The sequence below is a fragment of the Pseudorasbora parva genome, chromosome 1 (genome assembly GCF_024679245.1).
Source record: "Pseudorasbora parva isolate DD20220531a chromosome 1, ASM2467924v1, whole genome shotgun sequence".
Taxonomy (NCBI): domain Eukaryota; kingdom Metazoa; phylum Chordata; class Actinopteri; order Cypriniformes; family Gobionidae; genus Pseudorasbora; species Pseudorasbora parva.
In genome coordinates, this window is record NC_090172.1 from 69,997,833 (window position 1) to 70,069,921 (window position 72,089).

General features: G+C 45.7%; 3 protein-coding genes across 3 annotated transcripts in view; all 3 read left to right on the forward strand.

Annotated features, from left to right (window-relative positions):
- Positions 1 to 3,906, forward strand: part of LOC137082223 (butyrophilin-like protein 8) — a 19,731-nt gene extending 15,825 nt beyond the window's left edge. The window contains exons 7-8 of the mRNA XM_067447702.1: positions 1,719 to 1,760; positions 2,982 to 3,906. Coding sequence (XP_067303803.1) covers positions 1,719 to 1,760; positions 2,982 to 3,706 — 767 coding nt within the window. The 3' untranslated portion in view covers positions 3,707 to 3,906. The remainder of the gene's footprint in view (positions 1 to 1,718; positions 1,761 to 2,981) is intronic.
- A 10,012-nt stretch (positions 3,907 to 13,918) lies between these two features.
- Positions 13,919 to 56,133, forward strand: LOC137082239 (butyrophilin subfamily 1 member A1-like). Its single transcript, XM_067447703.1, has 10 exons — positions 13,919 to 14,049; positions 14,142 to 14,198; positions 22,547 to 22,909; positions 26,176 to 26,469; positions 39,302 to 39,406; positions 39,489 to 39,509; positions 40,041 to 40,063; positions 50,659 to 50,674; positions 54,297 to 54,329; positions 54,449 to 56,133. The coding sequence occupies exons 2-10, from the start codon at positions 14,147 to 14,149 to the stop codon at positions 56,131 to 56,133; spliced, it is 2,592 nt and encodes an 863-aa protein (XP_067303804.1). The 5' UTR covers positions 13,919 to 14,049; positions 14,142 to 14,146.
- Positions 56,134 to 65,986: 9,853 nt separating this feature from the next.
- LOC137082255 (butyrophilin subfamily 1 member A1-like) overlaps positions 65,987 to 72,089 on the forward strand; it is a 16,191-nt gene continuing 10,088 nt past the window's right edge. Inside the window, exons 1-2 of the mRNA XM_067447704.1 lie at positions 65,987 to 66,112; positions 66,225 to 66,281. Of these exons, the coding sequence (XP_067303805.1) occupies positions 66,227 to 66,281 (55 nt within the window). The 5' untranslated portion in view covers positions 65,987 to 66,112; positions 66,225 to 66,226. The remainder of the gene's footprint in view (positions 66,113 to 66,224; positions 66,282 to 72,089) is intronic.

Here is a 72,089-nt window from a genome sequence, read left to right on the forward strand (position 1 = left end):
AACATCATATACCAGATTAATCCACACAGAGACATTGGGGACTTTTAGAATTTTATAACATATGTGACCCCTCACGGAAACCAGGGACACAAGTCGGCAGCACAACTTTCGCGCAAAATGCGAAAGAAGCATTTTTTTTGCAAATTTTGTGATTTTCGTTTTTTTGCAGAATCTGTTAGTTGAGATCACGAAGAAGCCTCTCCGTTTTTGAGAAAGCAGTATTGGTGTATTTAAAAGCGTACATTTTGAGGTTGAAATCGGCTTGTTTTCTGAGATTCTAGCAAGCAGTAGGGGCGTGTCATTGTCTGTGTGTATTTCCATACGGGATAAGCAGGCTTTTGTTTCTTTTGTTATTGTACCCGCCCTCCGAGGGAAGCGTGGCTACTTATTATGCATCGCTCTGGCCGGCTCTAGCTGATATCAAAATTCAATGAAGATGGACGCCGCAAAGATGATCGCAGACGGGCCGTTACACCGAAAATGTTTCATTGTACTTCTTCGACAAGCCGGATGCTTATGAATAAGCGCTCACAGATTGTGAAGACGATCAGAGCGACGATGAAAGCGCCATAATAAGACTGCGCCATAATAGGGGATAATTCCCCTAATCTACAACTGAGTGAAGATGAAGACGAGGAAGAATGTATCAGACTGGCGTCAGACGAGTTGGACCGTAAGATATCAGAGGCTATATCGATGGTAACATTTGATGGGGATAAAGACAGCGAAATGGGGAAAATCCGTAACTTTGACTGTAAATGCTACAGGAGGAGAAAAGAGAACTCTCTGCATGGGAGATAGTCCTGTAGACATAAGCTTTCTCCAGACATTATGTACAACATACGGCTGGATTCTTTAGCTGCGTAAAAAGAGTGGCAGGACATGCAAATTATTGGACATTTAGAGGCAAACAGACGCACAGCGCAAACTTCGGAGATGGTTACATCCACAAAGAAGACCCCGACAAAGAGAAAGTGTGCCCGAGCGACTTATTTCATTGGAGGCATCGAGATCTGCAAGAATACTGTTCTGTTTCTTATGTGGTGAGTTTCATTCTAAGAACATGTAGCCTACGCGTTATCTCATGTTTAGTCCATGTTTAGACCTTCCCATATCTACCTATTGTTATTAGCTAGCTCAGTTTTAATTGTAATTGTTAGCATCGTATCACTTGCCAAAAACCGCCATTACTATAATGGGCTTTTAGATGGTAATGACATCTGCTATTAATTTGAATAATGCTTCAATTGCTTGAATTGACTGGTGTGAGAACAGGTGAGAACTGCAAAACTTTACAGGCTGTTTTCTCTCGTTTACACTTTTCTAAAGGCCTACATTCAGATGGCCACAACTTCTCCAGATATTATCAGATTTCCATGTGTTACATATTGTTGTAAAGCTTGGAGACTATATTTTCTGAATCTGTGAATAACTCAAAATGCCCCAGAACTGACTTGTGTCCCTACTTTCCGTGACTGGACACATATTTAATAAATAATTTTATCAGCATAAAGAGCATCTTCTGTTTGTGTGGAAGCAACAAAATAATGACAGTGTTTTTCTAAAATATAACTTCATTATGGGGAATTGACAATGTATTAAAGTTGTTCAAACTATTAATTCCTCTTAAATATTGATGATAACTTCAGATGTTCTCAGTTACAGCTGTATATTTCTTTCTCTAAAGTCTTTCTTTCTCTAATTGTTTGTCATTTTAGTTGAGGGAGACACAAATATAGAAGAACTGAGGAAACATGCAGGTATGATCCTCTCAGTTATAAATGCATTTCATCATCTTCAGTCATTTATGCACATACACTCCCCTAAAGGATTATTAGGAACACACACTAATACTGTGTTTGACCCCTTTCGCCTTCAGAACTGCCTTAATTGTCCGTGGCATTGATCAACAAGCTGCTGAAAGCATTCTTTAGAAATGTCGGCCCATATTGATAGGAGAGCATCTTGCAGTTGATGGAGATTTGTGGGATGCACATCCAGGGCACGAAGCTCCCGTTCCACCACATCCCAAAGATGCTCTATTGGGTTGAGATCTGGGGACTGTGGCGGCCATTTTAGTTCAGTCAACTCATTGGCATGTTCAAGAAACCAATTTGAAATGATTGGAGCTTTGTGACATGGTGCATTATCCTGCTGGAAGTAGCCATCAGAGGATGGGCTCATGGTGGTCATAAAGGGATGGACATGGTCAGAAACAATGCTCAGGTAGGCCGTGGCATTTAAACGATGCCCAATTGGCACTAAGGGGCCTAAAGCGTGCCAAGAAAACATCCCCCACACCATTACACCACCACCACCAGCCTGCACAGTGGGAACAAGGCATGATGGATCCATGTTCTCATTCTGTTTACGCCAAATTCTGACTCTACCATCTGAACGTCTCAACAGAAATCGGGTCTTCTGCTGTTGTAGCCCATCCGCCTCAAGGTTGTGTGTGTTGTGGCTTCACAAATGCTTTGCTGCATACCTCGGTTGTAACGAGTGGTTATTTCAGTCAAAGTTGCTCTTCTATCAGCTTGAATCAGTCGGCCCATTCTCCTCTGACCTCGAGCATCAACAAGGCATTTTCTCCCACAGGACTGTTGCACACTGGATGCTCTTCCCTTTTCACACCATTCTTTGTAAACCCTAGAAATGGTTGTGTGTGTAAATCCTAGTAACTGAGCAGATTGTGAAATACTCAGAGCGGCCCGTCTGGCACCAACAACCATGCCACGCTCAAAACGGCTTAAATCACCTTTCTTTCCCATTCTGACATTCAGTTTGGAGATCAGGAGATTGTCTTGACCAGGACCACACCCCTAAATGCATTGAAGAACTGCCATGTGATTGGTTGATTAGATAATTGGATTAATGAGAAATTGAACAGGTGTTCCTAATAATCCTTTAGGTGAGTGTATGTGTAAATATTGCACACACATGAGGATTAATACTACTTGATATATGTATTTTTTTCTCAGTTCAGATCACTATTGACCGTGACCGTTCACATCCATGTCTGACGGTCTGTAAGGACAGTAAAACAGTGACAGACTCTCCAGAATATAATCACACTAGAAAGGGATTTCCATATGAATTATATGCATCTGGAGCTCAAACATTCACATCTGGACGTCACTATTGGGAGGTTTCATTGGTACAAGAAAAAACACCTCCTAAAGACTTCTGGATGATTGGTGTGGCGAAACATACAAACTTTCATTTAAAAGACAGATCTGCTTTTACTCCATCAAACGGTTTCTGGTTCTTGTGTTCAGACGGTCCTAAAGGCTTTCACACCAACACTGATCCACCAGTTAAACTCTCACTGACGCCGAGACCTGAACGACTGGGAGTTCTGTTAGATTATGATGACGGTCAGCTGTCATTTTACAATGTCAAAGAGAGGAAACATCTGCTGACCATGAGCTCCAGATTCACTGGGTCAGTCGCTCCGCTCTTTAATCCAGGAGTAGGTGATCAGAGTCAGATTAAAATTATAGATTGTCCAAAACCTGTAGAATCTCCTGAAGAGTCCAGTCAACCTTTACTGACCAATCCAGGAGCAGGTGATCAGAGTCCGAATACAATTATAGATTGTCCAGAACCTGTAGAATCTCCTGTAGAGTCCAGTCAACCTTTACTGGGAAACAGCTCAGAAACCTCACCGACCGATCCAGCCCAGTCAACCTTTACTGACGCTTGACTGACCAATCCAGAGTTTAGACAGAATGGAGCTCAGAGATGGACACAGATGGCTTTCCTGCTCATGCCAAAGACTCCTGGAATTGTAAACTCAAACTCGGGAACAAATCTCTTTCTCGTTTAGGATCAAGGGGCCCAACACATGATACTCAGAAATATTTGTTACTTTTTACGGTATTGAGAAATATTATGTGTAGAATGTTTGATATATATAATGTCCAGTGATGCCAGTAACACGTTACTCTAATCTGACTACTTTTTCCCAGTAACAAGTAATCTAACGCGTTACTATTTCCAAACCAGTAATCAAATTAAAGTTACTTATCCAAGTCACTGTGAGTTACTATTTTAGTCATTTTCCTTAGTAAAAACCAACAGCTTATCAAAATTCTCAGCCCGAGTCCGGCTGGAGCCGTGTTTTTTTTTTTTTTTTTTTTTTTTTTTTTTTTTTTACATTGTTGCAGCCATTAAAATAGTTCAGTTTTGTTTTTAATGTCAAAGTAGTTTAAAAAATCTAATTTTTTTTTCAATTTTTCACAATCTAAAAAAAAAAAAAAAAAAAAAAAGTACATGCAGGTTGTCTTATAGCCTACCTTACACTTCAGCAAAATTAATATAAATCCGATCTTCAATTCCCGCGGTATATGCTCATTTAATGGAGTTCACATCAAAGCAAAAGATTCCAGCATTTTATTCAGCAGCCCATTTCAAATTCAAAGATCGCAATATGAGAGAGAGCGACCTAAGCACTGGTCAGATCATTCGTCTCATTAATTTATACTGAAGATGATTGTGTTTTGTGTGACTTATTTTAAAGTTTCATTTATGGCCATATGCGTTGGCTAGCTTTACTCATTTGCAGCGATGTAGCAGTAGCACCGTCATATCTATCTGACTACACCATAACACGCTCTCACACATTTATTTTTTAATTATTTGCCAGGAGTAAAATTTACACATGCAGTTTAAACAACCAGATACATTTACATTTGTCCGGTTTCGTCTTAAATGCTTTCATGCACCTTCTGAATTGGTTTGTTTGAGTGATCGGAATTAAATATGTCTCGAAAGACTCCTGGAAGGCATTTAGGCCTAACGTTACTCCTGGTCATTTCGCAATCAGATAGATAGGCCTACCTGGTCAGAGAAAACGAATGAAGGAACCAGTTGTAAAAGGCCATAACTCTAGCAGCTGCACTGAAGAAACGGACTCTTTAACCCTGCGCGAGCCATATCTTGACAGTGGCGCAAGCTATCATGGTCTCATGTTGTTTCCACCAGCACATCTCATTGTTCATTTTAATTATTAAAATAAATATAAAACTAAGGAGAAGCCTAAAAAAAGGAGCGTAAAAAAGTCGGGGCCGTCAGGGTCGGGCATAAATGCAATAAAGTGTGTTGCCAAAAACGGTCGTCATTTCTATTTTGAGGCGGCCGGGGTGTTGTTGGCAACTGCTGAATGTAACTAATAAAGTAACTTGTAATCTAACTTAGTTACTTTTAAAATTAAGTAACCTGTAAAGTAACTAAGTTACTTTTTAAAGGAATAATCAGTAATCAGTAATCAGATTACTTTTTCAAAGTAACTGTGGCAACACTGATAATGTCTAATGGTGCCTTGAACAAATCATTTTGATATTCATCAGATGATCGTTGTACTCTGGACTCCTACTTTCCATTTATAAAACACTGTAACTGATCAGTGAACTGCGCGTTGATTCATGTTTGTGTTAATTTAATAAAAACACAATGATCACAACGGAGCGGTGAGTTCTTGTTTATCATTGGACTGGATGTTCCTGTAGATGGTGCTCTCTCTGCTTTCTGTGCCTTTCTGCAGCTGCAAATAAGAGACACAATCAGGTAATATCAACATAAATGATATACTATGTGTCACGTCACAGACAAGGGAAAATGGTGCGAGGACTCATGTGCAGGAGAATGATAATTTATTTACAAAAACAAAACATAAACTCAAAACAACAACCCACGAGGGGGAAAAACACATAATAGAATAATAAAAATACAAACTAAAACAAACCAACAGAATCACGGGGAGGACGGAAGACGCAGACATACACAAAGATCCAACACAGACTGACAAACACAAGGAGCTTATAAAGGGAAGAAATCAAGAGGGAACAGGTGGGAGAAATCAAACACTAATCAGATAACAAGGGGGGAGGGATCAGACAATTACATGAGCACATGCTCAGAATGACAAAATCCACATGTGCACAGAAGACAGGACAGGCATGTGACACTACCCCCTACCGGCTACCAGACGCTCCACTAGGGACGGGAGAGACAGGCCAGGGAGGGACGGAAGGGACAGGCCTGAGAGGGACGGGAGGGACAGACCAGGGAGGGACGGGACGGACAGACCAGGGCGGGACGGGAGGGACAGACCAGGGCGGGACAGACCAGGGTGGGACGGGAGGGACAGACCAGGGCGGGAAGGGAGGGACAGACCAGGGCGGGAATGGAGGGACAGACCAGGGCGGGACGGGAGGGACAGACCAGGGCGGGACGGGAGGGACAGACCAGGGCGGGACGGGAGGGACAGACTAGGGCGGGAGGGACAGACCAGGGCGGGAGGGACAGACCAGGGCGGGAGGGACAGACCAGGGCGGGACGCGAGGGACAGACCAGGGGGGCACGGGAGGGACAGACCAGGCGGGCCCGGGAGGGACAGACCAGGGGGGCACGGAAGGGACAGACCAGGGGGGCACGGGAGGGACAGACCAGGGGGGCCCGGGAGGGACAGACCAGGGGGGCACGGGAGGGACAGACCAGGGGGGCACGGGAGCGACAGACCAGGGGGGCCCGGGAGGGACAGACCAGGGGGGCCCGGGAGGGACAGAGCAGGGCGCCTCAGCGGCGCAGGGAGAGCAGGGCGCCTCAGCGGCGCAGGGAGAGCAGGGCGCCTCAGCGGCGCACGGAGAGCAGGACGCCTCAGCGGCGCACGGAGAGCAGGACGCCTCAGTGAGCCCAGGCAGAGCAGGACGTCTCAGTGGCGCGGGCCGAGGAGGACGCCTCAACGGCGCAGGCAGAGCAGGAAGCCTCAGCGGCGCACGGAGAGCAGGACGCCTCAGCGGCGCGGGCCGAGGAGGACGTCTCAGTGGCGCGGGCCGAGGAGGACGCCTCAGCGGCGCAGGGAGAGCAGGACGCCTCAGCGGCGCACGGAGAGCAGGACGCCTCAGCGGCGCACGGAGAGCAGGACGCCTCAGCGGCGCACGGAGAGCAGGACGCCTCGGCGGTGCACGGAGAGCAGGACGCCTCGGTGGCGCAGGCAGAGCAGGACGTCTCAGTGGCGCGGGCCGAGGAGGACGCCTCAACGGCACAGGCAGAGCAGGGCGCCTGGGAGGCGCGGTGAGAGCTGGACGCCTAGGAGGCGCGGGGAGAGCTGGACGGCTGGGAGGCGCGGTGAGAGCAGGATGCCTTAGAGGCGCGGTGAGAGCCGGACACCTGGGAGGTGTGGTGAGAACAGGGCGCCTGGGAGGCATCTCCTGCCCAGCGGCGTCCACCGGAACAGAGTCCACCGGCAAAGGGACAACCAGAACACGATCCACCGGCACAGGGACCACCGGAACATGATCCACCGGCACAGGGACCACCGGACCATGATCCACCGGCACAGGGACACCCGGAACACGATCCGCCAGCATTGGGACCACCGGAACACGATCCGCCCGCACTGGGACCACCTGAATACGATCCGCCAGCATTGGGACCACCGGAGGGAGACTTCCTTCTCCTCCTCAGTTTCAGGACCACTGGAACATGTCCTGTCCCATCAGGAGAGACAGAGACAGAGATCCGCCGGTACTGGAACAACCGTAATACGATCCGCCGGAATCGGGAGCACCGGAACACGATCCGCCGGTACTGGGATCACCGGCATACGATCCGCCGGCACTGGGACCACCGGCACAGGGACCACTGGAACTGGGACCACAAGAACAGGCACGGAGGGAGCCTTCCTTTTCCTCCTCCTCTTAGAGACCACCGGAGCTTGGGCCACTGGAACTGGGGCCACCGGAACAGGAACCCCTGGAGCTATCTAGCCCCTGGTCCTAGAGGGACTGGAGTCCAGCTGTTCCACAAACTCCCAAAAGTCCGGGGTTCCCATTCTTGCACCTCAATAAGGAATTGGCAGGCGAACTCTCTTACACCCGCCCCCTGTTGGCGGATGTATTTAGAGTTCACCTGCTGCATCACCTGTACGTGCCTGCTTAGCTCCATAGTCCAAAGAGCAAACAAACAAAACAAAAACAAAAACAAACAATTGTTTGAATTGTTTTGAATTGTCCTCTTGCTGAATCCTCTATGGTTGGATCCTTCTGTCACGTCACAGACAAGGGAAAATGGTGCGAGGACTCATGTGCAGGAGAATGATAATTTATTTACAAAAACAAAACATAAACTCAAAACAACAACCCACGAGGGGGAAAAACACATAATAGAATAATAAAAATACAAACTAAAACAAACCAACAGAATCACGGGGAGGACGGAAGACGCAGACATACACAAAGATCCAACACAGACTGACAAACACAAGGAGCTTATAAAGGGAAGAAATCAAGAGGGAACAGGTGGGAGAAATCAAACACTAATCAGATAACAAGGGGGAGGGATCAGACAATTACATAAGCACATGCTCAGAATGACAAAACCCACATGTGCACACAAGACAGGACAGGCATGTGACACTATGACACTCATAACAACATAAAAGCAAGTGTGTGTGTGTGTGTGTGGGGGGGGGGGGTGTTGCTCTGGGTTTGGGCTAAAATCAGACCCCTGGACAGCATGCCAAATACGCATAAAATATGCATTATCTTTACTCTATTTAATTTGATGTAAGTGATAACTTTTTTTCAGGCTTGGAAATGAAGGTACACAATATTGTCAAAAGTATTACAGCAATGTAATTCCCAGAGCGGGGTCAGCGTATGCTGAGGGTCACAATGCGCAGAAGTCTCCAACTTTCTGCAGAGTCAACAGCTCCAGACCTCCAGACTTCTGTGGCCTTCAGATGAGCTCAAGAACAGCGGAGAGAGCTTCATGGAATGGGTTTCCATGGCCGAGCAGCTCATCCAAGCCTTACATCACCAAGAGCAATGCAAAGTGTGGGTGTACAGTTTGGTGGATGGGGGATTATGGGGTGGGGTTGTTTTTCAGGGGTTGGCCCCTTAGTTCCAGTGAAAGGAACTCTTAATGCTTCACCAAGACATTTTGGACAATTTCACGCTCCTGACTTTGTGGGATCAGTTTGTGGACGGCCCCTTCCTGTCCCAGCATGACTGCGCTCCAGTGCACAAAGCGTCGCTCCATAAAGACATGGATGAGGAGTTTGGTGTGGAGGAACTGGACTGGCCTGCACAGAGTCCTGAGCTCAACCCGATAGAACAGCTTTGGGATGAATTAGAGCGGAGACTGAGAGCCAGGCCTTCTCGTCCAACATCAGTGCCTGACCTCACAAATGAGCTTCTAGAAGAATGGGCAAAAATCCCCACAAACACACTCCTAAACCTTGAGGAAAGCCTTCCCAGAAGAGCTGGAGCTGTTAGAGCTGCAATGATACTTACTAGTGATGCTTACATTTTTCGAGTATAAAATGAACAGTGTTCTCCAAAGGTTAGATCTTCGAGCAGCTGAAAGACGTCTCTGAGCAGACATTGCAAACACTGAGGGAAACCGCTGTGGAGTTACTGATGCTATGAGCCGTTACCTGTCACTCATAGTTTTTCTGTTGTATCTTTAACAATGATCAATCATAATGATAAAAGCAAATACAGCTTTGCTGTATTATATACATAGTTGTTCATAAGCCTGAGGGATGAAACAGGAGTGACATTTAACAAGAACAAGAGGAAAATATAAAGGAGATTTAGGCCAGTTTTGCCTGACAATGTGACTGTAAGGCAGCGCTGATTATTATTATTATTATATCCATCCATCCATCATCTTCCGCTTATCCGGGGCCGGGTCGCGGGGGCAACAGTCTAAGCAGAGACGCCCAGACTTCCTTCTCTCTGGCCACTTCCTCCAGCTCCTCCGGGGGTACCCCGAGGCGTTCCCAGGCCAGCCTGGAGACATAATCCCTCCAGCGTGTCCTGGGTCTTCCCCGGGGCCTCCTCCCGGTGGGATGTGCCCGGAACACCTCCCTGGGAAGGCGTCCAGGAGGCATCCGAAATAGATGCCCGAGCCACCTCAGCTGGCTCCTCTCGATGTGAAGGAGCAACGGCTCTACTCTGAGCTCCTCCCGAGTGACCGAGCTTCTCACCCTATCTCTAAGGGAGCGCCCAGCCACCCTGCGGAGAAAGCTCATTTCAGCCGCCTGTATCCGGGATCTTGTCCTTTCGGTCATGACCCACAGCTCATTACCATAGGTGAGAGTAGGAACGTAGATTGACCGGTAAATTGAGAGCTTTGCCTTACGGCTCAGCTCCTTCTTCACCACAACAGACCGGTACATCGCCCGCATTACTGCAGATGATGCACCGATCCGTCTGTCAATCTCCCGTTCCATCCTTCCCTCACTCGTGAACAAGACCCCAAGATACTTAAACTCCTCCACTTGAGGCAAGAACTCTCCACCAACCTGAAGTGAGCAAGCTACCCTTTTCCGACTGAGAACCATGGCCTCGGACTTGGAGGTGCTGATTCTCATCCCCGCCGCTTCACACTCGGCTGCAAACCGTCCCAGTGCATGTTGAAGGTCCCGGTCTGAGGTTGCCAACACGACAACATCATCTGCAAAGAGCAGCGATGAAATCGCGTGGTCCCCAAACCGGACACTCTCCGGCCCTTGGCTGCGTCTAGAAATTCTGTCCATAAAAATTATGAACAGAACCGGTGACAAAGGGCAGCCCTGCCGGAGACCAACATGCACCGGGAACAAATTTGACCTACTGCCGGCAATGCGAACCAAGCTCCTGCTCTGGTTGTAAAGGGACCGTACTGCCCTATGCAAGGGGCCCCGGACCCCATACTCCCAGAGCACCCCCCACAGGGTGCCACGGGGAACACAGTCGAATGCCTTCTCCAAATCCACAAAGCACATGTGGACCGGTTGGGCAAACTCCCATGAACCCTCCAGCACCCTGTGAAGGATATAGAGCTGGTCCAGCGTTCCACGACCGGGACGAAAACCACACTGCTCCTCCTGAATCCGAGGTTCCACTATCGGCCGAATTCTCCTCTCCAGTACCCTGGCATAGACTTTCCCAGGGAGGCTGAGGAGTGTGATCCCCCTGTAGTTGGAACACACTCTCCGGTCCCCCTTCTTGAAAAGAGGGACCACCACCCCGGTCTGCCAGTCCATAGGCACTGTCCCCAACCGCCACGCGATGCTGCAGAGGCGCGTCAGCCAAGACAGCCCCACAACATCCAGAGACTTAAGGTACTCAGGGCGAATCTCATCCACCCCCGGCGCCTTGCCACCGAGGAGCTTATTAACTACCTCGATGACTTCAGCCCGGGTGATGGACGAGTCCCCCTCCGAGCCCTCAGCCTCTGCTTCCTCAAAGGAAGACGTGTCGGTGGGATTGAGGAGATCCTCGAAGTATTCCTTCCACCGTTCAACAATATCCCCAGTTGAGGTCAGCAGCTGCCCATCTCCACTGTAGACAGTGTTGGTAGGGCACTGCTTCCCCCTCCTGAGGCGTCGAACGGTTTGCCAGAATCTCTTCGAGGCCAACCGATAGTCTTTCTCCATGGCCTCACCGAACTCCTCCCAGGCCCGAGTTTTTGCCTCCACAACCGCCCGGGCTGCCGTCCGCTTGGCCTGCCGGTACCTGTCCGCTGCCTCAGGAGCCCCACAAGCCAGCCAGGCCTGATAGGACTCCTTCTTCAGCTTGACGGCATTCCTTACTTCCGGTGTCCACCACCGGGTTCGGGGATTACCGCCTCGACAGGCACCGGAGACCTTACGGCCACAGCTCCGAGCGGCCGCGTCGACAATGGAGGTGGAGAACATGGTCCACTCGGACTCAATATCTCCAGACTCCCTCGGGATCTGGTCGAAGCTCTGCCGGAGGTGGGAGTTGAAGATCTCTCTGACAGGGGGTTCAGCCAAACGTTCCCAACAGACCCTCACAGTACGTTTGGGTCTGCCGAGTCTGTCCAGCTTCCTCCCCCGCCATCGGATCCAACTCACCACCAGGTAGTGATCGGTTGACAGCTCCGCCCCTCTCTTCACCCGAGTGTCCAAGACATACGGCCGGAGGTCAGATGAGACGACCACAAAGTCGATCATCGACCTTCGGCCTAGGGTGTCCTGGTGCCAAGTGCACTGATGGACACCCTTATGCTTGAACATGGTGTTCGTTATGGACAAGCCATGGTTAGCACAGAAGTCCAATAACAGAACACCGCTCGGGTTCAGATCAGGGGGGCCGTTCCTCCCAATCACGCCCCTCCAGGTGTCTCTGTCACTGCCCACATGGGCGTTGAAGTCCCCCAGTAGGACGATGGAGTCTCCAGTCGGAGCACTTTCTAGCACCCCTCCCAGAGACCCCAAGAGGGCCGGGTACTCTGCACTGCCATTCGGGCCGTAGGCACAAATGACAGTGAGAAACCTATCCCCGACTCGAAGGCGCAGGGAAGCAACCCTCTCGCTCACCGGGGTGAACTCCAACACATGGCGACTGAGCTGGGGGGCTATAAGCAAACCCACTCCAGCCCGCCGCCTCTCACCATGGGCAACTCCAGAGTGGTAGAGAGTCCAGCCTCTCTCGAGAAGTGTGGTTCCAGAGCCTAAGCTGTGCGTGGAGGTGAGCCCGACTATTTCTAGTCGGTATCTCTCGACCTCCCGCACAAGCTCAGGCTCCTTCCCCGCCAACGAGGTGACATTCCACGTCCCTAGAGCCAGTTTCCGTGTCCAGAGATCGGGTCGTCGGGGGCCTCGCCTTCGACTGTCGCCCGATCCACTATGCACCGGCCCCTTATGATCCCTCCTGCAGGTGGTGAGCCCACAGGAGGGCGGCCCCACGTCGCTCTTTCGGGCTGAGCCCGGCCGGGCCCCATGGGGGAAGGTCCGGCCACCAGGCGCTCGCATACGAGCCCCAACCCCGGGCCTGGCTCCAGGGTGGGGCCCCGGCTGCGCCATGCCGGGCGACGTCTCGGCCCTTGTTTTTAATTTTTTCATAATGGGCTTTGTGAACTGCTCTTAGTCTGGCCCGTCACCAAGGACCTGTTTGCCTTGGGAGGCCCTACCAGGGGCATAAAGCCCCGGACAACATAGCTCCTAGGATCATTCAGGTACTCAAACCCCTCCACCACGATAAGGTGACAGTTCAAGGAGGGGATTATTATTATATATTGTTTTAAATACATTTTGAATTCCGTTTGGATTTTACTAGATGCATAGAGCCTAAAACAATCGACACAAATAACACTGTTGGATTTAATCTTCATGACAATGTGGATATAACGTATGATGGACTGAAAATTAAATGTAATTAATTCTTATAATCGTTCTTCTCACATTTATTTTCCACAGTTCACGACCTCACCATCTGTGTCGCCAATTCCCTTCGTCTCCAGAATGTGCATACGGCTCAAAGTTTGCTTAAAGGTGCGCCCATTCTCCCGTCAAGTTTGTTTTATATAGGTCACAACCTTTGCGTGGGAACTGGCGTACGTACGTTTCCAGCCCCGTTTTGTGCGTACGCACGCTTTATAAATGAGACCCCAGGTCTGTTATAATATTTGGGCATTATGATAGGCTATTTTACTCCTCTCCACGGGTGGAGCTAGAGTTTAAAAAAAATCTGTATAGAGGGAATGCACGTAACGCTTTATAAATAAGACCCCAGTTCCTCTCATATAGCCACAGAAAATGCTTATTACATGATATCACATTTTGACCTTATTAATAAACCATATATAGAGAAAACACAAATCGCTGTGCTGAATTTTATATTTTAAGCCATGTTAAGCGTTTTCTTTAAGCTTTACTATGGCAGGAAAACGCTTATTGTGTAATAAATGCGTTAATATCACTGTAAGATCATATTCATCATCAATCCATATTTTCATAATATGATACATTTTCTTCAGTCGATCCATGAAAAAAAAATCCTTATAGACTTCAGTGTTGGAGCGACGAGATCTGTGTCTATTCAATCATTACACACACACACACACACATACACACACAGCTATGAAGCGACGTTAATCATCTGAGGTGTTTTATTGAGCAGTCACGTTACGCTTAGAGAGTGAAAGCAAAGTCCTGAGGAGAATCAGGTGCTTTGATCGGGTCAGATTTTCGTCCATTTCATCGATTATGTTGAGCTTCTAAACGGCAGATTAAATGAGTCTTCCTCTCCGGTGAGTTACTCCACAATCTCATCTAATATATCTCTCATGTTACTGGCATGTTAACCCTGAGTCTGTGTGTGTGTGTGTGTGTGTTTCCTCAGAAAAGATGTCGATAATTACCTTAGCTTTACTGATGAATCTCCTCATAGAGACTTCTGGTAAGAACAGGTTTAATAATAATACTCTTTATTTTAGAGCAAGTCAGGGCACTTTATACAATAAAATAACAAGCAAATAATAATCGCTAAAAATATCTGACTTTTTTTTTGTCATTGCTAATTTATTATTAACTCAGCATTGTTTGTATTAAAGAGAAAATCAGTTCATCTGATGTTTAAAGTGAATAAAATAGCCCTAATTCCACAACTTCTGACCTTTGTCCTCTCCCACCATGCTAGTGTGGATGTAGGTGAGATAAGGTGTGTGTGAGTGTGTGGATGTAGGTGAGGTGTGTGTGTGTGTGTGTGTGTGTGTAGATGTAGGTGAGGTGTGTGTGTGTGTGTGTGTGTGTGTGTGTGTGTGTGTGTGTGTGTGTGTGTGTGTGTGTGTGTGTGTACCAAACCAACACGAGGGGGAATGGGGGGGACTCAAAATGTTTCTTAAAGCAAAATGCTTTGCCCCGTTTGCATTTTTGTTTTGTTTTACTTCTTACACACTTACTTTCAGTATATAACAAGATATTATTTACAATACAGAATGTGGTTTTAATGATATTTTTAGGGGGGGGGGGGGGGCAAAACCTCCGACCCCTCCGCGATTTACGGCTATGCATAGGTGCGTGTGTGTGTGTGTGTGTTCTTTTTTCTATCCTTTGTTTCCCTTTAACATCATGATTATTATTATTATATATAAACCCAAATCCAAAAAGTTGGGACATGCAATGATGTGGAAGTTTCAAATTTCAATATTTTATTCAGAATATAACATAGATGACATATCAAATGTTTAAACTGAGAAAAGGTATCATTTTAAGGGGCAAATAAGTAGATTTGTAATTGCATGGCATCAGCACATCTCAGAAAAGTTGTGCCGTGGCCATGTTTCCCCCTGTGTGTCATCCCCTCTTCTTTTTATATCAGTCTGCAAACGTCTGGGCACTGAGGAGACGAGCTGCTCAAGTTTAGGAATAGGAATGTTGTCCCATTCTTGTCTAATACAGGCTTCTAGCTGCTCAACTGTCTTAGGTCTTCTTTATCGCATCTTCCTCTTTATGATGCGCCAAATGTTTTCTAATGGTGAAAGATCTGGACTGCAGGCTGGCCATTTCAGTGCCGAATCCTTCTTCTGCGCAGCCATGATGTTGTAATTGATGCAGTGTGTGGTCTGGCATTGTCATGTTGGAGAATGCAAGGTCTTCCCTGAAAGAGACGCCGTCTGGATGGAGCATATGTGACCCATCACGGACACCCGGGACACAAGTCGGCAGCTTTACTTTCGAGCAAAATGAGAAAGAAGCGTTTTTTTAACCAAAATTTTAACCAAATTATGTGATTTTCGCTTTTTTGCAGAATCTGTTAGTTGAAATCACGAAGAAGCCTCTCCGTGTTTGAGATGGCATTAATGGTATATTTAAAAGCATATATTTTGGGGTTGAAATCGCCTTGTTTTGTCTGTGTGTATTTCCATACTGGCTTTTGTTATTGCCCCGCCCTACAAGGGACGCGTGGCTAATTATTGATGCAGCGCTCTGGCCGGCTGTAGAGATGATCTGAGTGACGATGAAAGCGGCATAATAAGACTGAATAATACCCTAATCTACAACTGAGCGAAGATGAAGAAGAGGAAGAATGTATCAGACTGGCGTCAGAAGAATTGGACCGTAAGAAATCAGAGACGATAACGATAGTAACATTTGACGGGGATAAAGACAGAGAAATGGCTCAACTCTCTAACCGTGGCTATAGTGTAGGGGTGAGGCGGATGGCATTAAGTTTAGAAGCAACTCGATCAGAGGTTCGAATCCGCCTTTTGCCCCACTCTCTCTACTCCCTTTTCCCATCACATATCAGATCAGAAAGGCATTTATTTTCAAAAAGAATTGAGAAAATATTAGAAAAGTGGAAATAAAGCATCTAACGTGTTTATTAATAAGTGTTTCTCGGTTAGAGAGTGTGGGAAAAGGCGGATTCGAACCTCTGGTCGATTTGCGTCAAAACTTAATGACATGCATCTTACCTCTACACTACAGCCATGGTGACAGACTTTACCCACATCTCTGTCTTTATCCCCTTCGAACAGACGCACAGTACATCCACTAAGAAGACCCCGGCAAACAGAAAGTGTGCCCGAACGACTTATTTCATTGGAGGCAACGAGATTTGCAAGAATACTTTTCTGCTTCTTATGGGTTGTGTTTCCATAAACACCAACGTTTGTCGTTTTGTGTTCATTCTAAGAACACACACACGTTATCTCATGTTTAGACCTTCCCATACCTACCTATTGTTCTTAACTGTTCTTTTAATTGTAATCGTTAGCATCGTATCACTTGCCAAAAAAACCCATTACTATAATGGGCTTTTAGATGGTAATGTTAGCATCTGCTGTCCTTTATTATTAATAGTATGCGGTCCGATTTTTCCTGTTGCGTCTGTCGTTACTAGCAACCATGCAGCTTTACAGGGGGGAGCTTTAAAGGGGGTGTGGCTTATGTAAATGAGATGTAAATGAGTCATAATGTCACTCCCAGCAGGTGAGAACAGGTGAGAACTGCAAAACTTCAGGTTTTCTCTCGTTTATCCATCCATCCATCCATCCATCATCTTCCGCTTATCCGGGGCCGGGTCGCGGGGGCAACAGTCTAAGCAGAGACGCCCAGACTTCCTTCTCTCTGGCCACTTCCTCCTGCTCCTCCGGGGGTACCCCGAGGCGTTCCCAGGCCAGCCTGGAGACATAATCCCTTGTAAGGGTGGATCGCCTACAGTGGTTCTGACTGCAGGGTTGCCGAACGACTAAAGAAACGTTATCAGCGTGATAGTAGAAAACTGTACATTTCTTGTCTATAACCACCCACTGCAACTTATACCAACGACGGAAATAAGCGCAGTTACAATAGCAAAATATGTGGGAGAGCGTTGCTTTAATGTGACTATATTGTATTGCAATAGGGAGCCCTTCAAAGTCAATACCAAACCAAAACTAGTTAGCAAATCATTTATAATTAAAAGAATTTAATGACAAAATCCGGTTATGGTTACACTTAAAATAGTTACAAAATAGATGAGAATGAGATGATAAAAACTTATACCATTAATCGTACCCAGCATGTATAGAATGTTACCTGATAGATAGGGAGAGATAGAGAGAGATAAAGAGAGATAGAAAGATAGAAAGAGAGAGAGCAAAGAGAAGAGCCAAAGAAGGCCCTAGAAGAGACAGCCAGAGAAAAAGACAGCGTCAGAGGAAGAAGACCTCGAGCAACAGTTGTAATCTTCTTTTATACATCCCTTGACCATGTGACTGAAACCCTGAGACATTCAAACTGACCAGTCAGACTAGACTTCCCCCACTGTACTACAGGTGTGGCACCATTTGGCCTACAGGCCCTCAACATCTCTTTGTCTTTAGGAATCCCAAACAGCCCCACTGATAAGAGAGAGGGGGGTGGAACACAGTAAAACAAATGTCTTTGTTCAAAGAAAAATATCAAAATATCTTTGATTATTTTGGATTCTTTCACCCTCCAGCGTGTCCTGGGTCTTCCCCGGGGCCTCCTCCCGGTGGGAGTTGTGGCCATCTGAATGTAGGCTTTTAGAAAAGTTTAAACGAGAGAACGTGCCGTCCACATTTCCATGTGTTACACATCGTTGGAAAGCTTGGAGACTACACTTTCAGAATCTGAGAATAACTCAAAATGCCCCAGAACCGACTTGTGTCCCTACTTTCCGTGACTGGTCACATATGTTGATCTAGAACTTGGATATACCTTTCAGCATTGATGGCCTTTCCAGATGTGTAAGCTGCTCATGCCACACACACTCATGAACCCCATACCATCAGAGATGCAGCTTCTGAACTGAGCGCTGAGAACAACTTGGGTTGTCCTTTTCTTCTTTAGTCCGGATAACATGGTTTTCCAGTTTTCTAAAACAAACTTTAAATTTTGATTCGTCTGACCACAGAACAGTTTTCCACTTTGCCACAGTCCATTTTAGATGAGTCTTGGCTTAGAGAAAACGCCTGCGCTTCTGGATCATGTTTAGATATGGCTTCTTTTTCTACCTATAGAGTTTTAGCTGGAAACTACGAATGGCACAGTGGATTGTGTTTACCGACAATGTTTTCTCAGAGAAACTCCTTTCTGATATTGCTCCACTATTTTTTGCCGCAGCATTGGGGGAATTGGTGATCCTCTGCCCATCTAGACTTCTGAGAGACACTGCCACTCTGAGAGGCTCTTTTTATACCCAATCATGCTGCCAATTTACCTAATAAGTTGCAAATCGGTCCTTCAGCTGATCCTTCTATGAACATTTAACTTTTCCGACCTCTTATTGCTACCTGTCCCACCTTTTTTTTGTAATGTGCAGCTCTCATGAAATCCAAAATGAGCCAATATTTGGCATGACATTTCTAAATGTCTCACTTTCAACATTTGATATGTGTGGCGAGGTAGACGAGCGAGAGATGTGGGAGGAGCAAGCGAGACTGGGACGCAATTGCGAAAGAGCATCACCTGCGAGACACACCGGTCTCATATCCTCTCATGAGGGAGCTCGAAGGCATATAAGGAGAGCGAAGGAGTGAAGGACGAGAGAGGAACAGGCCTGGATTTTATGTTGTGTTTTGTTTTTGTTTATTATTTGTGTGTGGACAGTCGTCCGTGAGGGGCTGTCCGCGTTACTTTCAGTTTGTTTATTTAATACATTCTTTGTTTAATGTTCGCCTGTCCCTGCCTCATTTCTTCCCATCTACGAACCACGTTACAATATGTTATCTATATTCTATTGTGAATAAAGCATAAGTTTATGAGATTTGTAAATTATCACATTCCTTTTGTATTCACAATTTGTACAGTGTCCCAACTTTTTTTGGAATCGGGTTTGTATATAAATGCTAAAAAGTAAGGGGCCTAAAACTGAACCCTGAGGAACACCATAGAGACAGAGCCGGAGACCGGAAACCACTCATAAAAATAAACTGGCGGCGCTCAGCGAAATCAGGTAAACCAGGTTAGGATCTCAGAAACACCAAAACCCATTTCAAGATGCTTGAGTAAGAGGATGTGATTGACAGATTTGGATTTCATTCAGCCATATATTCCAAACATGCCATCCCTGATAGTTCAACAAATGCTGATATTTTTAGAGTAGGCCTAATTCATATATGTGAACACTTTCTGTTGGATTTCTGTTTGGGCAATGTCAAAACCAACCCGGCTAACAATGTTTTGTTCTAAGAACCTTTTTCCAATCATTCTGTTTTGGTTATAATTGATGTAAAATGCCCAGTTTTCCTAATGTTAGAGGAGCGTTTTTTAAAAAGTTCCTCAAATGTTCTTTCAACTTTGAACTTTTGTCCCTTTGTAAAGACTAATTTTTATTAACTCTTATCATCTTATTCTGGTTGTATTTTTCTATTAGTGTTACTTGAGCTTAGTGCAGCATTCAGTACTATCGACCATAACGTTCTTCTAAATAGACTCAAAAATGATGTTGGCTTTAGAGGAACTGCAATGGCATGGTTTAAATCATATTTATCTGACCATTATCAGTTTGTAGCAGTAAATGAAGAGATGTCACACTGATCACAAGTTCAGTATGGGGTACCGCATTCACATTGCACGTCTTCCCCTGATACTAATCACGCACACCTGCAATTCATCAGCACAGCAATCACCCACAGTACAAAAGACACTTACACACGCTCAGTCACGGGCCACTCTCGTTTGTAAATGGTACTTACCCCTCTGCTTACTTCAAGGACTCCTTTGATGATACTTACCTTCCTCCCGAGTTACCGTCAAGTCTCCATCGTGTTCCAGCATTGTGTGTGTGTGTGTGTGTGTGTGCTGTGTCTCCACCACTGCAAGTCAATCTTCAGCGTTCTTCACCTGCAAGTATACAGATTGTGTTGTCCCGGATATCTGCACCATACTCCCACAAATCCACAGAACCACTAGCTCAGCGCTGCGCTGGACAGAAACCCTGTGGTCCCAGAATAATCCGATTGTACATTCGATGTCCAGCTTCATTGCTCATTTCAAGGATGTCTTCAGAAAAACAGCCTGGGATGCCTCCATTGGGGAGCAATTGTATCATTTGAAAAAGAAAACGTCTGTGAATGAATATGCCCTGCAGTTCAGAACACTGGCTGCCGCTAGCGGATGGAACGAGCAACGACTCGTATGCAGTTGTGTCTCGAAGAGCACCAGGGCCAGGTACTATGCACTCCTTCCCTCTGCCGACCAGACTCCGCTAGCCCTCCAGAACTAGTACCAGAACCTATGCAGCTCGAGCATGTACGCCTTACCCAATCTGAACGGCAGAGGTGGCTGACTCAAGGTCTATGCCTGTACTGCCGATCTCCCGACCACTACATCGCCAAGTGTCCCACGTGTCCTCCTAGTCCTCTAGTGAGTACTATCTATCCATCTGCTCACACAATTAAACCCCTTACCACTGTTGTGAACCTCATTACTGCCGATGTGTCGTTGCCAATCTCTGCCCTCCTCGACTCTGGGTCAGCCGGCGATTTCATCTCCTGCACCCTCTGCTATCAGCTCAGGCTCAAGACGACTCACACTCCGTCCGTCTACCAGATCCAATCGATAACTGGAAGGCCCCTCAGTCGAAGACAGGTTCGTTCCGTCACCAGTCCCATTCAGCTCCAAGTGGGAATCCTGCATACTGAACAACAATATCTACCGGTTCTGGAGGAATCCACCACTGACGTGATCTTAGGGCGCCCCTGGTTAGAGCAGCACAACCCAGTTATCTCACGGAAGACCGGTGAGATCCTGAAGTGGGTGATAGCTGCTTTCCGAACTGTTTTTCTGCTCTCCCTATTCCCTCTACTCCTCGTTCCAGGAAAATTCCCATGTGTGCCACCTCCATTGAGAACTCAATTAAACAACCCTTGGTGGAACCATGCTACGCCACTTCAGTGATGTCTTCTGCCCTCAGCTGCTTTCCCATCGGCCATGGGACTGTGCTAACGATCTGCTTCTGGGTGAGGCAGTGCCCCGTGGTAAGATATACTCTCTGTCACTCCTGGAGGAGTACATCCAGGATGCACTCGACCAGTGATATATCCGCCCGTCTACTTCCCCTGCTCCGTCCAGCTTCTTCTTTGTGGCCAAGAAGGACGGAGCCATGTGGCCCTGTATCGACTACTGAGCACTGAACAAGATCACTGAACAAGACCCCCTTCCTCTCGTCCCAACAGCGCTGGAACATCTCCGTGGTGCCACTGTTTTCACCAAGTTGGACCTCTGCAGCACGTACAACCTCATCCGCATATGTGAGGGGGGCGAGTGGAAGATGGCTTTCGAGACACCCACCGGTCACTACGAATATCTCATCATGCCCTATGGCCTGGCCAATGCCCCCTCCGTATTCCAGGACTTCACTCATGAGGTTCTCCGGGAGTTCCTCCACAGATCCGTCTTAGTCTTAGAGGCAACGTGGGGGAGAGGACGCTGGCGTTGTCTGTTCGCCACTTCTTCACCCACAAATCATGTTAACTGTACAGTTAGATTTAGATTCTATTTTATTTGATTATGTTTGTGACTAGTCCAACAGCTACAATTGGGACTGTTGCTGATGGCTGGCAGCCACTGAGAGGACGTTGTTCGCCATTCGCCGTTTTCCACCACTTCTCTGATGTTTATGTTTAAATAGTTGAGGTTGGTTCTGGTTTGAAGGACATTTCATGTTGCTCGCTGAGGAGTAATCCAGGCTCTCACGTCACACAATCACAGTGCACACCTCCCCTTAATTACTAATCATGCACACCTGTAGCTCATCAGCACAGAAATCACCCACAGTACAAAAAACACTCACACCATTTTCACAAAACTCTGTTGTCATGTAAATGAACATCCAAAACTTTTCTCGGTTTAAAAAAAAACTGTTTTGTGTAAACGGCCCCTTAATGAAATGATGGATTTTGCTGTGTAACTTAAGCAAGTTACATTGTGTTAAACAGTTGTCAACCCTTAATTCTTGTTTCCAGAATGTTGTTCTGAGAACTCTTTCTCCCAACATTAGGAAGACATTTAAGAAAGTTCTACAAACAATGTATAAATAACATTTAAATAAAATATACTAGATATTTAATACACTTGTCAGAATGCCAGCTATTCATTAATATAATTGTATTTTACTGTCAAGTAGGACTCAAACCCTAGTTGTTCAGTTACATTTAAAGCCGATGTTAATTGCTATGAGACATTTCATGTGTGAAATCCAGTCAATTCCAATAGGAATCACGCAATTGGGAGTTTCACGAGACAATCTGTTTGGTTTGAAAGTCACTTCTATGTTTGTCTTTCTGTGTCTCTCAGAGTCATTCAGTGTTGTGGTTCCTGGTGATCAGATAGTGGCTCATGTCGGGTCTACAGTCATTCTGCCCTGCTGGATCTCTCCTCCGGAGAACGCTGAAGCTCTCGAGATCTCCTGGTACCGGCATGACCAGTTAAGCAACCCTGTTCTCTTCTATCAGGATGGCAAGATCCAAGATCTCCAAGAGGAATCATTCAGGAACCGAAGCTCACTGACTCTGCGCTATGATCAGTCTGGAGGTCTGAAGGATGGAGACGTCTCTCTACGGCTGGAGAAACTCACAGTTCAGGATGAAGGCTCATTTTATTGTTATGTTAGTGGAAATAGTGCATATGGCAGTCAAAAGATGGTTCTCAAAGTCACTGGTGAGTCCAATACTTCAATGCATTATGTTTTTTGTGGATCTAGAGCTCATTAAAGGAATAGTTCAGCTGTTTTGTTGCATGAGTAGGTATTTCTACTACTCTAACTCTGCAACAAATTGCCCACCAGGGCTAACATTCTGGCAAGGTTCTCTCAAAGTAATGAACAAACATTCTTCTAGTATTTAGGGGTTTGAGCACAAACTGCTGAAACCCTATTGTATTTGCTCACTTTTCCCATGATGCATCATTCTTCATCTAAAACTGATCAGGCAGACCAAACTGTAAGTCGTAGAGACTTGAAACTACTTTGCAAAATAGTCCTAGGTTTTTTGCCCGACCGGAACCAGACCTGCGCAGACTCTGGAGTCTGAATGTCAATAATTATCAAAAAAGGTGTAATTTTGGATTTACGGTAAGGGCTGCCAAAACGTTTCAAGTGGGAGAAGCCACTTTTACTTAATTGACTATTTTCACCAAACTCAGCATGGCTATGTAAGAGCTCATTCTGTGGTCACCTGCGGTGACCCACGGTGCGGCGACTGGCCACTCAGTAGTGCTATAACAGTTAAAAAGGTGTCAAAATTAGGTATTTCTATGGCAAATCCCATTAAATGCCTGAAAACGGCCCTCTTCCAGCCTGATTTGCATACAACTTCACAAACCGGGCGTGCGCATATGTCAGGTGACCTAAAGAACCTTGCAGACTTGTATGGACGTCGGACCATCGGTGGCGCTTTAACTGTTAGAAAGGTCAACTATATTATCCTAAACAAAATGACATTTAAATGACTAAAAATGCCTGCTCTGCGCAGAACTTTACCAAATTAATTGAGAATGTGCGTCCTATTATTGTAAAGAAGCGTGCGAACTTCTATGGAGATCGAGTCATCAGTAGAGTTATTACAGTTTAAAAGGTAAAAACAAACAAAAAAAACTAAAAAAAAAAACACATTTCCATGATAAAGGCGCTGAAAATGCAAAAATATACCATTTTCCTCTCTGAAGGGCATGTCAAAACACTTGATAAAGTTTTTGTAAACTTTTTAAGGCCTTGTTTAGGCCCTTTTTATTAGGGGTTCGAGCACAAAGTATTTAAACCCTATTGTAATTGGTAATTTTCCCATGATGCATCATTCTCCATCTAAAAATTATCGGACAGACCGAACCGTCAGTCGTAGAGACATGAAATTTTCAGGGTTGGTAGTATTCACACCGACTACCAACTTCACTGAGGCACGGCTCGATCAGCCTGACGGGGTGCTACAGCGAGCAAAAGTATGAAATGGCTTATGACTCCTATACTATATATATATATATATATTTTTTTTTTTTTTTTTTTTTTTTTAAATATCAGATTCATGGTCGCTAAGGGGAACCAAAATATTTTATGCGTTGGGAGCCACTTTTACTAAAATGACTATAACTTGTGAACAGAACAAGATATTTTCGCAAAACTCGGGTCACATGTCTATTATCTCAAATTTCAGTCACTTGAAAAAACTGCGATGATTGCCCACTTGATGGCGATAAAAGAGGAAAAAATGGCATAAAAATGGCTATAACCACACCCAACCATTAATCTGATAATAAGTTGCATGCAGTACCTTTGTCCAGGGTGCCATGACGTGTACATGAGAGCATTGGCGTATCTGATTGTATCATCGTAAATTGTGAGTGGATTTTTGATATCTCAAACGGTTTAGCCGTGGCAAGGAGACAAATATATGGTGAGAAAAGGGAAACAGGAAGTGTGCTATACATTTTGCAAACATTGACTGATTAGGATGAAACTTCAGTAGTGTGTTCAATATAAGAGGCCGATCACATGGATATTTTGAGTCAAAGTTATACTGCCACCAACTTGCAGCAGGAAGTGTGTCACTTTCAAAATGCTTTAAAAATCACCATCTTATTTTTACCTGATTTACTTCAAACTTCATCAGTACAATATAAAAACATTGCAGATATAAAAATGGTAAGCACTTCTTGATACTGTAAATATTGTTGCCATGACAACACATCAAACTATAACATTCTTTTTCAATGATTTTGAGACTCTTACAATGATTCAAATTACACAAAACTTGACACACACATCAGACATGCTGTCCAGTAGATATGGGATGAGACATAAAAACGGGTGTGGTGAAGGAGCTCAGTAGCGCCATCTTTTGTCAAAGGTGGGGAGAGGGGGTTATTTTTATCTTCAGTCACCAAACTCTGTGTGTGTGTGTGTATATATATATATATATATATATATATATATATATATATATATATATATATATATATATATATATATATATAGTACATATATATATATATATATAGTACTCTTTGAGCCGGACAACTTTCTAAATTACCGTCATTAGCTCCGACCAACAGGAAGTAACCAAACAGTGTATGAGAGACAATGTCTGATCTGCCACAAACTTCACAAGTTTGATAAGAGTCCTGGACTGAAGACATCCACGTGCCAATAATCAACAGTAACCAAACTCTGTATATTTATTGTTCTCGTCGAGCCAGACAACTTTCTAATTTGCAGGTATTAGCTCTGACCAACAGGAAGTCAGATATTTTGGTTTGAATTTTGATTTTTTTTATAAATAAGGCTAAATACGTTTTTTTACAAACTACTCGTAGGAGATACATGGAATCGACACCAAACTCAGTCAACATGAAAGAAAGACACTGAAGATGCTATACTGCGAACAATCATAGGATATCTCAAACTGTGTTGCCATGCCGAGGGATTAAATAAGGACAAAAATGTAACACAAATTGTGTCATATCTTACAAAAGCATTGTTTGATTTAAATTAAGATTGAATGTTCGTATAAATGTAATATTTTTCATATCAATATATTTATTTCTTTTTAAAATACCCCCCCCCCCCCCACACACACACACGTAAACGTGGAATATTCAAGGAAATGAATATTTTATGATTTTAATGATTTTTTAAAAATATTCTCCTATTTAAATGCATATTGCCTGCCATGCACAGTTAAGCTGATGGCACCGGCTTGGGCCCATCATCGCTGCTTGCAGCTTTAATTTGTCTACTGCTTTATATTAAACAGATTATTTCAAAGCCGCTTTACAGTGACAACAGGAACATGTTCATTGTTGATTCAGTTCTGTTGTAAAGATAATGAATCTTTAATTTGAAAACCACGTTTCTAGCAGTAGAGATGCATTTACCCAAATAAATTAGAAATATACCTGCAGTGATTGTAGAGCATCTGTCTCTTCTGCTCCAGCTGTAGGATCCGCTCCTGTCCTGTTTCCACAGCCTCTGGATGATGGCCGTATGAACATCAGCTGTAGATCCAGCGGCTGGTACCCAGAGCCGAACATCACCTGGATGTCAGATGAGCGAAAGGTTCTCCGTCCTGGAGGAACATCTGGCAGTCCTGGAGCAGATGAGATGTTCTCTGTCCACAGCTGGACGGCCGTCTCTCGCTCGGACGCTCAACTGGTCTCATGCTCAATGGCTCTCAAGACTGGAGAGTTTAGAGAAGGAAGATTAAACATACAAGCCATCATCTCTTCAGGTCAGAGCACATCTCAGAATATTTGTAGATATTTTGTAGTTTTCAATTGTTTTCAATGAGAGCGCTGCGTTTTTAGAATGCCTGGAGCGCACCGAGGCGCTGAGCGAGTATTTGGGACAAATACAACACAGACCAACCGCCACATTCTGCGTGTCGTCATCAGATGACAACAAGCAAATAATAGCGGAATAAAATGATTTAAAACTAAAAGCCAGAGCAAATACTTTACATTGTATCTGCAATTTTATATAGAATCAATACAGGAACAAACTACCTGTGAAATTAGAAAGACTTCCGCGGATTTTCTTTATCCTAACAAAAAGCAGTCTCAATGTAAGAAAAAAACTTTGCCTGCCAAAACACTCTCAAGCGCTCACAGCGAGGCATTTTCAGCAGAGTGCCTAGCATTTTCTGCTGGCTAAAAACGCTTTGGTGGACACACGGCCTTATAGTTAAACACCTTCATTAGAACTCTATAACTGCCAAAACCACATTTTTAAAATATTTTTTTACAAATATTTTAAAAAAAGCACTTCGGGGGGAAATTGTATCAGCTCTTGAGGGAAACGGAGGCGGAGTTAGTGGTGCTTCGGAGGCTGCTACTGCTGGAGATGATTCGGGAGAAGTCTGAGAAATCTTGGAGATCATCAACTCCTTAATAAACGGAGGTCTGAAATCTCTGCCCCTTTACCGATCAGAGCACGCGCTGACACAGAATTAACCCGCTATCTCCAAGAACAACCCGCGCTGACACGGAATTAACCCGCTATCTCCAAGATCAACCCGCGCTGACACAGAGTTAACGCGCTATCTCCAAGAACAACCCGCGCTGACACGGAATTAACCCGCTATCTCCAAGATCAACCCGCGCTGACACAGAGTTAACGCGCTATCTCCAAAATCAACCCGCGCTGACACAGAGTTAACGCGCTATCTCCAAGATCAACCCGCGCTGACACAGAGTTAACGCGCTATCTCCAAAATCAACCCGCGCTGACACAGAGTTAACCTGCTATCTCCAAGATCAACCCGCACTGACACGGAGTTAACCCGCAATCTCCAAGAACAACCCGCACTGACACGGAGTTAACCCGCAATCTCCAAGAACAACCCGCACTGACACAGAGTTAACCCGCTATCTCCAAGATCAACCCGCACTGACACAGAGTTAACCCGCAATCTCCAAGAACAACCCGCACTGACACAGAGTTAACCCGCTATCTCCAAGATCAACCCGCGCTGACACAGAGTTAACCCGCTATCTCCAAGATCAACCCGCACTGACACGGAGTTAACCCGCTATCTCCAAGATCAACCCGCACTGACACAGAGTTAACCCGCTATCTCCAAGATCAACCCGCACTCACACGAGTTAACCCGCTATCTCCAAGATCAACCCGCGCTGACACAGAGTTAACCCGCTATCAACCCGCTCTGACACGGAGTTAACCCGCTATCTCCAAGATCAACCCGCGCTGACACGGAGTTAACCCGCTATCTCCAAGATCAACCCGCTCTGACACGGAGTTAACCCGCTATCTCCAAGATCAACCCGCTCTGACACAGAGTTAACCCGCTATCTCCAAGATCAACCCGCGCTGACACGGAGTTAACCCGCTATCTCCAAGATCAACCCGCTCTGACACGGAGTTAACCCGCTATCTCCAAGATCAACCCGCGCTGACACGGAGTTAACCCGCTATCTCCAAGATCAACCCGCACTGACACGGAGTTAACCCGCTATCTCCAAGATCAACCCGCGCTGACACAGAGTTAACCCGCTATCTCCAAGATCAACCCGCGCTGACACAGAGTTAACCCGCTATCTCCAAGATCAACCCGCGCTGACACGGAGTTAACCCGCTATCTCCAAGATCAACCCGCACTGACACAGAGTTAACCCGCTATCTCCAAGATCAACCCGCGCTGACAAAGAGTTAACCCGCTATCTCCAAGATCAACCCGCTCTGACACAGAGTTAACCCGCTATCTCCAAGATCAACCCGCGCTGACACAGAGTTAACCCGCTATCTCCAAGATCAACCCGCACTGACACAGAGTTAACCCGCTATCTCCAAGAACAACACGCGCTGACAAAGAGTTAACCCGCTATCTCCAAGATCAACCCGCACTGACACTGAGTTAACCCGCTATCTCCAAGATCAACCCGCACTGACACGGAGATAACCCGCTATCTCCAAGATCAACCCGCACTGACACGGAGTTAACCTGCTATCTCCACGATCAACCCACACTGACACGGAGTTAACCTTCTATCTCCAAGATCAACCCGCACTGACACAGAGTTAACCCGCTATCTCCAAGATCAACCCGCGCTGACACGGAGTTAACCTGCTATCTCCAAGAACACCCACGCTGACACGGAGTTAACCCGCTATCTCCAAGATCAACCCGCACTGACACAGAGTTAACCCGCTATCTCCAAGAACATCACGCGCTGACAAAGAGTTAACCCGCTATCTCCAAGATCAACCCGCACTGACACAGAGTTAACCCGCTATCTCCAAGATCAACCCGCACTGACACAGAGTTAACCCGCTATCTCCAAGAACATCACGCGCTGACAAAGAGTTAACCCGCTATCTCCAAGATCAACCCGCACTGACACAGAGTTAACCTGCTATCTCCAAGATCAACCCGCACTGACACGGAGTTAACCTGCTATCTCCAAGAACAACCCGCGCTGACATGGAGTTAACCCGCTATCTCCAAGATCAACCCGCACTGACACAGAGTTAACCCGCTATCTCCAAGATCAACCCGCGCTGACACGGAGTTAACCCGCTATCTCCAAGATCAACCCGCGCTGACACAGAGTTAACCCGCTATCTCCAAGATCAACCCGCGATGACAAAGAGTTAACCCGCTATCTCCAAGATCAACCCGCACTGACACGGAGTTAACCCGCTATCTCCAAGATCAACCCGCACTGACATGGAGTTGACCCGCTATCTCCAAGAACAACCCACGCTGACACAGAGTTAACCCGCTATCTCCAAGATCAACCCGCGCTGACACGGAATTAACCCGCTATCTCCAAGATCAACCAGCACTGACACGGAGTTAACCCGCTATCTCCAAGATCAACCCGCGCTGACACGGAGTTAACCCGCTACCTCCAAGATCAACCCGCGCTGACACAGAGTTAACCCGCTATCTCCAAGATCAACCCGCGCTGACACGGAGTTAACCCGCTACCTCCAAGATCAACCAGCACTGACACGGAGTTAACCCGCTATCTCCAAGATCAACCCGCGCTGACACGGAGTTAACCCGCTATCTCCAAGATCAACCAGCACTGACACAGAGTTAACCCGCTATCTCCAAGATCAACCCGCGCTGACACAGAGTTAACCCGCTATCTCCAAGATCAACCCGCACTGACACAGAGTTAACCCGCTATCTCCAAGATCAACCAGCACTGACACGGAGTTAACCCGCTATCTCCAAGATCAACCCGCGCTGACACAGAGTTAACCCGCTATCTCCAAGATCAACCCGCACTGACACAGAGTTAACCCGCTATCTCCAAGATCAACCAGCACTGACACGGAGTTAACCCGCTATCTCCAAGATCAACCCGCGCTGACACAGAGTTAACCCGCTATCTCCAAGATCAACCCGCACTGACACAGAGTTAACCCGCTATCTCCAAGATCAACCAGCACTGACACGGAGTTAACCCGCTATCTCCAAGATCAACCCGCGCTGACATGGAGTTAACCCGCTATCTCCTAGATCAACCAGCACTGACACGGAGTTAACCCGCTATCTCCAAGATCAACCCGCGCTGACAAAGAGTTAACCCGCTATCTCCAAGATCAACCCGCACTGACACAGAGTTAACCCGCTATCTCCAAGATCAACCCGCGCTGACATGGAGTTAACCCGCTATCTCCAAGAACAACCCGCGCTGACATGGAGTTAACCTGCTATGTCCAAAAACAACCAATTGACTCTACGGCTAATCCACTAGCATGGTGGAGAGACAATGAAACGCGCTATCCGCTCTTAGCAAAATTGGCACGTAAATACACCAACATGCACCCATCACCATGTACATTCAACATTCACCATGTACACGACCTCACCGGATTACTTATATGACGTACACAGTGCGCGCCGTGCTCACATGCACCAAGCTATAATGTTGACAAGAGAGGGATAAACTTTTTATTTAGTAAGAAGTTGTGAAGATAATGTTGGCATAATGACACTGTCCCTAAACCTACCCATGTAAGCAAACAACTACTTCAGCTGCGCCTGACATTAGAATGTATTTTTTCTGAGATGATTATTACACTTTACAACAAATTAATAGCTTTTATAAACCCGTATAAGTCCTGGTGGCCGCTGAGAGTTGCTGTGGCATCCGTGAACCCATTCAGCAGCTGGAGAGGACGGCGTCGACATCTGATGCGGTAACGTTAGACAAACTGAAAGCTGTGATGATTGCATATAGTGGCTCTTCATATCAATTAAGTGGATAACCTACTGTTTCAAACATTAAGGTAACAATTTATTTTTCCATACAGAAAAATTATTTTATGTAAATTCATTTTCCATTTTAATGGAAAAATAAATTTTCAAATTGTTTGTCTTTTTTTGCTAAAACATTTGCACTTTGTTTAGGTAATTTGGGGTTAGGGGATAGAGTGTTGGTGTTTGTACGTAGATTAATGGGAAAAAAGGGTAATGGGAATAGCTTCCAATGTGTGTATACTTTAAAAAATAAATAAATGGTAAATGGACTGCATTTATATAGCGCTTCCAACAGACCCAATGGCCATCCAAAGCGCTTTACATGTTGCCTCACATTCACCCATATATACACCGATGGCTTTATCTGACAGAGCTTCTTCCAAAGGCTTCTGGCTGTTTTATTTTAAATAAGCAACAGATGGCACTGTTCTCGATACTCTCGGTGATTCAAATCTTATCCCGAAACAGTTAGGGTAAATCCTCACTGCTTCATGAGGCTTCATTATAGTAACGAAGTAGAACTACTTCACACCTGTAATTAAGTACTAAAAGGCGTTATCTGTACTTTTCTAGAGTATTTTTTTCTCCTACTTCCCCTTTTACTTCAGTACATTTTTTCGATTAGTTTAATACTTTTACTCCGATATATTTTTTATGTGCTGCATAGTTACTCGTTAAAATTATAAAAATGCTACGAATCATTCTATTCCAAGCCCACATTACCACTGCCAGAGCGGTAGAATAGGCCTAGATGGCAGGTTTGATGAAGCTGGCACAACCTTGAGCGAATCTAGCGATTCAAGAAAAATGCGTGTGCTCCCGTTCTGCCTTTTTTTTACAGCAGAAGCATATTTGTTCGATGAGTGATGTAGAATATAATAACTGCTGCGAGGCGCATATGCGAGAGAAAGCAGGCGCGTCGTCTCATTTATACTTTCGCCTGTCTCCGCTGCGCGAGCCTCCGCTGACTGCGTGCGCTCCTCCCCAAAAGGACGAGGCGTTTATACTCGCCGCACTCGCCGTTGTGCTATTCTTTGAAACGACAGGGGGCGATTCGGAGTAATTGTTCTATAAACCAACAGGAAAAAGCGTAGAGAAGAAGTGGGTTAATGTGCACAGGTGATGATATTTATTTTAGTACATTTCACCAAAAACACACACTACTAAAGAATCGTGTAAAACTCAGTAAACCTTGGCTTGATATTATTACTTGTGACATGAAAACAAAATATATGTATGCAACTAAATTAACGATCTCTTAAATATTTCCTAATTTCACTAAACATTTTAGTGTTGTGATTTATTTGATTAAACATGGATCTTCATTTAAAATGGCTTATTTCTGCTGTAAATGTAGGCTCATTTAGTAAATATAAGCACCTAATTTGTATGTGCAAACTGGTGCCAGTGTGATGAGACGTCATGCTCGGCTAGATTCGCCGAGAACTGGTTCCTCTTCGGATGTGGAGCTACGCATGGAGTTGCAAAAAATGCGCTGCACTTGGATAAGTATCCAAGCAGACATAGTCTGACTATGCCTTAAGAGAACTTTATACAGTCGAGAAAAACGAGCATATCCCTGTATTAGGTCTTAAAGGGGCAGTAACCTTTACTGCTGTCTGTCAAACAGAAGATAAGGACATCACTCACTGCTCTTGACTGAATAGCTTTTGGAAGTTTAATAAGGATTAATCTTTAATTTAAACAGTTAAATGTGCAGTTATTTTACATTTGATTTATTTATTGAATTTATCTACATAAAAACTAATGTTAGACCTACCTGAACAATTGAAAAGCATTCTTTATTTTATCAGTATCTTTGCTCAATAGTATTTTTTTCGCTGCTGCTTGTATTTAAGTTTTTTTGATCATATTTTCTTTATTTTTATGTGACAGTAGTTCTTTCTTTCCCTGAGCGTGGCAAATACCAAACCGCCAAACCGTACTGAAACCGTGAACCTAAAACCGTGATACAAACCGAACCGTGAGCAATCTGTACTGTTACACCCCTAGCGTAACATATGTATGGGGCTGCCACAAAATTAGAACATTTTCAAAGGGTGCCATGACTGAAAAAAAGGTTGTAAACTAATGAAATGGTAACTAATCAAACCATATCGTAATGTGTCACCAAAAAAAAAAATAACTCAGAACACCTCTTGAAATAAGAATATAAGTGTGCTTATATATATATATATATATATTTTTTTTTTTTTTAACCACAAGAGTGGTTATAAAGATTTAATCTTAACGGACTTCAGTATTCTCAGGTTATTTATAAAACAATGTGTAGAAAAATTACGTAAAAAATTATTTAGCCTAGTTTAGACTGGACTGGAGTGAGGTAAAAACGGGGGGGGGGGGGGGGTGCAAACAGAGTTGTGGTTAGCTAGCTGTTAATTGTATTCAATTGTATATGGTAGAAAATTAGACTACACGTCAAAATGAACTTTTTAATGAAATATGATGTTCAAACTTTTGACTTCTTTATTAACTACATAATACAATAATTGTACTTTTACTTTCAGTACATGAGTAGTAAATTTTTAAATTAACTACTTGCAATACTTCAGTACAAACATTTTTGAATACTTTTGTATTTTTTCGGATTGCAAATGTCACGTTCACACACAGTGAACATAACCTGAAATACAGTACTAATAATCCTATTCTGGTACTGCGTGAACATGGCCAAAGTGCACACCAGATGCATATTTAACTGACATCTAACTTTGCCAAGTGAGAGTGAAAACGTCCCCGGTTACGTATGTAACCTTAGTTCCCTGAGAACAGGGAACGAGATGCTGCGTCAGCTGACGCTACGGGGAACGCCTTCAGCGTGACAGGTGTCTGAAATCGCTATCAAATCACAATCCTACTGACCGTCGGCAGCTGGTGATGTCATCACCGTGCGACCAGGAAGTATAAAAGGGCACCGTGCCAACATGACAATATCCGCTTCGTCTGAAGGGACTGTGGGCAGGCACACCTTGAAGCATGGCCATGTGACGCAGCGTCTCGTTCCCTGTTCTCAGGGAACTAAGGTTACATACGTAACCGGGGACGTTCCCTTTCGAAAGGGAACTCGCGCTGCGTCAGCTGACGCTACGGGGAACGATATACCCACGCCGCCATGCTGAGGGGAGTGCACGCCCCTTACTGGATGTGAGAACTGCCTGGACGAGTGTTCGCAGGAAGTCTGAACCACTCCCCCTCTAGCCACAAAGGCTGCCAGTGACATCATCCCCTACGGTCATAGCCCAAGCTATATGCCTAAAAGAGAACCTAAACAAGTTTTAACTGAGGTTTCCTACCCTCGGCTTGCTCGAGGGCCTGGGACCTACTACTTCGAAGGAAGGAGTCCCTTAAGGGAATGTGGCTAGGGGACCCGAGGGCGCCCCAGCCGTCACTAATACGGAAAAAACCTTAACCGAATGCCACCAGGGAGGCCTCACCTGGCATCACTTCTGTGGGACACCCCAGCTTGGCCAACCCTGTCTGTCAAAACAGAGCCTCCGGACATCGCTCTTACTCATGAGCATCCAGACTGAGGGACTGCAAACTGGCAATGTCCTCCTCAGACCGGAACTCGGAGACGGGAATCCTGGAGAGCAGTACTCAGCTTAGTGCTACTTACCCTTGCCATCGAGGGGCGTCTCTTCTGCTCGATCCTAGGATCTACTGAGCACATTTATTACAGGGGTGCTCAGGAGGCCTAAAAAAGGCCTATGGACTGATCTACCCAGGAGGCCCCGAGGGGGGCCTGCCTGTCTGATCAGACTCAAGCGGCCGTAAGCTCGCAGACGACCCTCAATGAGGGGAGCTCTTAAGCCAGCTTGGTAGGTAACCCATGCTGTAGGCTAGCCAGTCCCTGTCCTGAAGGGACTGCGCAGCAGAAACGGAGTCTCGTTGTGCTAGGGCATAAGCCCGCCCTTGAGTTATACCGGCCCAGGCCGGGACCCACCGGCGGGCAGCCGCTAGCTGTCAGCCCAAAGCCAGTTATACATTCCCGCTCAAGGGAACCGTTTCCCCTCCAGGGAGGCCATGAGGCGCCTCCACCCGGCACTGTTAGTGTTAGCTGTTAGCTGTTAAGAGCCGCAGGAAGGTGGCTTTACTGGTTCCTCAGGGGGCTCATGAGGCTATAACGCCAGAAGCCATCCATGCTAATGGCTAGCTTGTCACCGAGACCTTTGGTCCGGGAATCCTTTCCCATGAAGGCCCAAAAAGGCCTGACAGCATAATACACTGGCCTAGCGAGCGTCCCCCTCACCCTCAGGCGGCCTGCCGGCAGGTGGCTTTACTGGTTCCTCAGGGGGCTCATGAGGCTATAACGCCAGAAGCCACCCAATGCTAATAGCTAGCTTGTCACCGAGACCTGGTCCGGGAATCCCTTCCTATAAAGGCCCAAAAAGGCCTGACAGCATAATACACTACCCTCAGGCGGCCTAGAGCGGCCTACTTCCTGCCAGCCAACGTGCAAACTGTCGGGAGCTGTTGTGTTCCCGGGGCTCGCCTCCAGGGAGGCCTGTTTGATGCCTACATACAGTCCGGTCTTTTTAGGGCGGCCTGGAGAGGCCTATTGCCGAATGGCAGTTCCCTATTAGACTGGTGACAGACGGTGCTTATCCGATGGCAAATCCCACCGGAAACCCCGCCGGGAAACGACCTTAGGACGGCCTGAAGCAGCCTGTCCCTGATAGCAGACCACGCTAGCCGCCTGGCTATTACCCACGCACACTGTTGCAAGACCTGGAACCGGGGTTCACCCTACAGGAGGCCTAAAGCGGCCTAGATCCTGTCAACCAATGGTCGGGACCCTAGGTCACCCCTTCAGGGGACGCCATCTGAGGCGTGCTGAAACTCAGCGAGCCCTCATAAGTCGGGCTGACAGTGGCTTGTCTGCTGGATGATGAGGACTGGGTATCCAGTCACTACCTGGGGACTCACATGGGCCACGATGTCGGAACTCACCCGCAGGGAGGCCTACTGAGGCCTACCACCTGACCCAGAGTTAACTGCCCGGACTGCCTCGGCTGGTGTCTCCCGCCAGCCAGCCTTCTATAGTCGGTCCGACCCCAGCGGCCCATAGAAGCCTTCTGCGACAGCGCAGTCTCCCAGGCAGCGCCTACCAGCGTGGACCTAAAACACAATGCCCACACAGCAGTGCACTCAGCATAAAACGCCTTGAACCCTCTAAAGCGAGGGGAGTACAACTTACGCCACCTGCCTCCAGGGCGGCCATCTGGTTGTCCAGCGGTCCGCCGTCCGCGCAAGGGCATCAGCCGTGACAGTGTTTCGACTCCAGGGGAGAATCCTACCAACCCATGCTTTCCGATGGTTGCGAAGTACAGCCCGAGTCCTAAAGGTGAAGCAGAAGACACAGAGCAAAAGGTGAAAGATATTGAACACACACACCCGGCCATTTCCTGAACCAAGCCGGGGGGCCACCCAGAAGTGGCGGCCGCACTAGCTCTGGGGGGCGGGGCTAGCAAAAACAGTCTGACTGTGCACCGTGAAGAGACGCCTACCCCGTCCCCACGACCACTGGCCGAGTCGCGATCCATTCTGCTACACACCTTTTTGCATTAATAACAACCCCCAAATGCAGAAGGGGGGTGGGCATTGGCCGGACGACTCTAACTGTGGGGAGGCCGGATAGGGATACAAAGCTCCTGCGGGACTACCCACCGGAGCCCGGGGCAACTGCCAGGGTGATATGCCACCGCGAGACGTCACCGCCATCCCATCAACAGCCTAGGCCAACTTGATTCACTAGCATCGGTCTGATAATCCCACAAACAACGGCCCTAAAAAGGACTGGGACAGACCTTACTGTAGTTCATGCGCTAGCCTAACCTCACATATTCATCTAGATATTTTACTAGCAGAGGTGCCAACGCTACCCAGAGGTGGCTACAGCTAAAAAAGTTTGCCAGGAGAACATACATCAGTTTATATCGTCGCTACATGCCCGCGGCATGTGCGGTGGCCTGAACTGCTCATATTACACATATCCAGAAGAGAAACAGCCTTATAAAGTACTGTTACTACACTAGCAAACATACAGCCTACAAAAACACTCTGTTTATACAAACATCGTTCTAGCCACCTTTACCGGGGAACTACAGGCCCACTTCTCCAACTGTTACAATTTTTCTTCATCTTTTGTAGACAAAACATCCCTCAGGGAAGCATAGAGTCCAAACATACGGCATTGAAAAGAAGAATGTTTGCCCTTAAAGGGGACTCACCCGCTGTCTTCAGTGCCTCATCGCTTCATGTAACATGCATGCTTCGGTGCACTAACCTGAGGGTGGGGCGCTTTATTCTCAAAGGTAAGGCCGAGGAGGCGGCCGCGAAATCCCGTCCCCAGAGACGATGCACTGTGTGCGGGCAGAGCACACACCGGCCTGGCAGGCCATCAAAGTCTCACATCCGCTCATCATCGGCCCGCGCGGCCTGGTGTGAAGCGCGCCCGGGGAGAGAAAGGAAAAACAACAGGAAACCAATGGAGGGGACACATTTACATCACTTCCACGCCCTCGGGGGCGGAGACTCACCACCTTGCTTTCGGCGCTGGAAGCGGTTCTTCTCCCCGATGTCCCTCCTCCTGTTGCGGGTGTCCCGCCTCTTCTGCGTCCTACTCCTCCACGGAGGGGGCGCACGAGAGGCCACGCTGCTGCGTTGGCCCAATCGACGATCCTCGGATCTCGAAGGGCCAGGGACACCCTCCTGCCTGGGCGCCACCCCGGACCTCAGCGGAATACACGTTCTATATGCCGCTGAGCGCGCCCTCGCCTCTCTGAACTTTCCCACCACCGGCCTCGACGGAGGTGCCGAAAAGCTCAGAGGGCAAGACCGGGGCATCGAGGAGAAAAGCCTTTTCTTTCCCCCCGATGTCCGCCAGGTTCAGCCACAGATGCCTCTCTGTGGCGACCATAGCCGCCATCGACCGTGCAATGGCGACTGCTGTGTGTTTGGCCGCCCGGAGAGAGAGATCCGTAGTGCGGCGCAACTCAGCAATCGCATCAGGGGGTAGGCCCTCCCCCTGATCGAGGTCCCTCAGTAGATCAGCTTGATAGGCCTGCAACACAGCATTGTGTGCAAGGCCGTCGCCGCCTGACCCGCCGACGTGTATGCCCTGTCGTTCAGACGCAAAGTCGTCTTTAATGGTTTAGACGGCAGGGCTGGAGCTCTTAGTGTCGATGGCCACCCGGACGCGAGATAGTTCGCGAACGTCTCGTCGATGGGCGGCATCGACACATACCCTGCCTCGGCCAATCCCTCGACATCAGCGAAGTTAAAACACTGAGGTCGATGGAATCGTGCCGAGTAGGGTTTCTTCCATGCCCCCACGACCTGCTCGTGAAGGTCGGGGAGAAATGGAAGGCTCCCGGGAGCTGGGCAGCTATGGTCAGGGAGAAACCGATCGCCCAATCTGTCAGGGCGTGCGGCCTCTCCCCTGGCTCTCTGCCACGGCAGCTGAAGTCTCAGCGCCGCGCGCCCCATTACATCATACAGCTCCCCATACACGGGGCAGGATGGCTGGGAGGATTCAGCCTCAGCTTCATTCTCCTCCTCATCCACCGCCATCCTCTGATCGACCGGAAGAGGACAGACGGCGCCGCTCAGCCTCAGCGTGAGCGGGACCGCTCCCAGATGCTGGCTCTTCTTCCCTCGAGAAGAAGGCCAGGCGAGAGCGGAGCGTCCTCAATGGAAAACACTCGTAGTTTGCGCAGGAAGCCCCCTCGAGAACCTCCCGCGCGTGCTCTTCCCCCAGGCAGAGCACACAAAGGGTGTGTGTGTCCTCAGGCGTGAGAAACCTGGGACACGGATCGGCGCACTTCCTGTACACTCCCTTCACTTTACGTGTGCACTTCATTTTTAGACTTTCCAGCGAACCAGACAAACAGTCCCTGAAGATGAAAGGATATTGTCATGTTGGCACGGTGCCCTTTTATACTTCCTGGTCGCACGGTGATGACATCACCAGCTGCCAACAGTCAGTAGGATTGTGATTTGATAGCGATTTCAGACACCTGTCACGCTGAAGGCGTTCCCCGTAGCGTCAGCTGACGCAGCGCGAGTTCCCTTTCGAAAGGGAACACAGGGCTTGAATAGGCAAGAGTAAATGAGATAATAAGACACAGGTGGAAGTAATCAGATCATGATTAGTCAGGCAATGGGTTATGGGTAATGTAGTTGATGATGAGATAGCACAGGAGATGGAAGGAGACGCCCTCTGGTGGCGATCATGGGCACTCCAGCTATTGTTCTGCGTAATCACTGTATTTGATTGATATATGTTGAAGGTGTTTCTCTTCCTCAGACTCATCAGATCCATGGAAGGCTCTTTTCTTCATCATTCTTCTCCTTTGTGCTCTTCTGGGTTTGGTTGGGCTGATCCTCTACAAATACAGACACAAACTAACAGGTACAATCTGGTTAGTCTTCCGAAGGCTTTAATGCAGGCATTTATGCTTATGTGTTGTTATTTTATTAAATCTTTCTTTCAGGGAAGAAAACAGCTAAAGAAGGTAATTAAACTGCACATATTAGCCAAAACACAGTTGAATCAGCTTAACAGCTAAATGCTAATTCTGGAGTATTTGTGGAAACAATTAATAATTAAATCTTCAAAATGAAATGTTCTCTTATTTTAGATTGTGACGATGCATCTCCGAAGAGACCAACAAAAGAAGGTATCTGAAGAAGATTAACCGTTAATATTAATATCGTAAGCGATCCACTAAACATCACATAAATGCTCAAGTGCACGTCGTAACAGAAATCTTTACCAGAACATAATGTGAATACAGTCCAAACTATAACTTTAATCTGGGAAACTGACAGTGTGTCCACCTTTCTCTCCCGCTTCGCTCCATACTCAGACTGATTAAAGATGAAAACGGTAAACACCGGAGAGGAAGTCAGCCGCAGCCATCTGAACACCCGGTCTGTGGATCACCTTGAACTTAAAAGGCTGTAAAGCTAGATACCAACGGGTGATCCGCGCATTGGTATCCTTCATGCGGTGGAGCCACTGCAAGGGTGCGTGATCCGAACAGAGGGTGAACTCCCGCCCCAGGAGGTAGTATCGAAGAGTGAGGACGGCCCACCTGATGGCCAAACACTTCCTCTCTATGGTGCTGTACATCTTCTCTCTCTTAGAGAGCTTGCGACTGATGTACAGCACCGGCCGTTCCTCCCCCTCCACCTCCTGGGACAGGACCGTGCCCAGCCCCCTGTCCGAGGCGTCAGTCTGCAGAGAAAAAAGGAGAGAAAAGTCAGGAGCTTGTAGGAGCGGCCCACCACACAGAGCCGCCTTTAACTGAGTGAAAGCCTGCTGGCACTGCTCTGTCCATCGAATTGTATCTGGTTCTTCCTTTTTAGTTAGATCAGTCAGCGGCGTTGCGAGGTCCGAATAATTAGGTACCATCTCGGTAACACTTTACTTGAAGGGGTGTGCATAAGACTGACATGACACCTTCATAATCATGACATGACACTTGTCATGAATATGAAGGAGTTTTTATGCATGTTTATGACAACGGTCATTAAGTGTCATTCGCTTAATTATGTCATTTTTAATGCAATGATGACATTTCGGGGTTGTCTTTGTTATGACAACTTGACATAAACCAATACATCATAACCTCTCAGTGTCTTTGTCATGACAACTTGACATTACCAAGACAACATAACCTGTCATAAACAGACATGAAATGACATAGCAGATTAATTATCAAATTTAAGAAACTACTTAGCTTTTTGGGTTTACATTACATTAGTTGCTAGGCAACGTGGGGGAGAGGATGCTGGCGTTGTCTGTTCGCCGCTTCTCCACCCACAAATCATGTTAACTTTACTATTAAATTTAGATTTTATTATATTTTCTTATGTTTGTGACTAGTCTAACAGAGCTACTATTGGGACTGTTGCTGATTGCTGGCAGCCACTGAGAGGACGTTGTTTGCCGTTTTTTCACCGCTTCTCTTCTGTTTTTGTTTGAATTTGTGGTTGGTTTTGGTTTGAAGGACATTTGATGTTGCTCGCTGCGGCTGCTCTCTCTTCTGGGTGTCGGCTGCTCACTGGTGGTCTCCCTCGGGCTTGAACTGCATGGTGGCTGAAGTTTGCTCCAGGCTAGCGTCATCAGCGTCCGGCATGATGTTGAGATGTAATTTTTACTTGTTATTCATGTATTGTTATTTTTTCCCTTTGTTGCACCTTGAGATTCTTCGGAATGAAAAGTGCGTCATAAATAAAATCTATTTCTATTATTATTATTATTCTTATTATTAAACTGTCATGTGGTTGGTTTTGACGTTGGCTGTCATTAGGCTATTATAATGTCATGATTTTTTTATAAATTTAATTTGTCATTTACATGTCATTAAGTGTCAATACTCTGTCAAATTATTTTATAACATTGTCATGAATATATTTCTTGACCTAAACTACAGTGGTAAAAGTTGAATTTGTCATTAACATGTCATTAAGTGTCAATACTCTGTCAAATTATTTTAGGCAAGGCAAGGCAAGTTTATTTGTATAGCACATTTCATACCCAATGGCAATTCAAAGTGCTTTACATAGAAATTAATTAAAATAGTGGTTACAAATGCATGAGAAAAAAAAGAATACCATATGGACGAATAAAGAATTAAAAACAAGCATAGTTAAAACAGTCGTAAAGATATAGTAATTAAAATAATAATAATAATAAAAAAAAAAAAAAAAAAAAAAAAAAAAAATGGTCAGATCCACAATAATGATCTGATATAAAAATAAACATTCTTCAGTTTACAGCCTACATACATGTACCATCTTAATTAGAACACCTCTCATTCATTTCTTTCTCAAACACGTTCATAACATCCATTTTAATCACTATTCCCTGATTTTTACTCAGGAACCTTCTTGTTAAAACCCTTACTCACTCATCATACCCTCCACAGATTTACACATTCTCAAACCTTATTGTCAAACTTACTATTTCCATCAAACCCAGTTTTCACTCGTCATATTCAACTCAAAAGAACATATAAAATAAACAATAACCAGAGATAAGAACAAAGGTAAACTAAAATAATTATAAAAAGAATAAAGAGATAAGATAGGGTGCAATCAGTCGGACGTACAGTGGCACAGTGCTCATTCAGTAAACGCACAGCTGAACAGATGTGTTTTGAGTCTGGATTTGAATGTGGCTACTGTTGGAGCACATCTGATCTGTTCAGGAAGCTGGTTCCAACTACGGCTGGCATAATAGCTAAAAGCAGACTCTCCTTGCTTTGAGTGAACTCTTGGTATTTCTAACTGACTTGATCCTGCTGATCTGAGTGATCTGTTGGGTTTGTATTTAATCAGCATATCTGCGATGTATTGAGGTCCTAGCTCATTAAGAGATTTATAAACAAGTAATAGTACTTTAAAGTCGATCCTAAATGTAACTGGAAGCCAGTGTAAAGACCTGAGGACTGGTGTGATATGGTCATATTTTCTGGTTCTGCTCACAATCCTGGCAGCAGCGTTCTGTATGAGCTGCAGCTGTCTAATGGTCTTTTTAGGAAGGCCAGTGAGAAGGCCGTTACAATAGTCCACCCTACTGGTGATGAAAGCATGAACGAGTTTCTCTAAGTCTTGCCTGGAGACAAAACATCTAATCCTTGCAATATTTTTCAGATGATAGTATGCTGATTTAGTTATTGCTTTGACATGACTACTGAAACTCAGGTCGGACTGTAAAATCACTCCAAGATTCCTGACTTGATTTTTTGTTATCAGGCCTTTAGCCTCAAGATATGCGTTCACCTTGAGAATTTCATCTTTGTTTCCAAATGTAGTGATTTCGGTTTTGTCTTTGTTTAACTGAAGATAGTTTTGGCACATCCAGTTGTTAACTTCATCAATGCATTTGCACAGGGAGTCAATGGGGCTGTAGTCATTAGGTGATAGTGCTAAGTAGAGCTGGGTGTCATCAGCATAGCTGTGGTAAGCAATATTGTTCTTTTTCATTATTTGGCTCAGTGGCAGCATATACAGGTTAAACAGGAGAGGTGCTAGAATTGACCCTTGTGGGACTCCGCATGTCATGGACGTCCACTCAGACTTATGGTCTCCTATACTCACATAATAACCTCTCCCTTCTAAGTATGATCTGAACCATTTGAGGACCATTCCAGAAAGCCCAACCCAGTTTTCCAGCCTGTCTAGAAGTATGTTGTGGTCAACAGTATCGAATGCGGCACTGAGATCCAGTTGTACCAGAATTGATGTTTTGCCTGTATCAGAGTTTAAGCGAATATCATTTATAATCTTTATGAGCGCTGTCTCTGTACTGTGATGTGGACGGAAACCAGATTGAAAATTGTCAAAGTATCCATTTGAGTGTAAGAATTTGTTCAACTGATTGAAAACAACTTTTTCAATGATTTTGCCTATGCAGGGGAGATTTGAGATTGGTCTGTAGTTGCTCAGTATGGAGTTATCCAGATTTCTCTTTTTCAGAAGAGGCTTAACTATTGCAGTTTTAAGGGCGGTTGGAAAAGTCCCATAGAGGAGTGAGGAGTTTACCACTTCTAGGAGATCTGCTTCTAAACAGTTAAACACACTTTTGAAGAAAGAAGTGGGGAGTGTGTCTTGGGCACAGGTTGATGTTTTAAGATGCTGTACTGTGTCTTCTAAAATTTTGCAGTCAATAGCATCGAAATCTGACATGGTAATTTTCTGAGGGTTTGGTATGATCTGACTGACCCCAGAGCAACTAGAGGATGTGCTGATCGCCTTTCTGATATTATTGATTTTCTCTGAGAAGTAGGAAGCAAACTCACTGCATTTACTGTCTGAGAGCATTTCACTAGGAGTCTGACTCGGGGGGTTTGTTAGTCTCTCGACAGTAGCAAAAAGAGTGCGCGTGTTGTTTATGTTTCTGTTTATAATATTTGAGAAGAAGGTCTGTCTAGCTTTGCCTAGTTCAACATTGAAAGCATGAAGGGTGTCTTTATAGATGTTATAATGGACTACAAGTTTTGTCTTCCGCCACATGCGTTCAGATTTTCTGCATTGTCTTTTCATTATTTGAAGTGCTGTTGAGTTTCTCCAAGGTGCTTTTTGTTTGGTACTCTTTTTCCTGACTTTTAGAGGAGCAATATCATCAATTACACTCTTAACTTTTGAGTTAAAGGAGTCAAGGAGAAAATCAACAGAGTCTGCAGATATGCTTGGTTTTAGAGATAATGCCTTCATAAACAGCACATTAGTGTTCTCATTTAAGCATCTCTTTTTGACAGAGACAGATCTAGCTTCAATGGCAGGAGAGATTGATATATCAAAGAAAATACAGAAATGATCAGACAGTGCCACATCCTTAATAACAATTGATGAAATGTTTAGACCCTTACTGATAAGTAAATCTAGAGTGTGTCCACGATTGTGTGTGGGTCCATTTACATGCTGTGTCAAATCAAAAGTGTTAAGAACAGTCATGAGCTCTTTTGTTTTACTGGATTCAATATTGTCTATGTGAATGTTAAAATCCCCAGCAATAGCAAAACAGTCAAACTCTAAGGAAATTATTGATAACAGTTCTGTAAATTCCTCAATAAAGGCTGGTGAGTACTTTGGAGGCCTATAAATAATGATAAGCAGGATGCGTGGAGAACCTTTTAACACAATACCCAGATATTCTAGAGACAAATAGTCACCAAATGATACTTGCTTACATTGATAGAAATCTTTAAAAAGAGCAGCAACACCCCCACCTCTCCTAACTGCTCTGCAAACACTCATAAAAGTAAAGTTAGGAGGGGCTGCTTCATTTAGGACTGTTGCACTACAGTTTTCTTCTAGCCACGTTTCATTTAGAAGCAGAAAGTCTAGGTTGTTAGTGGTTATTAAGTCATTGACTAGAAATGATTTGTTCTTAAGTGAACGGATGTTTAAAAGCGCTAACTTAACAGTAATAATTTTTTTCTCCACATTAATCCTATTTTGGCAGGTAACAGGCAGCAGATTATATTGGTTTGTTAAACGGCCTGACAAGGCCTTAGACTTTCTTTCACGTAACAGAACAGAGATAGAGAAAGAGGCAGGCACACTGGGTTCCCCCTTGTTTTGTAAACATTTGATAAAGTTACTGTTATCATAGCGGGGACCCAAAACACATCACTGAGAGCTGGAGTCAGTTGTTTTTGGTTCACCTACAACAGATGGAGGCGGGTGTGGGCCCTGACGTTGTGACCGAAGAAATCTCACAGGAGGAGGGCGAGGACGAGCTGGGCCCACAGGCTTTGGTGTTTGTGGGGCTCCACGATTTTTGGTCGATATTTGGGGGCTCATAGCGATCGAGTGTGATAGTCTGATTCCAGCATGAACCAAGTCCTCCATTTTCTCTGAGAAGCTCAGATGCGGGGATGCTGGAGAGAGGAATGACATGTCCGGTGAGAGGGGCTGTTTCTCTGGTGTTATCGGAAGCTGAAATATGTTGTCCTGGCTTCCCTGTCCATTTTCCAGAAAATCATCCTTGGGTGCTGAATCTTGGAGCAGATCTAATCCTTCACAGTCAGTCTGTGGTGAGCTCTGTGGGCAGGGCTCAGCTGGGAGTGTGTCCGTGAGCAATTGTTGTTGTGGGGGCGTGGTCTTATCATTTTCCTTGTGGGATGTGTCAGCCACATGTCCATTCAGCTGCTGAAAAGAAGTCCTGTGGTCGTCCATACTCTGTATCCGGTTGAGTTGGTTAGAACACACAGCTGAAGGATGATGAAGGGAAAAATAAATATTGTCCTTTAACACTCTTGCACCAAGTTTGTTTGGGTGGTGGCCATTTGATGTAAACAATTGTCTCTGGCTCCAGAAGAGATTAAAGTTGTCGATGAAATTCACTCCCTTCATCATGCAGGTTTTTTGCAGCCATGTATTAAGCCCAAGCAACCGTGAGAATCTATTTGTTCCTCTTGCTGGCAGTGGTCCACTGATGAACGGCTGAACTTTCAGTTTGCTAAGTGTTTCAAAAAGTTCATTGAAATCCCTTTTAATGAGTTCTGACTGCTCTCTCTGAATATCGTTCTTTCCTACATGAATGATAAGTCGATTTGCTGTCTTGTGTTTTATCAGGATGTTCTGAATTTCCCTGTTTACATCAGAAATGGTTGCTTGTGGAAGGCAGCATGTAGTTGTATCTCTGCTGCGAATGTTTCTGACTGTGGAATCACCCACTATCAGAGTCCTTGGCTCGGCTGTGCTCTGAGCTGAGGGCCGCTGTCTGCTCGACCTTGAGCGCCTGTTAGCATTAGTGTTAGCTGTGGGCTGATGCAATCCGTGTTCGATCACATTCATCACGTTTGGGGATTCATCATCCTCATTCATTAATACTTCAAATCTGTTTTCAAGATGTATCGATGGTGGTCGGAAACTACTGTTTGCAATCCTTGTGTCTGGGGTAGAGCATGCTACTGCAGCAATATATGAAGCTCGTGACAATCTGACGTCTCGAGTGTGTTTGGGTCTTGCCCCCTGTTTGTGCCATCGATTAATGTGTTGATCAGTTACTTGTTTCTCTATCTGTTGAGTAGCACTAAATTTACGGGACTCACCAGCTGTGTGCAGAGGACGTTCGTGATGAAGCTCTGCTGTGTGATTCGTCCGGTTTGGTAGTTGCGCAAATATAACAGTGTCATTTTATAACAGTGTCATGAATATTTAGCTTGACCTGAAATATGGCATCATAGAGGAAATCGTACAGAGTCATTAAAAACTATTAATATAACTCAAAATGATAGAGTGACATAGACATATACACCTATATGATGATGTCTATGGTGGCACCACTGGTAATGTGTACGCTGTAACAGTTGTTGGCAGAGCCTCAGTCAGGTTAGTTTGTTTAGGTGTTTAATGTCAATTTAGTTTGCAGTAAGTAAAAACAATTCACAACAACGTTATTTTGGGTTTAATATACTTTATTTAAACTTTTGCTCACTCTTTAACGAATAGTTTGAGTTTATTCTTACCATTCCGTTTGTTACATAGACAGTAAAAGAAATGGACAGAGCGTTCCCATTGACGTCTACGGCGAAAGAATGAAGTCAACCTAGGGCACTCACTTCCTGATGGCTGAGCGAACTGCGCAGGCTCAGACTGAGCTTGACGACGTAGATGTGACGTGAGCCTCCTGTCTGACAGCTGTGAGTCTTCTAGTAGATGTGGAAAGTGAAAGCTGAATCACGTTGTTTAAATATTTTCTCCCGTTGCTTTTGGCTCATGGGCTTCTCTCCATTCTTCTCCCTTGACTTTATCAGACTTTATGTCTCCACGTCCCCCCGACTGCCTCATAGACAGTAAAAGATTGCCTGCGAGCGTCTCCTCAGGTCTATACGGTAATTTCTCTACTGTGCGACAGAGTCGCGTTGGTTATGACGCAATCGTTAGCCTATTTTTACAAAAACAGCTTCTGCGGGGCGATAGTGTAAGATACAAGGCAATGGAGCCTTTTATACATTGTCGTGTTTCTTTAGAAATAAACAATGGACAAATGGAGTCTTTAAACGCCTCAGATGTAAAGTTATTCACTGTCAAAGTGACTCAAAAATGAATGGGAGTCAATGGGATGCTAACAGCCGGTGATGGCTTGGTTAGTAATGGCAGCCCCTAGGGGTGGAACGCTTTCAGAGCGCTAGATTACTCCCTTGGTTTGTTATGGTGGAGTCTCGTGTGCTGGTGCACCGTCAAAAGGGGTTCGGGCGGAAATGTTGGCCCTATATATAATGTTCCGGCCTAGGCTCTAGCCGCAACCATTCCTTGTTCAGCCCGGGGTGGGGCTCTAAAGACTATTTCTCTTATTTTTATACATCGGAAGATAATTTATAAAGTGAAGTCATTTGACAAAGTGTTATTTTTCTGTGTTTGTTTATGTGTGTATATGATGTTGATATATATATATGTTTATTTTGTGTAATGGCCATTATTTGTGTATGTGTTTTCCCCTTTTTGCGTTAATTGGTGCTGGTCACCTGTGTATAAATTCATGCCTTGTGTTTTTAAGAGTCGGTTCTGTGAGAAGGCAGGTCTTAAAAATTAAATGATTGATTTTATTTCTCAAACTCCTTTTTATATTTTTAAGACATTTGAAGTTGTCTATTATCTAACCTTCTGTTGAAGCTGGTGGAGGAAACTTAAAAAATAAAATAAAACATTGTGAACTGAAAAATATTAATGATGCTGTTATTAAAAAATAATTTGACAGCGTATTTACACCTAATTGCATTTTAATGACAAATTAAACTTGTGCCACTGAAAAAAATGTATGACATTATAATGGCCTCAGTCAACATCAAAACCAACCACATAACAGTTTAAGGTTAACCCTATAAGCTAAGTAAGTTTCTTAAATTTGATAATCTGTTATGTCATGTTTATGACAGGTTATGTTTTCTTGGTAATGTCAAGTTGTCATGACAAAGACACTGACAGGTTATGATGTATTGGTTTATGTCAAGTTGTCATAACAAAGACAACTCCGAAATAACATCATTGCATTAAAAATGACATAATTAAGCGAATGACACTTAATGACAGTTGTCATAAAGATGCATAAAAACTCCTTCATATTCATGACACGTGTCATGTCATGATTATGAAGGTGTCATGTCAGTCTTATGCACACCCCTTCAAGTAAAGTGTTACCCAAATCTCTTATAATATCCCGCCAGCCCAAGGAACTGTCTAACCTCCTTTTTGGTCTTGGGTCTTGGGCAGGCCGCAACGGCTGCGGTCTTATTAATTTGGGGACGCACCTGCCCATGACCCAAGTGGAAGCCCAGATATCTTACTTCCACCCGCCCAATTGCACACTTCTTCGGGATGGCCGTGAGCCCAGCCCTTCTCAGCGACCTGAGGACCGCTCGCAAATGCTGCATATGAAGCTGCCAGTCACCACTATAGATGATATCATCTAGATAGGCAGTGGCATATGCAGCATGCGGCTGAAAAATTCAATCCATCAGGCGCTGAAAAGTCGCCGGTGCCCCGAACAGCCCGAAAGGAAGCGTAACAAGGTTTTTTCTTTGGTAACTGGAGACAAGGGCATCTTCCCTTTGTCAAGTCCAGCGTCGAATAAAAGCGAGCAGTACCTAGCCGATAAAGCAATTCATCAATCCGTGGCATGGGATATGCATCAAATTTCGACACCGCTTTGACTTTTCTGTAATCCACGCAGAACCAGACCGAGCCGTCGGGTTTTGTTACCAAAACGATCGGGCTCGCTCAGTCACTGTTGGATTCTTCTATAACCCCCATCTCTAGCATTGCCTCTAATTCTGCCTGAACCACTTTCTGTTTGTGTTCAGGCAATCTATATGGTTGGCTGCATACAACCACGCCCGGCTCGGTCTCAAGGTGGTGTTGGATGAGGTCGGTCTGCCCCAGTAGGGGCGAGAACACGTCGGCGAAATCCACCTGTAATTGTTTGAGGTCTATGAGCTGGGAGGGTGAGAGGTGATCTCCCCCCGCGACCAGAGCGTGAGATTGTGTCTTTTGAACCGCCTCTGATCCGAGATCATCCTCTCCACTCACTACCGTCGCCAGCATCACAGCCTCTGCCTCAACCCATTTGTTTAATAAATTGAGGTGATATATCTGACGTGCCCTGTCCCTGTCTGACCAAATTACCTCATAGTTCAGATCCCCTACTCATTGTGTGACCTCAAACGGTCCTTGTCACTTGGCAAGTAATTTGGAACTAGAGGTGGGGAGTAATAGAAGTACTTTCTCTCCCAGTGAAAATTGTCTTAATCTAGCCCCTTTGTTGTACAACTGTCTTTGTTTGTCTTGGGCCTGTAACAAAGTCCAACACAAACTGAATTTCATTTTTACTCGCAGATGGTCCGTCCTCCCAAGCTTCCCTAATGACATCCAAAACCTCTCGGGGCTGGCGGCCATAGAGAAGCTCGAAGGGGGAAAACCCCGTGGAGGCTTGGGGGACCTCACGGACAGCGAACAAGAGAAGTTCTAGCCATTTGTCCCAATTTTTGCCGTCTTCATGAACGAATTTACGAATCATTGTTTTCAATGTGCGATTAAATCTTTCTACCAGCCTGTCTGTTTGTGGGTGATAGACGCTGGTCCGAATAGATTTAATGCCCAATAATTCGTAAAGTTCGCGGATTGTCTGTGACATGAACGCCATGCCTTGATCGGTGAGAATCTCTTTGGGGATTCCCACCTGGGAGATTAGAGAGAACAGTGTACTCGCAACACTTTTCGCTGAAATGTTACGCAGTGGCACTGCCTCGGGATATCGTGTTGCATAATCCACTAGGACTAAAGCAAAGCGATGTCCGCGGGCTGACCGCTCTAATGGCCCGAATAAGGTCAATACCAATGCCCTTCGAAGGGGACCTGCATCAACGGAAGGGGGCACAATGGTGCTTTTGGTTGGGCCGGTGGGTTTACCAACTGACATTCACGACAAGACACACACCACCGGCGTACATTCTCGTGAATGCCCGGCAAAAAAAATCGGGACATGAGGCGGTTTAGTGTCGCTGTTTGCCCCAAATGCCCGGCCATCGGATTGTGATGAGCCGCCTGGAAAAGCATTTCCCGATGGCTTTTTGGAATCAACAACTGGGTTGTAGTCTGCTTTGTCTGGGCATCTTGGGTCACCCGATACAACCTGTCCTTTAACAGAGAAAAATAAGGAAGGGTGAGCGGTTGATCAGGACGAAGGGGATGGCCGTCGATGGCACAGACCTAATTAAATGCATTTTTTAGCATCTCATCCTGGGACTGTTCCAGGGGAAATCATCGCTCTCCGAAAACACTGGCGTTTCCGGCGCGCTTAGATCCCCCGGATCAGTGCCCAGTGGTCTCGGTTCCACCTCCCCCGCCTGTGCAACCGCCACCTTCCCTTTCTCTTTTTTCCCCCAAGAGGCATCCACGCACAAATATCCCAATAATTTATTAAATCCTGGCAATTTGTCCCCAAAATCAGTGGATGCCAGAGGTGCTGGTTAACGGCCACCTCAACTCTATCTTTTTGAACCCTGAATAGAAAATCCTTCGGCACTAACGGGTATTCTCTCACCTCCCCGTGCACACACCTCACCATAACCATGCAGCGCTTATCCCATGCCCCGGGTTGAATCAGGCTTTGGTGTATGGAGGTCTGGTTACAACCTTGATACTCACGGGTATTTGGTACAGGCCAGCCTGATCGGGGGCGGCGTGCGGGGCGTCGGGGACCCGGACCAGCGTCCCCACCTCCATCATCGGACACTGATCAATAAAGTGTCCGGGGTCCCCGCAGCACCAGCATGCCGGCCCAGGTTTCCCCGCGGCTCTAGCGACTGGCAGTAAAGGCGTGTATTGGCACAGAGAGAGCGGGTGCCAGGAAGCCGGCAGACAGGGATCCTGAGCTCCTCCCCCTCCTCTCGCTGACGGCTGGTACCCGGCGGCTTGTTCCTTCAGGGCTCCCGACCTCCATCGGTGAGCTGGTCGGGGCGTCAGCGCATTGCGCAATCTAGGCATAGGGACACGCTTAGAGGTTTGAGAGGAGGGGGAAGAGAGAGAGAGAAAGAGAGAGAGAGAGAGAGAAGGAGATAGTAGGGGTTCGCAGGAGCACGCCACCATTTTGTCCTCCGCCAGCTTGATGGCCTGGTCTAGCGACGTCAGGCAGTGGCACTGGACCCACTGTTTTCTTTGGCAACCTTGCCACGAATTGCTCCAGTGTCACCCGGTCGATGATTTCCTCGACGCCGCTTCCATCGGCCATCAACCACTTGCGACAGGAGTCCCGGAGCTGGTGTGCAAAGATGAAAGGCCGACCAAACTCGTCCAGGGTGAGGGTCCGGAACCTCTGGCAATGTTGCTCTTGAGTCCGGCTGACCCTTTGGAGGATGGCACGCTTCAGGTCGTCGTAGACCAGGAGATTCTGGACTGGCAGTTGGTGGGCGGCTACTTGTGCCTCCCCGGACAGTAGAGGCAGTAGCCGCATTGGCCAGTCTGCTTTGGGCAGGGCCGGCGTTTGCTATAGGCGAGCTAGGCGGTCCCCTAGGGCGTCAATTGTGTTAGGGGCGCGAGCGCGCTCTAGTGCCGCCCATTACTTCCCATTAAGCATATAATCGGAACAAGCGAAATACAACATAATGTTCATGAAACATGATCATCATAGGGCGCCCCCTCAGCCACACGTTTAATTACTTATCAACCTGATTATTGGATTGAATTGATGGTGATTATTGATTATTAGTTCAGGCGTTAGGTCAGGCAAGTGCTCATCTTGCGCGTTCATCAAAAATGAGGCGCCTAAACCCCGCGGGTGCACAGGGACGGAAAAAGAGAAAAAGAGAAAGGAAGAAAATCGAAAGAAAGCCCAGTATAGAGGTTAGTCTTCTTATCTCAAAATAAAATTACTTAGTATCAATCTTATCAACTAATATTTATTTTATAAATATTATTAATATTGTCACCAAGCTGTCACTTGCTAGTTTTCTACATAATTACTATACGTATTGCAAACATAACTTCACTGACAATAATCTACAATAACCTACATGGATGTCATTTAAATATCAAAAGTCCAGTTCGTTATGAATATGGATAACGTATGCACGTTAGTTATAAAAAGTACAAACGCTCTCTACGTGGGCGTCGGAAGGAAATAAATACGGCCTCTCGTTTTTTACTGGAGCAGCCTAACGATAGATACCATATTATTTACATTAAACACAAATATGCTGTGTTCACTTTTTTTTAAAATTCTTTTTAAATTCAATTTCTTCAATTCTTTACAGTGGCTGTAGTGTAGTGGTAAGACGCATGGCATAAAGATTTGATGCAGATCGATCAGAGGTTTGATCCCGCCTCTTGCCACCCTCGCTCTATTCCCCTTTCCCATCACATATCAGATCGGAAAGGCATTTATTTTCAATAAAAAGTTAGAAAATGTTTGAAAAGTGGAAATAAAGCGTCAAACGTGTTTAATAATAAGTGCTTCTCGGTTAGGGGTAGGCCTAGGAAAACAGACGTGCTGAATTAGAATAGAGACGATAAAAGTGAGTGGGGTGGGGAGGGGTGGGGGGCGCAAAACTCCATCTCGCCTAGGGCAACCAAAGAGCTAGAGCCGGCCCTGGCTTTGGGCCATTCCCGATACCCGGCCGCCCGCTCGAAGAGCTCAATGAATGCTTCAGGGTCGTCCTCGGGACCCATCTTGGCCAGCGTTGTGCAGGCGGGCGAGTCGCTGGTCTATCTTTGGGGAACGGCCCGAATCTCCCGGTCCATCCAGCTCCAGAACAGCTCTGGGCCTTCGTGCTGGGCCGTGAGGAGAGCTTCAAACCGTTTCTGCTGTTCCTCCCTCACGGCTAGCAGGTCTTGATGGTGCTCCTGATGAAGACCGGCGAGCAACTGGATGATGTCGGCAAGTGGTGTCTTCGGCGGAGTTTGCATGGCAGTGGCTCTCTTCTCCCTTCCTGGGTTTCGGCACCAGTGTAGTAATGTTCATTGTTAAGGAAGGAAGAAGACAAGGGTCGGCTTTGACTGGGACTCGCTTTCTTTATTCAGTCTTTCAAAAATAATCAACAACACACTCTCAGTGTGGTATCTCAGGTTCTCCACGATATGGATCGCTCCGTTGTATATCGCTCAGTCTCTGTATATCACTCAGTCTCTGTAGTAAGCACACGCAAAGTCCCAGTCCAACTTTCTCTCTCGACTCTCTCCCAGCCGTGGCTTAAATGCGCTCTCTCCACGCCAATCACTGCAATCAGAAACAGGTGTTCGTCATCTGTGCTTGACCTACTTACCTGCCGCTCCACTCTGTGCTCTCTCTCCCGCTGCAGACCTCGCAGAACCACGCCCCCTTCGCCACAATTGTACCTTTATAAGGTCAAATATTCTGGTTACACACAGAGTCCTCAGCTAAACGAGAACCACCAACTCATGAGAACTCATTCAGTTTATGACTGAAGAATTCACAACCTCAGCAAACACTGATCGCTTTTACTTTCTTATTATTGATAATCCAGAACATCATGTCCCAGCTTAATTCACACAGTCACATTGGGGACTTTTATCATTTTAAAACATCTTTAATAAATAATTTTATAATTTTATCAGCATAAAGAGCATCTGCTTCAGTGGAAGCAACAAAAATCATCACAGTGTTTTTCTCAAATATATAACTTTATTATGGGGAATTAACAATGCAATAACATTGTTTACATGTATAATTCCTGTTATATATTGATGATAACTTTAGATGTTCTCAGTTACAGCTGTAGATTTCTTTCTCTAAAGTCTCAAATGGTTTGTCATTTTAGTTGTGGGAGACACAAATATAGAAGAACTGAGGAAACATGCAGGTATGATCCTCTCAGTTATAAATGCATTTCATCATCTTCAGTCATATATGCACATATGTGGAAATATTGCACACACATGAGGATTAATACTGGATGATTTATGTATTTCTACCTCTCAGTTCAGATCACTATTGACCATGAGCATTCACATCCAGATCTGATGATCTCTAAAGACTGTAAAGTCTTGAGGGACAGAGCAGGATATAAATACACAGGAGAGGGATTTCCATATGAATTATGTGCATCTGGAGCTCAAACATTCACATCTGGACGTCACTATTGGGAGGTAGAGCTGGCAGTTCCTCCTAACCCTCCTAAAGACCATTGGATGATTGGTGTGATGAAACATGGAAACTATTGTTCAAAAGACAGATCTGCTTTAACTCCATCAAACGGTTTCTGGTTCTTGTGTTCAGACGGTCCTAAAGGCCTTTATATGAGTCCTGTAACACCGATTACATTCCCACTATTGCCAAGACCTGAACGACTGGGTGTTCTGTTAGATTATGATGATAGTCAGCTGTCATTTTACAATGTCAAAGAGAGGAAACATCTGCTGACCATGAGCTCCAGATTCACTGGGTCAGTCATAGCTCCGCTCTTTAATCCAGGAGTAGGTGATATAAGTCCACTTACAATTATAGATTGTCCAGAACCTGTAGAATCTCCTGTAGAGTCCAGTCAACCTTTACTGACCAATCCAGGAGCAGGTGATCAGAGTCTGATTATAGATTGTCCAAAACCTGTAGAATCTCCTGTAGAGTCCAGTCAACCTTTACTGACCAATCCAGAAGCAGGTGATCAGAGTCTGAATAAAAATATGGATTGTCCAGAACCTGTAGAATCTCCTGCAGAGTCCAGTCAACCTTTACTGACCAATCCAGGAGTAGGTGATCAGAGTCTGTATAAAAATATGGATCGTCCAGAACCTGTAGAATCTCCTGTAGAGTCCAGTCAACCATTACTGACCAATCCAGGAGTAGGTTATCAGAGTCTAAATAAAAATATGGATCGTCCAGAACCTGTAGAATCTCCTGTAGAGTCCAGTCAACCTTTACTGACCAATCCAGAAGCAGGTGATCAGAGTCTGAATAAAAATATGGATTGTCCAGAACCTGTAGAATCTCCTGGAGAGTCCAGTCAACCTTTACTGACCAATCCAGGAGTAGGTGATCAGAGTCTGAATAAAAATATGGATTGTCCAGAACCTGTAGAATCTCCTGTAGAGTCCAGTCAACCTTTACTGACCAATCGAGGAGTAGGTGATCAGAGTCTGAATAATAATATAGATTGTCCAGAACCTGTAGAATCTCCTGTAGAGTCCAGTCAACCTTTACTGACCAATCCAGGAGCAGGTGATCAGAGTCTGAATAATAATATAGATTGTCCAGAACCTGTAGAATCTCCTGTAGAGTCCAGTCAACCTTTACTGACCAATCCAGGAGCAGGGGATCAGAGTCTGATTATAGATTGTCCAGAACCTGTAGAATCTCCTGTAGAGTCCAGTCAACCTTTACTGACCAATCCAGGAGCAGGGGATCAGAGTCTGATTATAGATTGTCCAGAACCTGTAGAATCTCCTGTAGAGTCCAGTCAACCTTTACTGACCAATCCAGAAGCAGGTGATCAGAGTCTGAATAATAATATAGATTGTCCAGAACCTGTAGAATCTCCTGTAGAGTCCAGTCAACCTTTACTGACCAATCCAGGAGTAGGGGATCAGAGTCTGAATAAAAATATGGATTGTCCAGAACCTGTAGAATCTCGTGCAGAGTCCAGTCAACCTTTACTGGGTAACAGCTAAGAAACCTGACTGACCAATCCAGAGATTATTAATTATAAATAAAAGAAATAATTTTGCTATTCATCCGATGATCGTTGTACTCTGCACTCCTACTTTTCATTAATAAAAAACTGTAACTGATCAGTGAATTGTGCGTTGATTAATGTTTGTGTTAATTTAATAAAAACATAATAATCACAATGGAGCAGTGATTTCTTGTTTATAATTGGACTGGCTGTATTTAAGAGTCATAATCAGTTAATACCAACATAAATGACATATTATGACATTCATAATAACAACATAAATCAAGTGTGGTTTATTTAAGTTTATTTAAATACAGTCCCACCAGGATTTCACAATTTTTTTGTGATTTATTTGCGATCAAAATTCTTATAATTAGGACACTACATTTACTAGTTTATATCATACATGGCAAAGAACAGGGTTCTCTGGTTCCCCAGGTACTCTGGGTTTGGGCTAAAATCCAACCCCTGGACAGCACACCAAATATGCATCATCTTTACTCTATTTAATTTTATGTAAGTGTGAACTCTTGAATCACATTCTGATAGATTATAACAAAACTGACATTGAGATACACTATATTGCCAAAAGTATTGGGAACAACAGTAACGTAAGATCTCAGAGCGGGGTCAGCGCATACTGAGGGTCACAGTGCGCAGATGTCTCCAACTTTCTGCTGAGTCAACAGCTCCAGACCTCCAGACTTCTGTGGCCTTCAGATGAGCTCAAGAACAGCATAGAGAGCTTCATGGAATGGGTTTCCATGGCCGAGCAGATCATCCAAGCCTTACATCACCAAGAGCAATGCAAAGCGTGGGATGCAGTGGAGTAAAGCAGCCGCCACTGGACTCTAGAGCAGTGAGACGTGTTCTCTGAACGACCAATCACGCTTCAGTCTGACAATCCCATGGACGAGTCTGGGTTTGGCCGTCGCCAGGAGAATGGGACTTGCCTGACTGCATTGTGTCAAGTGTAAAGTTAGGTGGTGGGGGGGTTATGGGATGGGGATGTTTTTTTAGGGGTTGGCCCCTTAGTTCCAGTGAAAGGAACTATTAATACTTCAAGACATTTTGGACAATTTCACGCTCCCAACTTTGTGGGAACAGTAACGTGTAACAATGACACTGTAAAAAAGGTGTTACCAAAATATATAATAAATCCCTATTAGAGGATCAGATCCCACACTTAAACAACAGTAAAACTCACATTGTTCACATAAACTGAATACATTTCATTATGAAACATATTCTCATGCCTCAGATTCACTGTTGGATTGTAACAAAGACAGGCTAAGGATGAAAGTCCAAAGACACTCTTGTGTTGTGTCTGGAGTTTGCTTGTTCTTCGTTGTGTGCTGTCTTCTGGTTGTTCCACTCAGCACTGGGATCACGAGCACCGTCACAAGGATTAATGAGAATACGTTTCATAGTGAAATGCATTCAGTTTAAGTGAACAATGTGAGTTTTACTGTTGTTTAAGTGTGGGATCTGATCCACTAATAGGGATTTATTATATATTTTGAATTATTTGTATAGTGATGGTGTTAGTGAGGCCAGCAGGGGGCGCTCACCCTGTGGTCTGTGTGGGTCCTAACGCCCCAGTATAGTGATGGTGTTAGTGAGGCCAGCAGGGGGCGCTCACCCTGTGGTCTGTGTGGGTCCTAATGCCCCAGTATAGTGATGGTGTTAGTGAGGCCAGCAGGGGGCGCTCACCCTGTGGTCTGTGTGGGTCCTAACGCCCCAGTATAGTTATGGTGTTAGTGAGGCCAGCAGGGGGCGCTCGCCCTGAGGTCTGTGTGGGTCCTAACGCCCCAGTATAGTGATGGTGTTAGTGAGGCCAGCAGGGGGCGCTCACCCTGTGGTCTGTGTGGGTCCTAATGCCCCAGTATAGTGATGGTGTTAGTGAGGCCAGCAGGGGGCACTCACCCTGTGGTCTGTGTGGGTCCTAACGCCCCAGTATAGTGATGGTGTTAGTGAGGCCAGCAGGGGGCGCTCACCCTGTGGTCTGTGTGGGTCCTAACGCCCCAGTATAGTGATGGTGTTAGTGAGGTCAGCAGGGGGCGCTCACCCTGTGGTCTGTGTGGGTCCTAACGCCCCAGTATAGTGATGGTGTTAGTGAGGCCAGCAGGGGGCGCTCACCCTGGGGTCTGTGTGGGTCCTAACGCCCCAGTATAGTGATGGTGTTAGTGAGGCCAGCAGGGGGCGCTCACCCTGTGGTCTGTGTGGGTCCTAACGCCCCAGTATAGTGATGGTGTTAGTGAGGCCAGCAGGGGGCGCTCACCCTAAGGTCTGTGTGGGTCCTAACGCCCCAGTATAGTGATGGTGTTAGTGAGGCCAGCAGGGGACGCTCACCCTAAGGTCTGTGTGGGTCCTAACGCCCCAGTATAGTGATGGTGTTAGTGAGGCCAGCAGGGGACGCTCACCCTGTGGTCTGTGTGGGTCCTAACGCCCCAGTATAGTGATGGTGTTAGTGAGGCCAGCAGGGGGCGCTCACCCTAAGGTCTGTGTGGGTCCTAACGCCCCAGTATAGTGATGGTGTTAGTGAGGCCAGCAGGGGACGCTCACCCTGTGGTCTGTGTGGGTCCTAACGCCCCAGTATAGTGATGGTGTTAGTGAGGCCAGCAGGGGGCGCTCACCCTGAGGTCTGTGTGGGTCCTAACGCCCCAGTATAGTGATGGTGTTAGTGAGGCCAGCAGGGGGCGCTCACCCTGTGGTCTGTGTGGGTCCTAATGCCCCAGTATAGTGATGGTGTTAGTGAGGCCAGCAGGGGGCGCTCACCCTGTGGTCTGTGTGGGTCCTAATGCCCCAGTATAGTGATGGTGTTAGTGAGGCCAGCAGGGGGCGCTCACCCTGTGGTCTGTGTGGGTCCTAACGCCCCAGTATAGTGATGGTGTTAGTGAGGCCAGCAGGGGGCGCTCACCCTCTGGTCTGTGTGGGTCCTAACGCCCCAGTATAGTGATGGTGTTAGTGAGGCCAGCAGGGGGCGCTCACCCTCTGGTCTGTGTGGGTCCTAACGCCCCAGTATAGTGATGGTGTTAGTGAGGCCAGCAGGGGGCGCTCACCCTGAGGTCTGTGTGGGTCCTAACGCCCCAGTATAGTGATGGTGTTAGTGAGGCCATCAGGGGGCGCTCACCCTGTGGTCTGTGTGGGTCCTAATGCCCCAGTATAGTGATGGTGTTAGTGAGGCCAGCAGGGGGCGCTCACCCTGTGGTCTGTGTGGGTCCTAATGCCCCAGTATAGTGATGGTGTTAGTGAGGTCAGCAGGGGGCGCTCACCCTGTGGTCTGTGTGGGTCCTAATGCCCCAGTATAGTGATGGTGTTAGTGAGGTCAGCAGGGGGCGCTCACCCTGGGGTCTGTGTGGGTCCTAATGCCCCAGTATAGTGATGGTGTTAGTGAGGTCAGCAGGGGGCGCTCACCCTGAGGTCTGTGTGGGTCCTAATGCCCCAGTATAGTGATGGTGTTAGTGAGGCCAGCAGGGGGCGCTCACCCTGTGGTCTGTGTGGGTCCTAACGCCCCAGTATAGTGATGGTGTTAGTGAGGCCAGCAGGGGGTGCTCACCCTGGGGTCTGTGTGGGTCCTAACGCCCCAGTATAGTGATGGTGTTAGTGAGGCCAGCAGGGGGCGCTCACCCTGTGGTCTGTGTGGGTCCTAACGCCCCAGTATAGTGATGGTGTTAGTGAGGCCAGCAGGGGGCGCTCACCCTGGGGTCTGTGTGGGTCCTAACGCCCCAGTATAGTGATGGTGTTAGTGAGGCCAGCAGGGGGTGCTCACCCTGGGGTCTGTGTGGGTCCTCACCCTGGGGTCTGTGTGGCTAGAGGTGAAGCATTGATTGACTGATAGACAACTACTGTGTAAGTGTTTGTAACTTTTCTCATTTTTGATTGTTTGTTCATTTGTTGTTGGATAAGTGTGTCTGTGTGGTGCAGTGGTGTGTATTAGTAGTTTTGGTGTATTCTGGTGGTGTGTGTGGGAGTTAGCATTTGTTGAGTGAGCATTTGTTTGGTCTTTGCCACGTTGGGAGTCAGTTTGTTGGGGGCGTTCCCAGCTGCTTTCAATAACGATACTCAAGTGAGTATAAATAGCGTGATAGTCCGCGGCAGCGGAAGCGGCAGTGTGAAGCCCTCCTTGTGTGAAGACCGACGAGTGTAAAGACTTCAACTCTTCCCTGTGCAACTCCTCGCGAGCAAGGACCCCGACAAGGCACTTGAGTATCATCTTCCTTTTCATTATTTGTGTTCGGCTCTAATTCCTATCTGGCCTTTTCACCATGTGCTTTCAAATCTCAACTATAACTACTAGCACTCGTAAATCACGCTCCGTACGCACGAGACGCCATAATCCTAATAATTTGCGCTATATCCTAACATCCTCTGCTACTTTACTCTCTATTCCAATTGGTCTCTGGAATTGTCAGTCTGCTGTAAACAAAGCAGACTTCATTTCATCTATTGGGACTCATTCTCAGCTCAGCCTCATGGCCCTAACTGAGACCTGGATCAAACCAGAGGACACTGCCACTCCTGCAGCCCTCTCAACCAATTTAACTTTTTCACACACTCCTCGGCCTATTGGGAGGGGTGGGGGTACTGGTTTGCTTATCTCAAATGATTGGAAATTTGATCCATTACCGTCTCTACCGGCCAATTCATTTGAATCGCACTCAATCACTATTACTCACCCTGTTAAAATCCATGTGGTAGTGGTCTATCGTCCTCCAGGTCACCTCGGTAACTTTGTGGAGGAGTTGGATGTGTTACTTTCTAACTTCCCTGAGGATGGCACTCCACTGATTCTGCTTGGTGACTTCAACATCCATCTTGATAAACACCTAGCTGCAGACTTCAGCACTCTACTGACTTCATTTGACCTTAAGTTAGTATCTACTGCGGCTACTCACAGATCAGGTAACCAATTAGACCTTGTATACACACGCAACTGCTCCACGGACAACACTTTAGTTACTCCATTACACACCTCAGACCACTTTCTCATCACTCTTAACCTCATACTGACTCCTGATACAACACGCACTCCTACACAGATTACCTTTCGGCGTAATCTACGCTCACTCTCTCCCTCTCGCCTATCCACTATGGTATCATCTTCACTCCCTCCACCTGCTCAGTTCTCAGCACTGGACACTAACAGTGCTACCAACACTCTTTGCTCCACTCTAACATCCTCCTTAGACAGTTTTTGCCCCCTTTCATCCAGACCAGCCCGCCTCACCCCATCTGCCCCCTGGCTGTCTGAAGTTCTCCGTGAACATCGCTCCGGACTCAGGGCGGCAGAAAGGAAATGGCGGAAATCTAAAAACTATACTGACCTTACCTTGTATCAGTCGCTTCTCTCTTCTTTCTCTACAAATGTCTCCACTGCTAAAACAACATACTACCACAACAAAATCAACAAATGCTCTGACTCTCGCAAACTCTTTAAAACATTCTCCTCTCTCCTTTGTCCTCCTCCTCCCCCTCCTTCATCAACTCTTACAGCTGATGACTTTGCATCATTTTTTACAAACAAAACATCCCTCATCAGCAAACAGTTCTCCTCATCACAAACTGACAAGCACATCTCAACAACTAACACGAACACGCTTCCATCCTTCTCTCCGCTCTCCGAGGCAGATATGTCTAAACTCATCCTTTCCAATCACCCTACTACCTGTCCACTTGATCCTATACCCACTCACCTCCTTCAGGCCATTTCTTCTTCAATCACTCCTGCACTCACTCACATTGTCAACACTTCTCTTCATACGGGAACCTTTCCCACAGCATTTAAGCAGGCTCGGGTAACCCCACTGCTTAAGAAACCCTCTCTGAATCCAGCACTTTTAGAAAACTACCGACCGGTATCCCTTCTGCCTTTCATTGCAAAGACCCTTGAGCGAGTTGTGTTCAATCAACTCTCTATGTTTCTTGAAAGGGACAACCTCCTAGACAACAACCAATCCGGCTTCAAAAGCGGCCATTCGACTGAGACTGCCTTGCTCTCGGTAACTGAGGCACTGAGACTGGCAAAAGCAGCTTCCAAATCCTCAGTGCTCATTCTGCTGGATCTGTCTGCTGCTTTTGACACAGTTAACCACCAGATCCTCCTGTCAACACTTAAGACGATGGGTATCTCAGGAACTGCCCTCCAGTGGTTCAGGTCTTACCTCTCTGGTAGGTCCTACAGGGTGTCATGGAGAGGTGTAGTGTCTAAGTCACATCATCTAGCTACTGGGGTTCCCCAGGGCTCAGTCCTTGGACCACTTCTCTTCTCCATCTACATGTCATCATTAGGTTCCGTCATTCAGAAACATGGCTTTTCCTATCACTGCTATGCTGATGACACTCAACTCTACTTCTCATTTCAACCAGATGATCCTACAGTCAGTGTTCGTATCGCTGCCTGTCTGACAGACATTTCTGACTGGATGAAAGAGCATCATCTTAAACTCAATATTGCAAAGACAGAATTACTTGTTTTCTCAACCAACCCAGCACTTCATCAAAATTTCTCCATTCAGCTTGGTTCATCGACCATAACTCCATCAAGGACAGCCAGGAACCTTGGAGTTGTGATTGATGACCAGTTAAACTTCACTGACCACATTACTGCAACAGCCCGGTCCTGCAGATTTGCTTTATACAACATTAGAAAGATTAGACCCTTCCTATCAGAACAGGCTGCACAACTCCTGGTTCAAGCTCTTGTTCTCTCCAGACTGGATTATTGTAATGCTCTTCTGGCTGGGCTTCCAGCATGCACTATCAAACCCTTGCAGCTGATCCAGAATGCAGCGGCGAGAGTGGTCTTTAATGAGCTGAAGAGAACGCATGTTACGCCTCTCTTCATCAAACTGCACTGGTTGCCAATGGCTGCTCGCATCAAATTCAAGGCTCTACTTCTCGCCTACAAAACAACCACTGGTTCTGCACCAATATACCTAAACTCAATTGTTCAGACTTACACACCCTCCAGAAGCTTGCGTTCTGCGAATGAGCGGCGCCTCGTGGTTCCTTCCCAAAGAGGCATGAAATCGCTCTCACGGACATTTTCCTGGACCGTTCCCACCTGGTGGAATGACCTGCCGATCTCAATTCGTGCTGCCGAGTCTGTAGCCATTTTTAAAAAACATCTTAAGACACATCTTTTCCAATTGCACTTTTCCTATTGCACTTGACCAATACAGAATAGCACTTACTGATCATATCTACGTCTCTCATCCGGATTTGTGCCATCAGGCGGGTATGTTACATAGTTATCATAGCTACCAAAATCCAGTGTTCTGTATTTTGCGTACGTGAGTTTTTGCTGTCGATGGCTATTGCTGCGCGTTTAGCTAGAATGCCATACAAAACCAACCCATTGGGCCACTGAATCCGCATTAACGACAACAGTTGGGGCATCAGCCTTAGTCCTAATGGGTTGTTATCTTAGCTATCCAAATCCAGTGTTCTGTATTTTCCGTACGTGAGTATTTGTTGTAGCTGGCTATAAAAAAAAAAAAAAAAAAAAAAAAAAAAAAAAAAAAAACACAGTTGTGTACTGTGCTAATTAATTGAGATTTCTTACAGCTCTTACAGGTTGTTGGCTTTGTTTGTTTCGTTGCTTCTATTGCTCTACCCTTTTTTGTAAGTCGCTTTGGATAAAAGCGTCTGCTAAATGATTAAATGTAAAATGAAAAATGATTAAATGTCCTAACGCCCCAGTATAGTGATGGTGTTAGTGAGGCCAGCAGGGGGCGCTCACCCTCTGGTCTGTGTGGGTCCTAACGCCCCAGTATAGTGATGGTGTTAGTGAGGCCAGCAGGGGGCGCTCACCCTGGGGTCTGTGTGGGTCCTAACGCCCCAGTATAGTGATGGTGTTAGTGAGGCCAGCAGGGGGTGCTCACCCTGGGGTCTGTGTGGGTCCTAACGCCCCAGTATAGTGATGGTGTTAGTGAGGCCAGCAGGGGGTGCTCACCCTGTGGTCTGTGTGGGTCCTAACGCCCCAGTATAGTGATGGTGTTAGTGAGGCCAGCAGGGGGCGCTCACCCTCTGGTCTGTGTGGGTCCTAACGCCCCAGTATAGTGATGGTGTTAGTGAGGCCAGCAGGGGGCGCTCACCCTGGGGTCTGTGTGGGTCCTAACGCCCCAGTATAGTGATGGTGTTAGTGAGGCCAGCAGGGGGCGCTCACCCTCTGGTCTGTGTGGGTCCTAACGCCCCAGTATAGTGATGGTGTTAGTGAGGCCAGCAGGGGGCGCTCACCCTGGGGTCTGTGTGGGTCCTAACGCCCCAGTATAGTGATGGTGTTAGTGAGGCCAGCAGGGGGTGCTCACCCTGGGGTCTGTGTGGGTCCTAACGCCCCAGTATAGTGGTGTTAGTGATGCCAGCAGGGGGCGCTCACCCTGGGGTCTGTGTGGGTCCTAACGCCCCAGTATAGTGATGGTGTTAGTGAGGCCAGCAGGGGGTGCTCACCCTCTGGTCTGTGTGGGTCCTAATGCCCCAGTATAGTGATGGTGTTAGTGAGGCCAGCAGGGGGCGCTCACCCTGGGGTCTGTGTGGGTCCTAACGCCCCAGTATAGTGATGGTGTTAGTGAGGCCAGCAGGGGGCGCTCACCCTGGGGTCTGTGTGGGTCCTAACGCCCCAGTATAGTGATGGTGTTAGTGAGGCCAGCAGGGGGCGCTCACCCTGTGGTCTGTGTGGGTCCTAACGCCCCAGTATAGTGATGGTGTTAGTGAGGCCATCAGGGGGCGCTCACCCTGTGGTCTGTGTGGGTCCTAACACCCCAGTATAGCGATGGGGACCCTATACTGACAAAGAGCACCTTCGTCTTTCGGATGAGACGTTAAACCGAGGTCCTGACTCTCTGTGGTCATTAAAATCAAGTTGGTGGCGCTAGAGGGATTGAGTTAGAGACTCAAAATTTGATATATTGACAGTTGTGACTGTCTTTTATGTGTGTGCCAGATTTAATAATGTTCCCGCGAGCGGTTCTATGGGCTGCCATAGACTTGTGAGCGGAAGAAGAATAATAATAAGAAGAACGCTAACGGTTTCAATAGGTGCCTCCGCACCTTCGGTGCTTGGCCCCTAAAAAGAACGGTAAAACAAGTTGTAAAACAAGCTAAATGTAGCCTAGCTGTGAGGTAATCCATTTAGGCTAAACTCTTTGCAAATAGTATTTTATTTAAAATATACACACATAATACAAAAACACCATTAATCCCCCTTGAACTGCACAACTTCACAGTAAACATACTAATAAAGTTTGTTATATTACGTTAAAAAAAAGTTACACTACATAGTGGGGCGGTACTTCTCCCGCTGGTGTGTGTGGTGGTTACGGCTCTGCTTGCTTTGAGCTTAGCCCATTAGAGAGCATTACTAATTTCCCCTTTTGTATTTATAACTAGGGGTTATCAATGATGCGTAAGCTATATTATCAGCTATATTACTAACCTAAGACAAAGTGTAGAATTAAGTAAATAATATAGAAATGAAAAAAAAAAAAGAATATATATATATATATATATATTTTTTTTTTTTTTTTTTTATAATAATACTGGAACAAAGCCTTGTTCGTGTAACCTTTTCCCACACAAGTTTGAAATGTTCCAAATGACCCCCAGACTTTTGTGGTTTTGTGTGAATATTGTTTTAAGCTCACTCGGGATTATATAGCTAGACTTCAGTGTCGGAGCGACGAGATCTGTGTCTATTCAGTCATTTCATAAAACACACACACACACACACACATACACACACACACATACACACACACACACACACACACACACACACACACACACACACACACACACACAGCTATGAAGCGACGTTAATCATCTGAGGTGTTTTATTGAGCAGTCACGTTATGCTTAGAGAGTGAAAGGAAAGTCATGAGGAGAATCAGGTGCTTTGATCGGGTCAGATTTTCGTCCATTTCATCGATTATGTTGAGCTTCTAAACGGCAGATTAAATGAGTCTTCCTCTCCGGTGAGTTACTCCACAGTCTCATCAAATATATCTCTCATTTTACTCACGTGTTACTCGCATGTTAATCCCTGAGTCTGTGTGTGTGTGTGTGTGTGTGTGTGTGTTTCCTCAGGAATGATGTCGATTATCACCTTCGCTTTACTGATGAATCTCCTCATAGAGACTTCTGGTGAGAACAGGTTTAATAATAATACACTTTATTGTATATCAAGTCAAGGCACTTTACACAATAAAACAAAAATGCAAAGCGTACAACAAAAAGAGAATACAATAATAGGTAATATGATATTTAGTATGAACAAAACCCAACACAGCAGCAGATCTACAGTATGAGCCTGATGTCTGTTCACATGATCGCTGTTATACACCAAGCAAACAATAATCGCTAAAAATATCAGTTTTTTTGTCATTGCTGATTTATTATTAACTCAACATTGTTTGTATTAAAGAGAAAATAATCACGTCATCTGATGCTTAAAGTAAATAAAATAGCCTTAATTTTATAATTTTATTTATAGCCGGAATTTTTTTTGTTTGTTTGTTTTACTTCTTACACACTTACTTTAAGTATATAACATTATATTATTTACAATACACAATGTGGTTTTTAATGATATTTTAAGCGGGGGACAACCCTCCAACCCTCCGCGATTTACGGCTATGCATAGGTGCGCGCGCGTGTGTGTGTGTGTGTGTGTGTGTGTGTGTGTGTCTTCTTTTTTCTCTCCTTTGTTTCCCTTTAACATCATGATTGTTATTACTTACAAACCCAATTCCAAAAAGTTGGGACACTGTACAAATTGTGAATAAAAACAGAATGCAAGGAAGTTTCAAATTTCAATATTTTATTCAGAATATATATTAGATGACATATCACATGTTTAAACTGAGAAAATGTTCTTAGGGAAAATAAGTTGATTTTAAATTGCATGGCATCAGCACATCTCAGAAAAGTTGTGCCAAGGCCATGTTTCCCCCTGTGTGTCATCCCCTCTTCTTTTTATATCAGTCTGCAAACGTCTGGAGACTGAGGAGACGAGCTGCTCAAGTTTAGGAATAGGAATGTTGTCCCATTCTTGTCTAATACAGGCTTCTAGCTGCTCAACTGTCTTAGGTCTTCTTTATCGCATCTTCCTCTTTATGATGCGCCAAATGTTTTCTAATGGTGAAAGATTTGGACTGCAGGCTGGCCATTTCAGTGCTGGATCCTTCTTCTACACAGCCATGATGCTGTAATTGATGCAGTGTGTGGTCTGGCATTGTCATGTTGGAGAATGCAAGGTCTTCCCTGAAAGAGACGCCGCCTGGATGGAGCATATGTTGCTCTAGAACTTGGATAGACCTTTCAGCATTGATGGCCTTTCCAGATGTGTAAGCTGCCCATGCCACACACACTCATGAACCCCAGACCATCAGAGATCAGCTTCTGGACTGAGCGCTGTGAACAACTTGGGTTGTCCTTCTCCTCTTTAGTTCGGATAACATGGTTTTCCAGTTTTCCAAAAAAAACGTAAATTTTGATTCGTCTGACCACAGAACAGTTTTCCACTTTGCCACAGTCCATTTTAGATGAGTCTTGGCTTAGAGGAAACGCCTGCGCTTCTGGATCATGTTTAGATATGGCTTCTTTATTGAACTATAGAGTTTTAGCTGGAAACTACGAATGGCACGGTGGATTGTGTTTACCGACAATGTTTTCTCTGAGAAACTCCTTTCTGATATTGCTCCACTATTTTTTGCCGCAGCATTGGGGGAATTGGTGATCCTCTGCCCATCTTGACTTCTGAGAGACACTGCCACTCTGAGAGGCTCTTTTTATACCCAATCATGCTGCCAATTTACCTAATAAGTTGCAAATCGGTCCTTCAGCTGATCCTTCTATGAACATTTAACTTTTCCGGCCTCTTATTGCTACCTGTCCCAACATTTGTTTGTAATGTGCAGCTCTCATGAAATCCAAAATGAGCCAATATTTGCCATGACATTTCTAAATGTCTCACTTTCAACATTTGATATGTGTGGCGAGGTAGACGAGCGAGAGATGTGGGAGGAGCAAGCGAGACTGGGACGCAATTGCGAAAGAGCATCACCTGTGAGCCACACTGGTCTCATATCCTCTCATGAGGGAGCTCGAAGGCATATAAGGACAGCGAAACCAGTGATGGACAAGAGAGGAACAGGCCTGGATTTTATCTTGTGTTTCGTTTTTGTTTTATTATTTGTGTGTGGACAGTCGTCCGTGAGGGGCTGCCCGAGTTACTTTCAGTTTGTTTATTTAATACATTCTTTGTTTAATGTTCGCCTGTCCCTGCCTCATTTCTTCCCATCTACGAACCGCGTTACAATATGTTATCTATATTCTATTGTGAATAAAGTATAAGTTTATGAGATTTGTAAATTATCACATTCCTTTTATATTCACAATTTGTACAGTGTCCCAACTTTTTTTGGAATCGGGTTTGTATATAAATGCTAAAAAGTAAGGGGCCTAAAACTGAACCCTGAGGAACACCATAGAGACAGAGCCGGAGACCGGAAACCACTCATAAAAATAAACTGGCGGCGCTCAGCGAAATCAGGTTAACCAGGTTATGATCTCAGAAACACCAAAACCCATTTCAAGATGCTTGAGTAAGAGGTTGTGATTGACAGATTTGGATTTCATTCAGCCATATATTCCAAACACGCCATCCCTGATAGTTCAACAAATGCTGATATTTTTAGAGTAGGCCTAATTCATATATGTGAACACTTTCTGTGGGATTTCTGTTTGGGCAATGTCAAAACCAACCCGGCTAACAATGTTTTGTTCTAAGAACCTTTTTCCAATCATTCTGTTTTGGTTATAATTAATGTAAAAATGCCCAGTTTTCCTAATGTTAGAGGAACGTTTTTTAAAAAGTTCCTCAAATGTTCTTTCAACTTTGAACTTTTGTCACTTTGTAAAGACTAATTTTTATTTACTCTTATCATCTGATTGTGGTTGTATTTTTCTATTAGTGTTACTTGAGCTTAGCGCAGCATTCAGTACTATCGACCATAACATTCTTCTAAATAGACTCAAAAATTATGTTGGCTTTAGAGGAACTGCATTGGCATGGTTTAAATCGTACTTATCTGACCGTTATCAGTTTGTAGCAGTAAATGAAGAGATGTCACACTGATCACAAGTTCAGTATGGGGTAGCATTCACAGTGCACGTCTTCCCGATACTAATCACGCACACCTGCAACTCATCAGCACAGCAATCACCCACAGTACAAAAGACACTTACACACGCTCAGTCACTGTCCAGTATCGTTTGTAAATGGTACTTACCCCTCTGCTTACTTCAAGGACTCCTTTGATGATACTTACCTTCCTCCCGAGTTACCGTTAGTGATGGCCAAATGAGGCTTCCTGAACCACTGAGGCTTTCCAGCCCATTGGTTCACCAAAAGGTTCATTTACCTGAAGCCTCATGAAACAGTGTGCTCCCTAGTGACACCTGCTGTCCAAAGCAATGCATCACACACAAATCTATTCATCCTGAGCAACCAAATTATCATAGTGTGGGCACACCCTTTTTCTATTGCCTGTGTATTAATAAAGTATTTTACTCTGCTCTTGTATTAACCTATGCACACACAACTCACACAAACACACAACTTTGTGTTCAACTATTCAGTAGTTTTTTGGGTTAGTGATGAGTGAATGCCCAGAATGATTGTAAATAAATTATTGTGAGTGCAGTGCTTATGGGACTGGAATTGTGGAACAGCAAACTGCAACAGGGATGGGAAAGCTTTCCCTAATACAGTCTAATCTTATAATAATATTATTAATAATAATAATAATAATAGCAATAATATATATATATATATATATATATATATATATATATATATATATATATATATATATATATATATATATATATGGGTGATTCTTCAATTGGGGGAACTTTTATGTCCCCGGGTTATACATTCATGTTAAAAATATATATTATATATATTATAATTATAATTACGTAGTATACACACTACCAGATATACAACTAGATATAGGCTAATTTACTCTATTAATCTACTGAACTATGTATAATTTACTCTAATAATCTACTAAACTAAGTAAAATGTAATATAATATATAATACAAGCTATGATATATAATGATATCGCTACTATACAACCAACACCTCAACACCAATGCAAACGCCTACTGCAAACCCCACAAGAGCCGCGAGGTTTCGAACCACTTTTATCCGAAAGCGATACTCCGAATGAAGCAATGACGTATTCAACAGAAAACGAGGCCTCGTTTGTCATCGTCACGTGATTTTCACGGAAACGATACAAGCCTCGAATCGGGGCTTCATCTGGAACGCCCCTTTTTGCTCGACACAAGCTCCGGAGCCTCGCTTCAGATGTCCCATCACTAGTTACCGTCAAGTCTCCATCGTGTTCCAGCATTGTGTGTGTGTGTGTGTGTGTGTGCGTATGTGTGCTGTGTCTCCACCACTGCAAGACAATCTTCAGCGTTCTTCACCTGCAAGTATACAGATTGTGTTGTCCCGGATATCTGCACCATACTCCCACAAATCCACAGAACCACTAGCTCAGCGCTGCGCTGGACAGAAACCCTGTGGTCCCAGAAAAATCCGATTGTACATTCGATGTCCAGCTTCATTGCTCATTTCAAGGATGTCTTCAGAAAAACAGCCTGGGATGCCTCCATTGGGGAGCAATTGTATCATTTGAAAAAGAATATGTCTGCGAATGAATATGCCCTGCAGTTCAGAACACTGGCTACCGCTAGCGGATGGAACGAGCAACGACTCATATGCAGTTGTGTCTCGAAGAGCACCAGGGCCAGGTACTATGCACTCCTTCCCTCTGCTGACCAGACTCTGCTAGCCCTCCAGAACCATTACCAGAACCTATGCAGCTCGAGCATGCACGCCTTACCCAATCTGAACGGCAGAGGTGGCTGACTCAAGGGTCTATGCCTGTACTGCCGATCTCCCGACCACTACATCGCCAAGTGTCCCACGTGTCCTCCTAGTCCTCTAGTGAGTACTATCTATCCATCTGCTCACACAATTAAACCCCTTACCACTGTTTTGAACCTCATTACTGCCGATGTGTCGTTGCCAATCTCTGCCCTCCTCGACTCTGGGTCAGCCGGCAATTTCATCTCCTGCGCCCTCTGCCGTCAGCTCAGGCTCAAGACGACTCACACTCCGTCCGTCTACCAGATCCAATCGATAACTGGAAGGCCCCTCAGTCGAAGACAGGTTCGTTCCGTCACCAGTCCCATTCAGCTCCAAGTGGGAATCCTGCATACTGAACAACAATATCTACCGGTTCTGGAGGAATCCACCGCTGACGTGATCTTAGGGCGCCCCTGGTTAGAGCAGCACAACCCAGTCATCTCACGGAAGACCGGTGAGATCCTGAAGTGGGCGATAGCTGCTTTCCGAACTGTTTTTCTGCTCTCCCTATTCCCTCTACTCCTCGTCCCAGGAAAATTCCCGTGTGTGCCACCTCCATTGAGAACTCAATTAAACAACCCTTGGTGGAACCATGCTACGCCACTTCAGTGATGTCTTCTGCCCTCAGCTGCTTTCCAAGCTGCTTTCCCATCGGCCATGGGACTGTGCTAACGATCTGCTTCTGGGTGAGGCAGTGCCCTGTGGTAAGATATACTCTCTGTCACTCCTGGAGGAGTACATCCAGGATGCACTGGACCAGTGATATATCCGCCTGTCTACTTCCCCTGCTCCGTCCAGCTTCTTCTTTGTGGCCACGAAGGACGGAGCCATGTGGCCCTGTATCGACTACTGAGCACTGAACAAGATCACTGAACAAGACCCCCTTCCTCTCGTCCCAACAGCGCTGGAACATCTCCGTGGTGCCACTGTTTTCACCAAGTTGGACCTCTGCAGCACGTACAACCTCATCTGCATATGTGAGGGGGGCGAGTGGAAGATGGCTTT

Excerpts from the sequence above, each read along its gene's own strand:
- LOC137082239 (XM_067447703.1), top strand. The coding sequence starts at position 14,147 with ATGTCGATAATTACCTTAGCTTTACTGATGAATCTCCTCATAGAGACT. Across the intron at positions 22,910-26,175 it reads GATGGTTCTCAAAGTCACTG|CTGTAGGATCCGCTCCTGTC; the intron begins GTGAGTCCAATA and ends CTTCTGCTCCAG. Across the intron at positions 39,407-39,488 it reads ATACAGACACAAACTAACAG|GGAAGAAAACAGCTAAAGAA; the intron begins GTACAATCTGGT and ends TCTTTCTTTCAG.